Source organism: Salvelinus namaycush, chromosome 39 (assembly GCF_016432855.1).
Source record: "Salvelinus namaycush isolate Seneca chromosome 39, SaNama_1.0, whole genome shotgun sequence".
Lineage (NCBI taxonomy): Eukaryota > Metazoa > Chordata > Actinopteri > Salmoniformes > Salmonidae > Salvelinus > Salvelinus namaycush.
In genome coordinates this window covers 19197579-19269667 of record NC_052345.1, presented here as the reverse complement: position 1 = coordinate 19269667, position 72089 = coordinate 19197579, and the positions used below count along the sequence as shown (strand labels likewise).

Sequence of the window (72089 nt, the reverse complement as noted above, 5' to 3'; positions counted from 1 at the left end):
TTTACGAAGAATGACATCACAGTTGGCTCCCCAGCCTCCAGCCTTTGGGGACAGTTGTGGTCTGAAAGCAGATCTTGTCATTAGGATCAAGTGAAAATGACCACAGGGAGATCAGTCAATACAGGCTCCAGGCAAGATGTTAAAAGAAGCAATTAAACCCAGGAGATATTGATGGTACAAATGCGGCGCCTTAAAAGCTACGGCATGTTTGTTTGTCTGAGAAGGTACAATCTGGCTTTTTAAATGGAGATAGTAGCGCCACTGAACGGGCATTTAACTTGTCTTTCAAGGAATGACGCTTCTGAAGCGGGACTAACCTCCATCATTAGGCAAACAGAACTGTCAATCAAATGATCTCGAGCTGCCTGCGCACAACCTGCCTGCCTGCTGCCTGAGCACAGACCACTCGCTCCTAAGAAAAGTACTTTTAAGTTTGTTAAATACAATGACTTAGCAATACACTTAGTCGAAAGAAAAAACACATCTATCTACCCTCCCATAAAAAAAATGCAGGAAAACAACACAACAGCACATCAATCAGCGACATTTATTGTTGTCAGGGTAACAATACTGAACATTCTATGCCGGAGCATAATTCTACTGTCTGAAAAGGTAGACGCTTCTGATGCGTAACTATAAAAAAAATTGTCTTAAAGGTTATTAACTGTTGATATCGACCCGTTACTGTAGCAGCATCCTATGTATGAAAAGGGTTAAACCTCCCTCTGTAGCAGTTGAGCGGTTTGCGCTACTTTGCGCTGGTGGGAATCGCCCCCTCCCATTCGCCAGACAACCATCTTAACCTAAAGAACAACAGCTCAGACAGGGTTATCTCATCACAAGAGCATGATTCTAAATCACCTCCGCTACACTAGTAGCTATCGTGAAGTCTCCCTATCCTGAGATCTGAAGCCAAACTTACCTCAGGTTAGCCTCTTGGTCTGTCAATTAGCACAAGTGATGATGTGTTGTTGTGTAAATCTTCCTGGGTTTGCGTCCCAGGTTCGGAAAGACAGATACAGAACTCGCTTTGTTACACCATCACCAAAGCGGCAATTAACAGTAACAAACACCAGAGTTTTCTGAAGACCGTCCCCTCTGGTTCATGTTCATAAAACAGTGACTAATCTTTGTACACCATTTGACTCAACTTTTACACACGTGAATTAAATGTTTGTATCATTTAATCCCATGTGTTGAGGAATTAGATTTTCATGTGAAAATAGAACTTGTTTTGCATTTGACATATGGTAACACATTACCAGTGTGGAGAGGACTGAGTGCTCTTTACGTGCCCCTTGGATGTTAAAAAAGAGGAGTTTTGAAATTCTCCCTGGTGACATCATTGTGTAGAGCTCAAGGGCTCGCGTTTCAGACTCAAACGCGCCCTTCAAGTCTGGAGCCGGGGTTCCCATAGCAACCCACATTGTATACCATCATCAGACAACTTCTCTGTCTCTTTTAATCTCCGCCTGGGACTGGGACTAACCAGAAACAATCGCCGTTAGTATTTTCTAATAATTTCTCTATGTTTTCCTTTTTTATTCTCCGTGGTTGAAAACATTTTCTTTGGATTGGAGACGCCAACTGGCTCATAAACACACTTGAGTTCAATTAGGGAGGTTTCCTTTTCTTTACTCTGGCAAACCTGAAGTCTCCTCTCTGAACCGTCTCGCTGTCTCTCTCCTTTCCGTTTACTGTGTGTGTGTGTAGGTTTGACTCTCCCCCCTCCTCTATCTTTCCCTCATGGTGCCTCCCACATTCGTTCCCCAAAGTGCTTTCTATGACTTTTAGATGAAGAACATATAAAGAAATGTATGCAGGCAAACATGCACGCACACACACATCAAGAACTGCAAAAATGTTGTGGTCGTTGGTCGCCACACAAACACACGCAAATAAACGCACGCACGCACACACACACATCACGACAGACAGAAGGTCAACAAAATATATCCAATGTCCAAGAAACTACAAAAACTACAAAAGAGCCAGGTCAGCAGGACGTTTTAAACACTGTCTCAACTCTTAACTCTCCCTTCTTTCGCCATAAGACATCAGTGGGTGATCAAGCGTCATTCCTTTAAGAGCAGTAGTGCTTTGTAATTACATAGTTAGTACTGCTGGCGGTCTTTGAAGTTGAGTGTACATTATGCCTCCCGATTGTTTCCTCAAGGCCATCATTTGAAGACTGTAAACTTCAGCTGCCTCGTTTTACGGGCTGTGCTCTAAAATGACACTGTCTTGGTGGAGGGAGGGAAAAGGGGAACGGGCAGCAGCAGAAGCTATGATAACATCTGTCTAGTGTCCTGAGAGAGAGGAGACAAAGAGGCTGACGTATGTGCACACACACACACACACAGGCATACAGGAAAACAAGCACACACACACTGAGACAAACAAACAACCATACACACACACACACACACACACACACACACACACACACACACACACACACACACACACACACACACACACACACACACAATGTACAGTTATCACTACTACAACTGCATAAATTCATTACTCAAATAATCTCGAGTGGGAAGTATCTGAGGTACAGCAAAGGGAAAATAAAAGGACAAACACTGATGTGTTTTTAGACAGTGGTCTCCAAAACATAGTCTTGGATCCCTCTGCTAACAAATCCCCTTCAGGCTATATACTATTCATGAAACGCAATCGATGCCACTAGGTACAGATCTAGGATCTCTAGCTTCCCCTACCACAATCATAACCTTACTAGTGGGTAAAATGAAAAACTGACCCAGGATCAGCGTCTAGGGGCAACATTACCCTACACCATCAATGCTCACTCCACCAGCAGCACCTCTGGTTCAAGGGAATAGCAGAGACAATAACTGCCGATGAATGAAATGGGGATTTTATTGACAGTCTAATGTGTTTTTCCCAGTGGCCGGCAGTTTCAGATTGGTTTGAAGGCTGGAGGGATAAAGTGAGGGAGGGATGGATGGAGGGAGGGAGGGAGGGAACACCATCCATGTTTGCATCCCAAATGGCACTATTTTCCCTATGTAGTGCACTACTTTTGACTAGAGCCCTATGGGGTCTTGTAAAAAGTAATGCACTATATGAGAAATTGGGTGTCATTTGGGACGTACCCATATTAAATCTGCCAGTCAGAACAGGCTCCCTCTCTGGGGTCCAGCTATACGAAGAGGGACAGGTGGATCTGGCGGTCTATCAATATGGATGACTTTTTTGTTGCCGAAGGTTAGTGTGCAGTGTGTGTGTGTGGGTCGGTGGGTCTGTGTGAGAGACAGTTTGTGTGCGAGTGTGTGTGTGTGTGTGTTTGTGTGAGAGAAGAAAGAGCTTGATGGCAGGTGGAGTAGGTCCTCTTTCTTCACCCTTGCACTGATGCCTTGTTTGAAAGCCACTCCTACCACAACCAGCTGTGCATTATCCTCCAGAATCCCAGAATTCCAAGGGTCACAGAGCGTTATGAGCGGGCCAGGACACGCTCCCATTATAAAGGGAACCTTAATGTTAAGCAAGACTAAATAAGGTCATGTACAAAAGGTATTGTAACACTGCTGCTGAGGGAGTTTCCTTGACACCAGGGGTATTCAACTAAGAGGTCCGAAGCCTGCTGGTTGTACCTGATAATTAATTGCACACACCTGGTGTCGAGGTCTAAATCAGTCCCTGATTACAGAGGAACAATGAACAAATGCAGGGGAACTGGCTTCGAGGTCCAGAGTTGAGTTTGAGGGCTTTGGACTATAATAATGAGACATTATGGATGATATTAGCAGTTATAAAACTGGTCACACCTTAGAAAATAATGATCTAAGACTTTTAGTCTTGGTCTATTATTATCCTATAGTGCATTATTCAAGTTGTGATACGCATTCTTAACAGCTCACGGATCATTTTCACAGCCTTTATAAATGCCTAAAGGCTACAGATGTAGTCCCTGTAGACATCCGGTTTGCCTCCCACAATTTTAAAATGCTCCAGCTTAACAGCACCTGTATGTAATAGGACGTCAGTTTGTCATAGACAAAGTACGTCACTGCTGACGTGACTAGCTTATCCGCTTGAATAAAACACAAACAAGTACCTAGCAAAATGGAGATCACGGAAGTCATTTTTAATGAGTGCATTTCGGAAGTGGCTAGTTTTCATCAACTACTTTTTCTAAAACCACTGCAAAGGTTTCTTTGGGAGTGGGGGGTTGGCTGTGTGTGTGTGCATGTGTGTCTGTGTGTGACTTTGTGTGTGCGAGTGTGTGCATACAGTATGTACTTGTGTAATCACCCATCCATCCTTATGCATCATTGATAGTCGGTCGGGATCCGAACAGACAATGCCTCTGTTCTCCTCTCTGGGGGAACCGCGTTCCAATATTATGATCCCGTTCCAACAGTATGATCCCGGGCTCTGTCCCAACACGCTGTCACCGCGGTTTGTTATTGTCCCTCTTAAGGGACTATATAAATTCAGAGCACAAGAGAGGGGGGGGGTTATTTTCGGTGCTGTCTGAGGGAGTCTTAGGGTGTCTGTGGGGGTTGAAGAATGGGAGAAAGACTGTATGGTTTTATCGGGCATCCCGCCAGACCCCCTTCTCCCTCCTGGCTACTCTCCCAGCCTCGTCTTTAACTTGTAATACGTTGTTTTTTTCCTGAGGGAGGAATGTTTGGTACAAAGCATCGAGCAATCTCCTTCGATTAGCGTTTGAAATAGGCTGGAAAAGGGGATGTCAGAGGATGTCCATCCCCTCTTGTCTTCTCTGCGGTGTCGCAAACAGCTAATTTAATCAAGATGTGGAGTTGTAAAATCACCTCTCAGCGAACTAATCAGTAAGCGGGCTAGGAAAAAAACGTGTCATGCCACACGAGGAGTTGGATGGTTGGATGAAGTATAACTAGGCGAAACCTTTAATCTATTGACCAAACGGTACGTAAAGACTTCATATACATGACATAATGCATAGATCATGCCGTTGTGTCCCATGCAGAATACTGTGCTGTGGATCATGTTTTGGGAGTTCTAATATGGCCAGGCTTTTTTTGTTGGAGGGTTTTCAGGGGTGTGGAACTCCCTTCAAAATGGACTAGCTTTCCAAGACCACGTCTATTGAGGGGGTTTTGGTTGAAGTTTTAAGACTGGGTGGTACAGTATGTCATTGAGCCACAGCTCAGTGTTCAAGCTCTGTCATTGTGTGACATTTTGTCATATGGTGTAACAACACTTTCCTACACAGCGTAAATGCATGGAGACTATCACCATTGTGATATACAGGTAAGTGCCAAAATAAAGGAAACACTTGAGTAAATGAGGGATACAAAGTTGAAAGCAGGTGATTCCACACAGGTGTAAGTCCCCGAGTTAATAAAGCAATTAAAATGTGGAAATAATGTCTACTTATCCATTATTTTGGCTACCATTGCAAGAAGAAGAGATTTCACTGACTTTGAAATATAGGTCTCAAACGAGCATAGGGTGTTTAAAGGGTGTGTGTGTGTGTTTTTTTGTTAAACTATCCTTGTGGGTACCAGAAGTCCTCACATTTTGCCAGTCCCCACGAGGACAAATGTTATTTTAGGCTTAGGGGTTAGGTTTAGGGTTAGAATTATGTTTAGAATTAATGGTTAGGGTTAGGGGTTACGGTTAGGTTTAGGAGTTAGGATTAGGTATAGTTTTAGGGTTAGGGGTTAAGGTTAGGCTTAGCGTTAAGGTTAGGGTTATGGTTAGGTTAGGGTTAGATTTAGGGTTTTGGGTTAGGGAAAATAGGATTTTGGATGGGAATCAATTATTTGGTCCCCACCAGGATAGCAATACAAAACATTGTGTGTGTGTGTGTGCGTAAGTGCGTGTGTCTGAGTCACCAGATCTCAAACCAATTGAACACTGATGGGAGATTCTGGAGCGACGCCTGAGACAATGTTTTCCATCACCATCAACAAAACTCCAATGGTGGAAGTTCTGGTGGAAGAATCACTCCAATAGAGTTCCAGACACATGTAGAATCCATGCCAAGGTTCATTGAAGCTGTTCTGGCTGCTCGAGGTGGCCCAACGCACTATTAATGAGACACTTTATGTTGGTGTTTCCTTTATTTTGGCATTTAACTATAGATTCTATAGATAGATACCAATATCAATGGTATATTATAGAACATCACAATTAGCCAAAACATAATGAAACTCCATCATAACTTACACGCCTCACTCAGTCTATTTGAATTCCATCGTTTCTGGGTTAAAACAAAACAGGAAATATGACACCCACTAAAACTGTGTTCTTTGAAATGTTTTGGATGTTGGATGTGGCTTCAGCCTTGAAAAGAGACAACGACAGAAAGGAAAAACAGAGCTTTTATTAGTCCCTGTTCTATCCCAGCCTATGACATCAGTACTTAGACTCACACACACACACACACACACACACACACACACACACACACACACACACACACACACGCGGCTTCGATGGGGAGCCACACACACTGCCACACACATAAACTGCCGCGCATGCACACACTCTACCACACACAGGGCTTGGATGTTGGATGGAGAGCCATGTTACGCACGCACGCACGCACGCACGCACGCACGCACGCACGCACGCACGCACGCACGCACGCACGCACACACACACACACACACACACACACACACACACACACACACACACACACAGGGCTTGGATGTTGGACAGGGAGCCATGTTGCATACCGTTGAGATAGAAGGGCTCAGAGCATCCACCAAGAAAAAGACAAAAGGCGCAGAGGGCCCTTTGATAGTTAATGAAAGCAAATGCTCCATACTGGCCTGTTTCAAAAACAATGGAAATGTCTCTGCCTCGGGTCCCTGCCAGTGTATACAGAACACACACACATACCGTACATGCACACAAGCACCGACACACGCACACAGACATGCATGTGCACACAGACACAGACACACACACAAACATAAAGAACAAACACACTTCCTGGGTGGATTACAAAAGATGGGAGTTTTAGCACAGGGCGACGAGAATTGATGATGTCAATGAAAAGCAGTTGTGACTGCTGCTGTCTCAAAAGGGGGGAAGAGAGAAACAGAGAGAGAAAGAGCATACAGGAGCCAAGAAAAAGTTATGTCCTTTTTTTTCAACTTTTACTTTCAGTAGGCTACACAGAATGCTGCTGCACTTCTAGAAAATAGAGATGAGGCATGACACAAACTAAAGGGTAAAAGTACTGACATCGAACCAGCCACTATGTTTGTACAGTATGTACTGTGACAGCAAAAATTACTGTTGTTGGGGTGTTGGGGGGTAAAATAAACATTGCTTTTAGAGCTGAACTGATGATACAACACACTCCCATTAGCACAGTGTACTTTGTTTCATGTCTGTAGGACTTCCCATTGCTGAGATATTACAATTTGTGTGTCCGAATTCTGGGTCAAACGTTCACGGAGATACAGTAAAGCACAGATAAATGGCAAAGCCTTTTCCAAAAATGGCACCTAAAGGAAACAGGTCGAATCAGATTAACAAATATTTCAAGATAGAAATGTCTTATCAATATCAAATTTTCAGAGGTTATACAATAATATTAGCATGTTAAAATGAAATATAATTAAATACATACACAGTACCAGTCAAAAGTTTGGTCACAACTACTCATTCAAGGGTTTTTCTTAATTTTTTACTATTTTCTACATTGTAGAATAATAGTGAAGACATCACAACTATTAAATAACACATATGGAATCATGTAGTAACCAAAAAAAGTGTTAAACAAATCAAAATACATTTTATATTTTAGATTCTTCAAAGTAGCCAACCTTTGCCTTGATGACAGCTTTGCACACACTTGGCACTCTCTCCAGCTTCACCTGGAATGCTTTTCCAACAGTCTTGAAGGAATTCCCACATATGCTAAGCACTTGTTGGCTGCTTTTCCTTCACTCTGCGGTCCAACTCATCCCAAACCATCTCACATGGGTTGAGGTCGAGTGATTGTGGAGGCCAGGTCAACTAGCCCTTACACAGCCTGGAGGTGTGGTGGGTCATTGTCCTGTTGAAAAACAAATTATAGTCCCACTAAGCACAAACCAGATGGGATGGCGTATCGCTGCAGAATGCTGTGGTAGCCATGCTGCTTAAGTGTGCCTAGAATTCTAAATAAATCACAGATAGTGTAACCAGCAAAGCACCCCCCACACCAACACACCTCCTCCATGCTTCACGGTGGAGATCATACGTTCATCCGGTCTAATGTTCATTGCTCATGTTTCTTGGTCCAAGCAAGTCCTTCTTCTTCTTATTGGTGTCCTTTACTAGTGGTTTCTTTGCAGCAATTGACCATGAAGGCCTGATTCACGCAGTCTCCTCTGAACAGTTGATGGTGAGATGTGTTTGTTACTTGAACTCTGTGAAGCATTTATTTGGACTGCAATCTGAGGTGCAGTTAACACTAATGAACCTATCCTCTGCAACAGAGGTAACTCTGGGTCTTTCCTGTGGCAGTCATCATGAGAGCCAGTTTCATCATAGTGCTTTGTGGTTTTTGCGACTGCACTTGAAGAAACGTTCAAAGTTATAGAAATGCTCCGCATTGACTGACATCATGTCTTAAAGTAATGATAGACTGTCGTTTCTCTTTGCTTATTTGAGCTGTTCTTGCCAAAATATGGACTTGGTCTTTTACCAAATAGGGCAACCTTCTGTATACCACCCCTACCTTGTCACAACACAGCTGATTGGCTCAAACACAATAAGAAGGAAGGAATTCCACAAATTAACTTTTAGCAAGGCACACCTGTTAATTGAAATGCATTCCAGGTGACTACCTCATGAAGCTGGTTGATGAAGGTGTGCAAAGCTGTCAAGGCAATGGGTGGCTACTTTGAAGAATCTCAAATATAAAATATATTTTGATTATTTAAAAAAAAATGTAACGGTTACTATATGATTCCATATGTGTTATTTCATAGTTTTGATGTCTTCACTATTTTACTACAATGTAGTAAATAGTAAAAATGAAGAAAAACCCTTGAATGAGTAGGTGTGTCCAAATTTCTGACTGGTATATTGCATATGCAAATTAGCCGTACATTTATGCACAACTTTCATGTTGTATGCAATAAATCATTGACAAATTCGTTTTCCCCCCCCATCTTGTAACGTGTGCTGAGAGTCGGGAAGCAAGTTCAGGTAGTGCATAATTTAATAAACAGAGCAAGAAACATGACCAACGCACAGACAGGAAACTGAAACAGAAACAATGACACCTGGGGAAGGAACCAAAGGGAGTGACATATATAGGGCAGGTAATCAAGGAGGTGATGGAGTCCAGGTGAGTCTGATGACGCGCAGGTTCGTGTAACGATGGTGACAGGTGTGACCTAGAAGCCGGAGAGGGAGCACAGGTGACACATCTAAGTATAAAAAAAAAAAAAGAGAGACACCAAATTAACATTACAGACTGCTTCAGACTACGTAAATATTTGTTCTGCTATTTCTACATTTTAGCGTACAATTCAATGCATTCCAATGGCCATAGACTTTCAATGGGGACAAATCCATTCACACCTACCAGACCTCTACCAGACCTTTTCCGCCTACACTCACCAAACCTTTACCCCTCCCACAGTGTTTGTGTGTGTGTGTGTGTGTGTGTGTGTGTGTGTGTGTGGGATTGATTGGGTCTTATTGACATTTATTAGCAGCAAATATTAAACATTCAATACAGGCTGATGTCATTAAAACTCGTTTTTCAACCACTCCACAAATTTCTTGTGAACAAATTATAGTTTTGGCAAGTCGGTTAGGACATCTACTTTGTGCATGACACAAGCAATTTTTCCAACAATTGTTTACAGACAGATTATTTCACTTATAATTCACTGTATCACAATTCCAGTGGGTCAGAAGTTTACATACACTAAGTTGACTGTGCCTTTAAACAGCTTGGAAAATTCCAGAAAATGATGTCATGGCTTTAGAAGCTTCTGATAGGCTAATTGACATAATTTGAGTCAATTGGAGGTGTACTTGTGGATATATTTCAAGGCCTAGTTTCAAACTTAATGCATCTTTGCTTGACATCATGGGAAAATCAAAAGAAATCAGGCAAGACCTCAGAAAAAAACTGTAGACCTCAACAAGCCTGGTTCATCCTTGGGAGCAATTTACAAATGCCTGAAGGTACCACGTTCATCTGTACAAACAATAGTACGCAAGTATAAACACCATGGGACCACACAGCCACAATACTGCTCAGGAAGGAGACGCATTCTGTCTCCTAGAGATGAACGTACTTTGGTGCGAAAAATGCAAATCAATCCCAGAACAACAGCAAAGGACCTTGTGAAGATGCTGGAGGAAACAGGTACAAAACTATCTATATCCATAGTAAAACGAGTCCTATATCAACATAACCTGAAAGGCCGCTCAGCAAGGAGGAAGCCACTGCTCCAAAACCGCCATAAAAAAGCCAGACTACGGTTTGCAACTGCACATGGGGAGAAAGATGGTACTTTTTGGAGAAATGTCCTCTGGTCTGATGAAACAAAAATAGAACTGTTTGGCCATAATGACCATCATTATGTTTGGAGGAAAAAGGGGGATGCTTGCAAGACGAAGAACACCATCCCAACCGGGAAACACGGGGGTGGCAGCATCATGTTGTGGGGGTGCTTTGCTGCAGGAGGGCCTGGTGCACTTCACAAAATAGATGGCATCATGAGGGAGGAAAATGATGTGCATATATTGAAGCAACATCTCAACACATCAGTCAGAAAGTTAAAGCTTGGTTGCAAACGGGTCTTCCAAATGGACAATGACCCCAAGCATACTTCCAAAGTTGTGGAAAAATGGCTTAAGGTCAACAAAGTCAAGGTATTGGAGTGGCCATCACAAAGCCCTGACCTCAATCCTATAGCAATGTGTGGGCTGAACTGAAAAAGCTTGTGCGACCAAGGAGGCCTACAAACCTGACTCAGTTACACCAGCTCTGTCAGGAGGAATGGGCCAAGATTCACCCAACTTATTGTGTGAAGCTTGTGGAAGGCTACCCGAAACGTTTCACCAAAGTTAAACAATTTAAAGGCAATGCTACCAAATACTAATTGAGTGTATGTAAACTTCTGACCCACTGGGAATGTGATGAAAGAAATACAAGCTGAAATAAATCATTCTCTCTACTATTATTCTGACATTTCACATTCTTCAAATAAAGTGGTGATCCTAACTGACCTAAGACAGGGTATTTTTACTAGGATTAAATGTCAGGAATTGTGAAAAACTGAGTTTAAATGTATTTGGCTAAGGTGTATGTAAACCTCCGACTTCAACTGTATCTGTTAAACATTGGGAGAATATAACAAAACATGAGCATCTGTAATGTCACACAACAACCAATAAAGTGTGTGTGAGAGGGAGAGATGACTTTTGATGGTTCAAATGTAGACTGTGTTGAGAGTTTATGCTCTGAGCATAATGATCATGGGCTAACACATTATTAACTGGACATCTGTCCCACCTTTTACACCTCCCCACATAGACTACTGTCAAGGTGCGTACGTGCGTGCGTGCGTGCGTGCGTGCGTGCGTGCGTGCGTGCGTGCGTGCGTGCGTGCGTGCGTGCGTGCGTGCGTACTAACATTATGCAGACTAATTGGTCAGAGGGGTAGAAGAGGCCATTCAGACGAGCAAGATATTTGTTAAAGATGGTAAGAAGATTGCCAGTGCTTGCTGCGGGCATTTGTCAGCCAGTGGTCCTCTCCTTCCCTCTCATCTTTTCTCCCCATCTTTCTATCTCTCCTCATCCCTCCCTGTCTACTACTCTCTCTTCCTCACCCTACTCTCCCCCTTTCCTTCCTCTCTCTCTCTCCTGTGTGTGTGAGCAAGAGAGACAGGCTCCAAGCAATGTTTCTCTCTCCCCTCAGCTACCTACCTAGCTAGCTAGCAAACAGCTTGTCACCTCCATGGTTAATCTCTGGTCGCATCAGCAATTCTAAATGCAGTCTCAATGGCTGCATATCAAATTATTCCTAAGATCCTGAGGTTTAAATGCATTAAAGTTTATTTTAGTTTCACCAAATCGAGAGAGCGAGAGAGAGAACATCTCCTCTGTAGCCAAGCAGAACGGCCCACTCTCTCCCGTTAGCGAACGGTGGCTAGCTAGCTAAACAGCTTGTTAGCCACCTACTCTGGTAAATGTAGGATTGCTTCAACAATTCAGCCTGAAATGTTGACAGCAGCCTCTCTAAATGTTCACGAAGAATCTGATCTGTGTAGTTACATACGATTTTTAGAGTTTCTTAATGTATATGGTCAAACAGTGTAGATGAAAGCTTGCTGACCTTCTCCCTCCGGCAAGTTTTTAGCTTTCTCCACAAAACCCCTTCCAGGCATCAGTCAACTTGTACACTTTGAGTCGGTACTCAACTTGTTTATGATTGGACGAAATCAAATCTGCCGAAATGGATGAATGTGAAAAGTAGTATTTTCAGGAGAAGCATCAAACCGCTCTGGCCATACTGATTGAGGGAGCTCCCCTTTTTCACAGACATGCTCACGAACGGTTTAACATTGACATTTACACACATTATTCACAACATATTGAGGAAGATATTTGTGCAAAGATTATTTAAATTTCGTTCACAGTTGATCAAAATATCATCATTTATAAAGTGAGCACCAGTCAAACGGTAGAATTCTAACTCAGCTTTCAGACATTGTCACCTGACCTTACACCCGACTGTTGTCTCTGTTTAATGGATCAATAAAGATAATAATTTATTGTTTGTGTACTCAGTGACTTCATTTACAAACTGTTGCCCATGCCCACATGTCCTATTATGATAACTAGAAGCATGTACCTGTGTGGGAAGGTCCTTCTATTACCATTTCACAGTACCCACAATCACTCTGCGATTTTATTCCACCATGGAAAAATAGTTATTGCCCAAATGCGGCAATACAGATTCGATTCGATTGAGTCCGTCACAAACATGGCAACAAAACCCTGTCGAGAGGGTAATAGACTCATAACAATCACAGGGTTGCCAGATTTGCGGCTAGAAACCACACTGCTGATTCAATACAGGACCACAGCTCCCACTCCAGGCACGCAACAGGCAACCCTTCAGATTCCATTAGCAGGGAGGGGTCGAGGGAGGGCTTTCTTCTCACTCAACCTGAAATCTAAATGGGAACCAGTTCTACCAGAGCATTGGATGCATGTCAACCCCAGAGTGGTGACTACAGTGGTGCGGTGTGGTCTGTGGGCGAGGGGGGGGGGGGGGGGGGGGGGGGTAAAAAACCTCTCTGCACCCTGCGGTCTCCTGAGGTTTCCTATATGTCTGGACTGAGCTGGGTGAGGTGTTGTAGGGTGGGTGCGTTGGGGAGGGTGTGGAATGGGGGATGGCTAGCCTTGCAAGCATGAATGGGTGGAGATAGAGCATAGCATGTGTCTAGTAACTCCAACTGCTTTCGAGAAACGCACAAACAACATTGTATTAGGGCGCATACTGGGAAAACAGAGGACCATCGTCCATTTTGTGGCATCTCGGAGTAACTAGCTTTATTACTGCAACCGATGCTAATAGGTTTCTAAACACCACCTCAACAAAGTAAATAACGCTAAATAGATATTGAACACTTTTTTTAACATAGTGTCCAATCCTATGTGAACTAGCTCCAACTCAACAATACCAATACAATTACAATCTTGGGGCTCTTTCCCCCTTTGGCCTCAGATCACATAGAATAGGCCAAAAATAACATCTTTCCCATAAAGCATGTCACACCCTTGATTGGTTTTCAAGCCCTGGCAGCGCCCACTCAAAAGGAAACACAATCTTTGCCATTTTGCAGTAAAAGGTATTTGATCATCAGATGCCTACTACAGATGCATATCTGTAGGCATCAACATTGAACATTTCTCAGTCTCAGAGAATAGAAGTTAATGGACGTCTTTATTAGAAGTCCATGTTCATGACATGGACTTGCTGTGCAGTGCCCACAGAGAACCTCTGTGATTTTATAAGCCAGAAGCATATGTTGTGTAGATGCCTATCTATACAGTCTACATCTACGTTTTTTACTGTACTTTCGTAAACGTGTACAAAGTCTCTGAGAATAGAAGTGAATGTCCATGCCATACTGTAGATTTGCTGTGGACTCTACAGTTTAGAGTGCACATCTAAAGTGAGTCTTATGATTTTATAATCCGAGCATCTGTTGCTCATTTGGAGATTACACCGAGAGGGCACACAATTTGTTCCTTCAGTCCAGAGACTGTGTGAAGTCTGAACAGATAGAAAGGGGGAGAAATGTTCTCAGAAGAAGGCTGTTATGTAATTAAGGACATGACGATCCAAGTGGTGTTGTCCTGTTCTGTGGGGTGATAATGATGAAACACGCTGGCTGACTTCATTGTTTATACAGGCATGTTAGGCAATGTCCTCTCCACTGTATTTTACCTCTCTGTCTGTTTTAGTCTATGTACATCTCACACACACACACACACACACACACACACACACACACACACACACACACACACACACACACACACACACACACACACACACACACACACACACACACACACACACACACACACACACACACACACACACACACACTCTAGCCCATTCACCAACTCACTCACTCTTTTTCTCAGACACACTTACTTTCTCCTCTCTTTTTCTCACACACATTCCTTCGTCCGTGCCAGTGCGCAGGAGAGAAAGAGAGAGCGGTGGAGAAAGAGAAAGAGAGGGAGCTCAGTTTTCAGGGGCGGGATACTTTGAGTTCCAGAGGGGTGCACATGAAAGGAGCCTCCATCCCTCTGAGAGTCCCAAGGATCCACAGGACTGCACAATGTGAGGACAATTTGGGACTGATGGAAAAACCTGGATCAAAGCATTTTGTTGCGTAATTACACATTCCCAGCAAAGCACCGTGCCATTTGAACAGAGAGCCAGACCTCAGGCCACACACACACACACACACACACACACACACACACACACACACACACACACACACACACACACACACACACACACACACACACACACACACACACACACACACACACACACACACACACTAAACTGGGCCCAAACATACTGTAGGATGTCTCCTCCGTTGGAAAAGTCCATATTCCACTGGGTGTGTGTGAATTACAATGTTGAAAACATTTTCTTTGCTTGCAGTTTCCTTGGTAAACTTCCATCCATGCCATTGTATCATCATTTGTTCTGAAAGTTGCAACATTATAATCTTTAGGCTTATGAATTCAATACCTTATCATTTTTTTGTTGCAACATACAGTGGTTTCCAAAACTAACTACAATAAAATGAAAACCATCACGAATTATGTTAAGTTTTTGTTATTTACTTTTTTACTTTTGGGGAGTTTTCATGCTACTGAATCTGTTCAAATCAAACCAAAGTTTATTTGTCACGTGCGCCGAACACAACAGACAATAGACCTTACAGTGAAATGCTTACTTACAGGCTCTAACCTACAGTGCAAAAAAAGGTATTAGGTGAACAATAGGTAAGAAAAGAAATAAAAACCACAGTAAAAAGACAGTGAAAAATAACAGCAGCCAGGCTATATACAGTAGCGAAGCTATAACAATAGACAGGCTATATACAGTAGCGAAGCTATAACAATAGACAGGCTATATACAGTAGCGAAGCTATAACAATAGACAGGCTATATACAGTAGCGAAGCTATAACAATAGACAGGCTATATACAGTAGCGACGCTATAACAATAGACAGGCTATATACAGTAGCGAAGCTATAACAATAGACAGGCTATATACAGTAGTGAAGCTATAACAATAGACAGGCTATATACAGTAGCGACGCTATAACAATAGACAGGCTATATACAGTAGCGAAGCTATAACAAGACAGGCTATATACAGTAGCGACGCTATAACAATAGACAGGCTATATACAGTAGCGAAGCTATAACAATAGACAGGCTATATACAGTAGCGAAGCTATAACAATAGACAGGCTATATACAGTAGCGACGCTATAACAATAGACAGGCTATATACAGTAGCGACGCTATAACAATAGACAGGCTATATACAGTAGCGAGGCTATAACAATAGACAGGCTATATACAGTAGCGAGGCTATAACAATAGCGAGGCTACATACAGACACCGGTTAGTCAGGCTGATTGAGGTAGTATGTACATGTAGATATGGTTAAAGTGACTATGCATACATGATAAACAGAGAGTAGCAGTAGCGTAAAAGAGGGGTTGGCAGGTGGTGGGTGGCGGGACACAATGCAGATAGCCCGGTTAGCCAATGTGCGGGGGCACTGGTTGGTCGGACCAATTGAGGTAGTATTAACATGAATGTATAGTTAAAGTGACTATGCATACAGAGAGTAGCACAGGGTAAAAGAGGGGTTGGGGGGGGCACACAATGCAAAAAGTCTGTGTAGCCATTTGATTACCTGTTCAGGAATCTTATGGCTTGGGGGTAAAAACTGTTGAGAAGCCTTTTTGTCCTAGACTTGGCACTCCGGTACCGCTTGCCATGCGGTAGTAGAGAGAACAGTCTATGACTGGGGTGCCTGGGGTCTTTGACAATTTTAAAGGCCTTTCTCTGACACCGCCTGGTGTAGAGGTCCTGGATGGCAGGCAGATTAGCCCCAGTGATGTACTGGGCCGTACGCACTACCCTCTGTAGTGCCTTGCGGTCGGAGGCCGAGCAATTGCCGTACCAGGCAGTGATGCAACCCAGTCAGGATGCTCTCGATGTTGAAGCTGTAGAACCTTTTGAGGATCTGAGGACCCATGCCAAATCTTTTTCGTTTCCTGAGGGGGAATAGGCTCTGTCGTGCCCTCTTCACGACTGTCTTGGTGTGTTTGGACCATTCTAGTTTGTTGGTGATGTGGACACCAAGGAACTTGAAGCTCTCAACCTGCTCCACTGCAGCCCCGTCTGTTAAATGCGGCCAGGAGGTGGCGATGTTTAAAAAAGGCCTAGCTTGTGCATCACTATTACTAGCTATCACTAGCTAACAGAGAAAAAAACATCTAGGGAGCTGACTTGATTCTTCTTACATGTACTACTAAACTTAAAAAGCATTGGATTGGTGTAAACATGGTCAAGAGAGAGTTTCCTTCCACCATCTCTTTTGCACCCCGTCTCAATGCTATTCCTTTTAAATCCAAGTCACTGAGATTGGCTTTATAATTTAAATCTAACCTAACCATAGCTCTCGAGAACCCAAGGCCATTCAGCCATAGGGTTCTCATTTGAACAATTGACCACAGCGGGGCCAACGTGTAACTGTTCCGACTCTCTGTCTAATGTTTCCAAACCCGTATCGCAATCAAGGATCAATTGTTTCTATTGAGCGTTTCACACCTGACCAAATCACCTGAGCTAATCAAAAGGGATGTGGAATGACTCCAATGTAAAAAATTAAATAAAAAATCCCAGAAATGTGCAAGAGAGAGAGAGAGAGAGAGGGAGAGAGAGAGAGTCTGTGTGTCTGACCTCATGTGAAAGGCTCTGAGAGGTCAACCAAGCCAAGGGTCATTGGCTGGTAAAGTTGGACTCTCCCCATGAATCTGGTTCCTAAACGCCACTCAAAGTCAACATTTAGATAAGCTCCAACGATGCTCTTTCTCTATATCTCTCTCTCCCTCACTATCTCTCTCTCTCAATTCAATTAGCTTTACTGGCATGAAAGTACCTTATCTTACATTGCCAAAGCATAAATATAGGAACAGATTGTCATATCAAACATCTTTGTCTTTTTCTCTCGCTTTCAACCTTGTCCTCTCTCTGAAGTTGGGCGTGCGTGTGGGATGCCATGTTTCCTTTCTCTGCTCCAAGTGCAACATAATTCAAGCCTGTCTGTCTGTCTGCCTCTGTGTCTGGCTGGGTGGTGTGAATAGGTGAACCTATCAAGCAAAGGAATGGCAGCCTTTCAAGTGCAAATGGATTAGTCTTCATTACGACGGCATGTCGTGTATCTCTGAGAAGCAGAGTGCTGCCATGCTGCCATGCCGCTCGAAATTCACTTACTCTTTCTTTGGGAATGTGCGAGTGGCGGGGAAATTTAAAGCCCCACTGTTGTCACTTAGCATGTCTGAAATGTCACCAGAGGCCAGCTTTTGCCTGTGTGTGCGTATGTACACATGTGGACTTGTATGTGCACAAAGAACACATGAGAGCGAATATGTGTACCTTCTGAGGTGAGCTCCTCAACTCAGCCCTCCATTTGCCGACAGGAAAGCGGACAGGGAAGGCAGCTGTTGGGGGTTAGCGGGCATTAGCTGCTTTTCTTCTCATCCTCTCTCTCTTTGTCAGAAGTCTTGCATAAATCAGATGGCTGCTGCATGGCCACAACAGGCTGCTTTTGTGGAGCTGAACTGTGACAAAATGTGCTAAACCGGGCAAAGCTGAACTGTGCTGGGTTGAACAAGTGTTGGGTTGAGCCGAACTGTGTTAATCCGAGCTAACCTGTGCTGAGCCGAGCTGTGCCGAGCCAAACTATGCTGTGCTTAGTCAAGCTGAACTGTGCTGAGCTAAGCTGTACTAAACCTGCGCACAGTGTGGCCCCCCCAGGACAGGAGTTACCCACACCCCACCCTGGAATAGGGACAAGTCCTTGTTTAAGATACATGTGAGGGTCACTCAAACTTTACCATGAATTTCTCATTGACATCAATGAATTGTCTCTGTGGAAGTTTAAATTACACGTCTATGACTCCACCCTTGGACAAAACAAATGGAAAGTGGTGTTTCTTACTACTTACAGGGTTGAGCGATTAAGGAGAACAGGCCAGTTTGTTGAGTTTGCCCCGTTGGCAAAAAAGTTGAATCATACCTACTGTGCATGATCATACATAAGCACGTACAGTTAAAGTATTTGTAATAACATACAAACACATTAATGAATACATCACATCCGGCCATGATTGGGAGTCCCATAGGGCGGTGCACAATTGGCCCAGCGTCATCCGGATTTGGCCGGGTAGGCCGTCATTGTAAATAAGAATTTGTTCTTAACTGACTTGCCTGGTTAAATAAAGGTTAAATACATAATACAAATATGTGTGTCGTCAGGTTGCATTTCGGGTGTGTCCTCCTCTCATTAATGTAGGCCACCTGCACAGACACAGAGGGTATGTCTCAAATGGCACCATATTCCCTATATAGTGCACTTTCACCAGAGGCCTATGGGCCCTTGTCAAAAGTCATGCACTAAATACGGAATAGAGTGCCATTTGGGACTCGGACTATAGACATACACATTCATCTCTTAGAGTTGACATGCTTGGTGTGACATGGATTTATAGCAGTCAGCAGGTTCTGATGAAACACGCATTACAAGATGAAACATTCATTTTCCTCCTTCTTGTGTTTCAAAGGTATAACTTACTATTTTGTTTTCTTACACATTCCCCTCCCCCTTCTTTCCCACAGCCGTCTGGACTGGAGTGATCTGGTGTGAGGTGGGTCTGGGCCTGTAGAACTAGTTCTAATGAGGGTTAGCCCACCCCCAAATGTGGTTCTGTGTGTGTGTGTGTGTGTGTGTGTGTGTGTGTGTGTGTGTGTGTGTGTGTGTGTGTGTCCAGTCCAGATGGCCCGACATGAATGCACATGGATTACTCCACTGCTCCACCCACTCCCCAGTTGCATTACTTAATTCTGTACCAAAAATATACAGAGAATTACATTTCGTCCTTCGAATATTATCGATGGACTGGAGGGTGGACTTAAGGACCAGACAAAAATTTTCCAGCAGACACAACAAACAACGACGTTGCAAAAAGGCTTTGTTTACTTCTTGGAGGGTGAATAATGAAGGGGGGGCGATGTGTTCGCAAAGAGTTGTTTTCCACTTTGACCCCTGAGGAACTTTTGTTTCGGGAAAACTCACATACGCCAATCCCACGAGAAAAGTACAATTGTTCTAATTTTGCACCCAGATCTAACTTTTTGCCACACCAGGCTTTTCCCTTAGACCAACACCAAATGGATGTATGATTTGTGAGTCTTTAATTATAGAAGTCGTACAAAAGCGTTTGTGTGTGTGTGTGTTTGTGTGTGTCGGTGTATGTTTTTTGTGTAATTTTTTACAACTGAAAAAAAGCCAGCTCTGAATTAAACAGTCTCTAACTTCTCTGTGGAATGTATTTCTTTATAGAGAAGTTAAGTTTAATAACTGGCAGACTCTGTGTCTAACAAGGTTGGCTTATATGCAATATCTCCAACAACCAGAAGCACACTTTATAGACACGGTGCTTCACATGTGAGAATATTTAGCAAAAGTTATGGGAAAATCAACCTCAAAACACCTCAAAACACCTGGTGATAGCAAAACCCAAGATGATGATGATCACCTCAAGATGATTGAAACATGACTTTTTCACATGTCAAATCATTCTGACGGACGTTTACTTGAGGACCCAGATGTTTCTCAACTATACACACATCCCTGCCTCTTAGCTTTGTCATATGCAATCAAACGGTCTAGGTGGTTTTCAGAGATGTAGTGCCGCCATAGCGTGGGGGAGCAGCGCTCCCCTCGCCTTTTTCAATTTGAGAATACACAGAGCTGGTAAAAATATTTCTGGGAAATTAATTCAGATAAATTATAAATAAATGATATTTAATTACCACAAAAATTCCATGAAAACGATAGAATTACAAACAAGTGAAATATGTAGGCTATAGCAACCTATAGGTAGGTAAATGGTGGTTTCTTCCTTGTTTTCGCTCTCTCTGGCGGTGGCGCAAATGATAAATAGCTGTAGGCATGTATGCAGACTGCAGAGGCCCATCGGTTGGAGTCTTGACCACTTTGAGCAGGCCAAATCTGATGCAACAAGAACAGCCACAGACAGAAAACAAGAATTGCAAAAGTGGCTGTCCTCAAAACAGTTTGTTATGAACTTAGGGATCACATACGACGCACTTGAACTCGCCCTACTGTCTGAGTGCTTAGCTTACAGAAATGCACCACCTCTATCGCGTATGCAGACAAACTGATCCGCCGCGTGAACCTTATCATCCCACCAACGAGATCTAGGATCCAAATTCACTGCGTGTCTGCCTTGAAGTTCATAAAACTCCACGGGCCCCCTCTTGCGCAGTGGAACCCAGAACAATAATGTGACCACGTGGTTACGGTGCTGTCCATTCAGCACCACTATGCGAAGGGCGCTCAATTTGCTTAAAATAACCTCAATTTGCTTAAAATTGCCTACGCCTAAGTCATATTCACCACTTATTATGATTATATTACAAATAGAATATTATCATTTCTCACAATGGTGCTCATTTAGTAGGCCTAATGTTAGATCAAAACTGAATCAATATCTCGCAAGATCACATAATGATTCAGTAGTATTTTACATAGCCTAACAGAACCGAATATAACAGCATATACGGTAGCATAGTAGGCCTATAATATGTTACACCAAAAACACCTCCTCAGTCATTTCTTATCTGAAGCTTAATCGTCAACAACAGCAAAAATCCTGCGCCAAAACTCAACACCGCATGCCAATAGGCAGGATATATGCTTCGAATGAAACAAAAGAGGCCTATAAGAAAGGCCATCTGCTCACCAAACAGTAATTCAAGAAGATCTAAAGGCATATTCCCATAAAACTGATTGAGAACAATTGATTGGCAGGCAGATGCAGTTTGGACATTTCACCGGTAAAACATGAAGAATTATCATTCCCGATTTACAGTGAAGATGGCCTATTTAGAAATTAGGTATGCCTAATTTGTTGTTTAAGGGTATTAAAAATATAACATTTTCTTGGAATTTTATACATGGGCCTATCCTACAATGATATTCAATAGGCTACATCCATAAGTACAAACGTTGATTGAGAAATTATAACATAAACATTTTTTTTTTAAATGCGCTCCTTCACCTAAAAACATAGCACGACACCGCTGGTGGTTTTCCCTCTATCCATGCAGCTCTCCAGTTTGTACGAATGGAACAAGGTCGACCATCCCTATTCAAGTCTGAACTAGTAATGCTCCACCACTCATATGGGAATTTGATCAAGTATTTCCGGGGAGTCAAACTCAAGAGATTCCCTAATCTTGTTATTTTATTGGCTCAAGACAATGAACAACTCCTGCACTTTGAATCGGTTCCAATAATACGACGTCACATTAAAACCCTGCAATTTTTTTCATCGACTCTCCACTCAACTCTCTTCCTTTCCCCACCTTCGCTGGAATGACCACGCCGCGGTAATGTGTAGCCGTACCAGGTTCCTACACAAGTGGATGGTTGATCATGTGATTCTTCACGGTGCAGCGCAGGGAAGCAGAGAAGGGGCATGTTGTTTCATGATCCCCCCCCGTTCCCCCGCCGACTGCCTCTCCATATCGACCATGGAGTAGGAAAACCCGTAATGGTGGCATTAGGCGAGGAGAGAGGTTGGTAAGGGGAAAGAGACACATTTCCAAATATCAGAGAACGACACTCCTTGATTGCCTCCTTATCTCTTGAAATGAGAAGACACATGTTGGCTAAGGATATTGCTCTCTACCTTTATCTCTCTATCTCACATTGGCACACCTTAAAGACCCTTAGGACATTTACGGTTGATTGCAACTCTATTAGGTAATGCCACCACATCCAGGGCGTATATTATGGGAAGACTCAGTCATCCACATGAGATTGTTGATTGAAATACATTGACAAGGCCGATTTAAGAGAGACCGCCACGAGAGAAGACAACCTCAACAAACTGGATTAAGCTCCATTTCATTCAAGTACTACAGATGTTGGATCTTTTTTATTTTTTTTATTTCACATGTATTTAACCAGGTAGGCCAGTTGAGAACAAGTACTCATTTACAACTGTGAACTGGCCAAGATAAAGCAAAGCAGTGCGACACAAACAACACAGAGTTACACATGGGATAAACAAACATACAGTCAATTACACAATAGAAAAGTCTATATACAGTGTGTGCAAATGTAATAAGATTAGAGAGGTGAGGCAATAAATAGCCATAGTGGTGAAATAATTACAATTTAGCAATTAAACACTGGAGTGATAGATGTGCAGAAGATGAATGTGCAAGTAGAAATACTCGGGGTGCAAAGGAGCAAAAAATAAATATGGGGATGAGGAAGTTGGGAGGGCTATTTACAGATGGGCTAGGTACAGGTGCAATGATCGGTAAGCTGCTCTGCCAGCTGATGCTTAAAGTTAGTGAGGGACAAATAAGACTCCAGCTTCAGTGATTTTTGCAATTCATTCCAGTCATTGGAGGCAGAGAACTGGAAGGAAAGGCGGCCAAAGGATGAGTTGGCTTTGGGGATGACCAGTGAAATATACCTGCTGGAGCGCGTGCAACGGGTGGGTGCTGCTATGGTGACCAGTGAGCTGAGATAAGGCGGGGCTTTACCTAGCAAAGACATAGATGACCTGTAGCCAGTGGGTTTGGCAATGAATATGAAGCGAGGGCCAGCCAACGAGAGCATACAGGTTGCAGTGGTGGGTAGTATATGGGGCTTTGGTGACAAAACGGATGGCACTGTGATAGACTACATCCAATTTGCTAAGTAGAGTGTTGGAGGCTATTTTGTAAATGACATCGCCAAAGTCAAGGATCGCTAGGATAGTCAGTTTAACGAGGGTATGTTTTGGCAGCATGAGTGAAGGATGCTTTGTTGCGAAATAGGACGCTGATTCTAGATTTAATTTTGGATTGGAGATGCTTAATGTGAATCTGGTAGGAGAGTTTACAGTCTAACCAGACACCTAGGTATTTGTAGTTGTCCACATATTCTAAGTCAGAACCGTCCAGAGTAGTGATGTTAGACGGGCGGGCGGGTGCGGGCAGCGATCGGTTGAAGAGCATACATTTAGTTTTACTTGCATTTAAGAGCAGTTGGAGGCCACGGAAGGAGTGTTGTATGGCATTAAAGCTCGTTTGGAGGTTTGTTAACACAGTGTCCAAATAAGATCCTATAGAGACTGCCAGAGGTCCAGACAACAGGCCGTACAATTTGACACACTGAACTCTATCTGAGAAGTAGTTGGTGAACCAGGCGAGGCAGTCATTTGAGAAACCAAGGCTGTTGAGTCTGCCGATAAGAATGCGGTGATTGCCAGAGTCGAAAGCCTTGGCCAGGTCGATGAAGACGGCTCCACAGTGCTGTCTTTTATCGATTGCGGTTATGATATCGTTTAGCGTGGCTGAGGTGCACCCATGACCAGCTCGGGAACCAGATTGCATAGCGGAGAAGGTACGGTGGGATTCGAAATGGCCGGTGATCTGTTTGTTAACTTGGCATTCGAACATTTTAGAAAGGCAGAGTAGGATAGATATAAACTCAGAAAAAAAAAAGTCCTCTCACTGTCAACTGCGTTTGTTTTCAGCAAACTTAACATGTGTAAATATTTGTATGAATATTACAAGATTCAACAACAAGTTCCACAAACTTGTGACTAACAGAAATGGAATAACGTGTCCCTGAACAAAGGGGGGGGTAGCAGTCAGTATCGGGTGTGGCAACCAGCTGCATTAAGGACTGCAGTGCATCTCCTACTCATGGACTGCACCAGATTTGAGAGATATAACCCCATTCTTCCACCAAGGCACCTGCAAGTTCCCGGACATTTCTGGGGGAATGGCCCATGCCCTCACCTTCCGATCCAACAGGTCCCAGACGTGCTCAATGGGATTGAGATCCGGGCTCTTCACTGGCCATGGCAGAACACTGACATTCCTGTCTTGCAGGAAATCATGCACAGAATGAGCAGTATGGCTGGTGGCATTGTCATGCTGGAGGGTCATGTCAGGATGAGCCTGCAGGAAGGGTACTACATGAGGGAGGAGAATGTCTTCCCTGTAACGCACAGCGTTGAGATTGCCTGCAATGACAACAAGCTCAGTCCGATGATGCTGTGACACACTGCCCCAGACCATGACGGACCCTCCACCTCCAAATCGATCCCGCTCCAGAGTACAGGCCTCGGTGTAACGCTCATTCCTTTGACGATAAACGCGAATCCGACCATCACCCCTGGAGAGACAAAACCGCGACTCGTCAGTGAAGAGCACTTTTTGGCAGTCCTGTCTGGTCCTACGACGGTGGTTTTGTGCCCCTATGCGACGTAGTTGCCGGTGATGTCTGGTGAGGACCTGCCTTACAACAGGCCTACAAGCCCTCAGTCCAGCCTCTCTCAGCCTATTGCGGACAGTCTGAGCACTGATGGAGGGATTGTGCGTTCCTGGTGTAACTCGGGCGGTAGTTTTTGCCATCCTGTATCTGTCCCGCAGGTGTGATGTTCAGATGTACTGATCCTGTGCAGGTGTTGTTACACGTGGTCTGCCACTGTGAGGGAGATCAGCTGTCCGCCCTGTCTCCCTGTTGCGCTGTCTTAGGCGTCTCACAGTACAGACATTGCAATTTATTGCCTTGGCCACATCTGCAGTCCTCATGCCTCCTTGCAGCATGCCTGCAGCATGCCACGTTCACGCAGATGAGCAGGGACCCTGGGCATCTTTCTTTTGGTGTTTTTCAGAGTCAGTAGAAAGGCCTCTTTAGTGTCTTAAGTTTTCATAACTGTGAACTTAATTGCCTACCGTCTGTAAGCTGTTAGTGTCTTAATGACCGTTCCACAGGTGCATGTTCATTAATAGTTTATGGTTCATTGAACAAGCATGGGAAACCGTGTTTAAACCCTTTACAATGAAGATCTGTGAAGTTATTTGGATTTTTACGAAAAGAAGAAACCCTACAAAGAATACAAATATTCCAAAACATGCATCCTGTTTGCAGCAAGGCACTCAAGAAATACTGTAAAACAATTGGCAAAGCAATAAAAAAAAATTGTCCTGAATGCAAAGTTTTATGCTTGGGGCAAATCCAATACAACAGATTACTGAGTACCACTCTACATATTTTCAAGCATAGTGGTGGTTGCACAATGTTATGGGTATGCTTGTAATCATTAAGGCCTGGGGAGTTTTTCAGGATAAAAAATCAACAGAATGGAGCTAAGCACAGGCAAAATCCTAGAGGAAAATCTAGTTCAGTCTGCTTTCCACCAGACAATGGGAGATTAATTCACATTTCAGCAGGATAATAATCTAAAACACAAAGACAAATCTAAACGTGAGTTTCTTACCAAGAAGACAGTGAATGTTTCTGAGTGGCCGAGTTACAGTTTTGTCTTAAATCTACTTGAAAATCTATGGCAAGACCTGAAAATGGTTGTCTAGCAATGATCAACAACCGATTTGACAGAGCTTGAAGAATTTTTTTAAGAACAGTGGTCAAATGTTGAACAATCCAGGTGTGGAAAGCTCTTAGTGACTTACCCAGAAAGACACAGCTGTAATCACTGCCATTGGTGCTTCTACAAAGAATTGACTCAGGGGAGTGAATACTTATGTAAAATAGATATTTCTGTATTTCATTTTCAATAAATGTGCAAACATTTCTAAAAACATGTTTTCATTTTTTTTATTATGTGGTATTGTGTGTAGATGGGTGAGAAAAATAATCAACTTAATCTATTTTGAATTCAGGCTGTAACAAAACAAAATGTGGAATAAGTTAAGGGGTATGAATACTTTCTGAAGACATTTTAGCTAATTCAAGTGGCCCCAGGCACATTTGTCACCAGACATTCAAACAATCTCCCTCTGTTAACTTCTCTCAGCTACGGATCCCTTTTACGGGATCACTTTCCTAAACAACCGCTAGAATTGCAGGGCGCCAAATGCAAAAATATTACTACAAATATTTATAATCATGCAATCACAAGTGAAATATACCAAAACACAGCTTAGCTTGTTGTTAATCCACCTATCGTGTCAGATTTTGAAAATATACTTTACAGCGAAAGAAATCCAAGCTTTTGTGAGTGTAGCTTTCAATGCTACAACAAGCTAGCCTTATATTAGCTTGGCCACGAAAGTCAGAAAAGCAATGAAATTAATCGCTTACCTTTGATAATCTTCGGATGTTTCCACTCACGAGACTCCCAGTTACACAACAAATGTTCTTTTTGTTCGATAAATATTACTTTTATCACAAAAAAACGCCATTTGGGTTGCGCATTATGCTCAGAAAATCAAAGCCGTGTTCAGTTCGACAAATTCCAAAAAGTATCCGTAATCGTCGTAGAAACATGTCAAATGTTTTTTATAATCAATCCTCAGGTTGTTTTTAACAAACATAATCGATAATATTTCAACCGGACCATTACCTATTCAATAAGAGACAAACGGAAAATGGGGAGCTCCTCTCGCACGTGCAGGAACTATTCGGGGGACACTTGACTAGTTTTGAAAAAAAAAAAAGCCTGAAACTATGTCTATAGCCTGGTCACAGCCTGAGGAAGCCATTGGAAAAGGAATCTGGTTGATACCCCTTTAAATGGAGGTTAGACAGGCCAGGAAACACAGTTAAAAAATATATATATGTCACTTCCGGGTTACATTTTCTCAGGTTTTCGCTTGCAGAATAAGTATTGTTATACTCACAGACAATATTTTGACAGTTTTGGAAACTTTGGAGTGTTTTCTATCCTAATCTGTAAATTATATGCATATTCTACGTTCTGGGCCAGAGAAAATGTCCGTTTACGTTGGGCACGTTATTTAAAAAATAACCCCTAGCGCTAAGAAGTTAATGAGCAAGTTAATCCAAGAGGGACTGATGTCACACACTAAGAAACACACATGCTTGACAGAATAACTTCCAGCGAATAAACCCTTTTGACAGCATAAACATTCACATAATTACTCCTCAATATTCGGAGATGTATTACTCGGTGTGTCATGAATTATGCTCCATGCACAAATAAGGCTAACGTATGTGGCAAACAGTCATACAGCAGCTTAGCAGCGATTTCGGTGTTGTGAAATTTGCATATGACTAATTAATATTCATCATCTCATTTGGATCTCCTTTTGTCAGATGAGAGAAAATATCACAATGTAAAGTAAACTTCTTTGCACAATGAGTGTAACGTCTGCTTCCAACACACCCTCAAACACGTAGATCCCCTGAACGCAGCTCACTTTCCAGCCCACTTTCCAGCTCACACTCTCAAACCCCTAGATCCCAGTCACCTGAATTCTAATCACCTGTTCACACACCTGTATGTCATTATCACACACTATTTAGTTCAGTTCTTTGCACCCCGTCACTGTGAGGTATTGTTTGTTTTGTGACACACGTCTTTCAGGGCGCTGGGTTTCCTGTGATTTACTCCTCCCGTGTATGATAGTGTTTGCCTGCCTCACCAATGACGCCTATTCCCTGCCTGTACTTTAGCCTATCGGTTTTCCTGTTATCTACCTATTGTCTGATCTCCCGGACTACGTTACTAGCCTTTTCCCTGCATGTACTGTTGCCCTTTTTGGACCCCCTGTGTATGACCTTTCTGCCTGCCCCTGGACCCAGCCGCCTGCCTCCTCCTGTGGTCCTTTGCAATAAACACCTGCTGCGCCCCCACGCTTGAAATCAGCTCTCTGTCTCCCTTCATGTTCATTACAATGAGAACAGAAAAGCTAAAGAATACCTTCAATAAACTACTCTTCAAACCAACCGATTGAATCACCTGATCACTTTGCCACAATGCAAAATGGTTGATGCTTAGCTCAACATTATGCAATGGCAGGTTTGTCAAAAATGTATGGAATTATAAACTGAGTTGAGCAGGGCAGTGGGAGATTGGACTCCACTGCCTAATACCTGAGATTTGACGTATCTGGTTATATGCAAATCTAGATTGGGGGTGGGGTGGGTCCCCACCAAATGTCCTTTGGGGTGGATTCGGTTTTATCTTACATTTTTGGGGGATGGATAGAGCAACTAACACTGGATTTCAATTCAAAAGATGTTCTGATTCCCCTTGCTTGTTGGTAAATGGTCTATCTGGACCAAAGCAGAGTAAGACAACAGTGCTCGGAATGCCAGATGGGGCCTCCCCCCCATACACACCCTCATTAGTTACATATTGGAGCCTATTGAGGTAGAGATCCAAACAAGGAGCTCCTTCATGTTTATAATTCATTTGTTTAAATAATTAGTGAATTCATAAGAATGCATACCAAGAAACCCCCTCCCTTGCCTCTTTATACTGTACCAATACAACCAGAAAAGGAGAGACTACGTCCCAAATGGCACCCTATTCCCTATATAGTGCACTACTTTCGACTAAAGCCCTTTGGGCCCTGGTCAAAAGTAGTGCACTATATATGGAATAGAGTGCCATTTGAGACGCATAGTGTTCTTTTACATGGAGTGTTGTCATTAAACATACTTGCCTCTATTTATACTGCACCAATACAACTGCGAAACCAGAGTACTATGTTATACAAAGTTTTGTCATTAAACAGACAATTGTATATAAATTCTCTGTGTTACATTGAGCCAGGTAGTTGACACCTCATTATTATTGAAGTCCTGGGATGCCCTGGCACCATTCTTTAGCTACACACTATGATTCCTCAAATGAATACGATAAATCTAGAGTGAACAAAAAAGGGAAACCCTTTGTCATAAGAATGCTATTTACCGATGGGTGCTCCTGCCAAGCAATTTAATTTGACAAAACAAAGAAGGAGCTTAGTTTAATTGCATTCCTTTCAAACAGACTCGAGGGCTCTCTCTGCATTTGTCAGTAAACACTGGCATATTGGTTAACCCTGCCAAAAAAGACAGAGCTTGAAGTTTTTTTCTAAAGGAGGGCTGGCTAGATTAACTTAGTGAACACACTATCTGAACTGAAACATTTTGGGGTCTCATTTTAGCATTGCAAATACACAGTATACTGTTTTTATACGGGAAAGTAAGCCTGGGTTGCCTAAATTCCTGTTAGATTGATAGTAGGCCTATCTGAGAAACGGCAGAATTGTGACTATTATCAACACATTGAGAGTGGACTGATGTTCAGGGAACATCTGAAAAAGCCAATGACCCAAAGTCCCGTGCACAAACAGACACCTTTCATCCCGCAACAGGCAGAGGTTAACCTGTGCAGTTCCAACAAAGCACCTACTGGTCAATCCAGATGAGCAGCCAGTGTCCCTGTCAGTAAACACACGACTCACAACATGTAATTGAAAGCAGATGGGGGATACTCTGAAAGCCAATGCTAGCTAAACTAACATAACCCTCTGCGAGCATTGATAACATTTCAATCATCTAAAGATACGCTACTATGGTCAGTAAAGTGTATCAAAAGTTGTTTGACTACTATACACCCTCTGGTCAATACATGACTACTTGAATGACTACTTGAGGAATGCACTTGTTTGACTTGCATGTGATGCATAACCTACATACTACAGTACCGACGACAGACCACATTAAGACTACACAATGATTTCCCAATGAAGTCAGCCATTCAGCCATCACCCTTGGCTTTCTATTGGACAATCTGTCTGGCTATCCTGAGAAAGTGTGTTGGCTTTGTGAACCAGTAACCGAATGAATCATTGATGCGGTGCAGGCTGGAACATTACATTGGTAGCTGATTAACCCACCTGTAGAGCCGCCGTTTCGCAACCGACAGCCACCTCCCTACGGGAGGGAACGACACTGAGGTTGTAAGCAGAGCAGTGAGGTGGGAAAGCGTGGGAACTTTTCACACAGCCAAAGTGTTTGACCTTAGTGTAGAGAGAATCAGTCATTTATCTATGGACAGAGCCGGCCGCGCTGCTCAGTTCTTAGAACGTAGCGCTGTCTCATCTGGGGGTGGGGACGGAGGGAGGAGATAGAGATAGAGACAGAGAGAGGGAGAAAAAAGACAGAGTGTGAAAAACTGGGCCAAAATACAGAAAGCACTGGGCAGCAGAGAATTAGAAAGTAATAGACCTGATGTCCAAACTTCAAAGATTTGTGGCGGCCCACCTCACTGCAGATTTACAGAAAATGTCCACTCTGTTGCTACAGGGGCAACTGCAATGAAAACAAACTAAATCATGAAATTGGCAGGCCTAATGCCTAGTGGAAGAGACAAAAAGGACAGCATTCTTATTGACTGTTCATAAAAACGAGACCAGACACACACGGACATATTAAGAGTCAACAATGGCGAATTCGTGACCTTTCAAATACTGTAAAACAGCACTTGTTAATCCACCCTAAAGTTTGTAAGGAAGGGTGGGAGAGAGGGATGACTAAACAAAGAGGAAGGTGATCAAAAGGACAGACAGTGGCTGCAAAGAGAGTGAGTCATCAGTAGGAGACTTGAGTTATGGGAGTGAGACTCTTAAACCGTGTTCACATTAGGCAGTTTGAAGTGACTCAAATCCTATTTGTATATCTGATTCAAATCTGTTATTTTTCCTGCAGTCTGAGCAGCCAAAAAGCACATGGAATCTGATATTTCAAGCCACATATGAAGGTGGTTTGAAGTCAGATAGAAATCTGATTCCTGGCCATGTGACGGTCAAATCGGATTTATTTACCCTCAAGAGTTTTTTATGCTGTTATTCGGCATATCTTGTTGCTTGCTAGCTCCTCTGTTGACAGTTTGACAAGAACATGACATTGTAGCTAACGAGCTTGTTAATTGCTTACAAACAAATTAGTGAATATACTGGAAAGCCAAACAGCTACCTAGCTAGCCAGTTGACTGCTGTGGCTAGCTGAAAAGGACTAGCTTTGAAAGTTGGATCATCTTATCCTTTAAGGCTTTCAAAGTGTTCTTACCCTATGACTTTGAACAATCAAAGCAACTAGGAAACGTCCATGGCAGGCATTTTTGGCACCTTAGCTTGCCGCATAACTTCTGAGTGATAGGAAGCACCACCACCAATCAGCCTACACCACTGCACACACACCTGTCATTACTATGACAACTAGCGTATCCGTGTCAGCGAATGACTGCTGTCTGAACACACACAAATTCGATTTAGCCACTTGTAACTTGCTGTTTGGACAGTCAGTAGTCCCAAACAGATTTGAAGACAAAACTGATTTGAGCATTAAAGCCAGCAGTGTGAACAAGGCTTTAGTCGTTTGCAAAAGAAGAAAGCCCATCAATGATATTGTCCATCTAGCAATGTATGACAATAAGGTATCTTTACACACCACCACCAGGGGGTGGCGTAAGTAAGGAGAATAGTTAAAAATAGACTTGAGGGTGTGCTCCCTCTCTTGAGAGTACTTCTCTTGGGGGATGTAGATATCTTTGACAATTTGGGAGGTGGCCAACAATGATATTTCAATTGTTAAGGGGGGGCTGATTTGCTATGGGGGTGCCTAGCCCCCTTGTTATTTGAACCGTGGGGTAAGGAAGGTGAACAGAGAGCAATAGTAATGGCAAATTGTTGTATGCACTAACTCCACCATGGTTAGTTGGACAAAACCTATGTGGAAATGAATAGAGTTTTTGGAGGGGTTTTGAATAAACGCCGAAAATAAGGTCAATGGTAAACACAGTCTTAAGAGATCCTATACATGTTGTCCTATGAGATCATCTGAATCAGCTAACTTCACTTTTTTTGTGAATTTTGATGCATTTATGTCATCAAAAAAAGGACATAAAGCACATAAAGGCTTCATAATTCATAAAGGTCATGTTAACTGACTGATATTATCTCATAGAACCAAACTTCTAAGATCTCCTAAGCCTGTGTTCACCTCAGCCCTTATTTTTGGCATTTATACCAACCCCTATTCTTTCCCCATTCATTTTCCCCATAGAAATGGCTGAACAAACCAGAGGTAACTAATTTCCGTTTTTTTACAACTGCAAACTGGTGAGCTCTATACTGGACAGACAGCACATGAAATTAGAATAGTGATACCCAAACGTTTCCTAGGTCTGGGATTATCAGTGTGCTGTGGGTGGCAGGTAGCCTAGCAGTTAAGAGTGTTGGGCCAGAGAATCTCTGAGCCGACTAGGTGAAAAATCTGTCTATGTGCCCTTGAGCAAGTCACTTAACCCTAATTGCTCCTGTAAGTCGCTCTGGATAAGAGTGTCAGCTAAATTACATAAATGTCATGTGGGAAGTAGCCCAAACCATTTCTGAAGCTTATTGGTTGATATACTTGGAATTGGCAAACCTTTTTGCACAATCCTGTACAATGTTATGATGAGAAACCCTTGACCTGGGAAGCATAAGTACGGTAACAAAGGGTTACACAACTTGTTTAACAACTGCTCAGAAGACAATCTCTCCTACACCACCCTGCCTCAGTCTCTCTCTCAGCTCGTAAAGCCACACACACGTGATGGAGCCATCTAAAAGCAACCACAACTACCTTCCGCTCCCCCCTGTGCTACACACTGGCTGCATGCATCTCAATAGTCTGAAGTGGCATCCTCTCCTCGTCTCCTTTCTTTCATCATCACCAAGAGGAAATGACTGGAGGGTGAATGAAAGGAACTACGTGAGAGTCACCCTGCGTATTGTGGATGAAGTGCAGATTAAGGAGAAGAGATGAGGAGAGCAAGAAACTTTACACTATTGAGATGCATCCATTGTTTTATATATAGCGACACAAGCTCAGAGAACGGGACCTATGAGTGCTGAAGTGCGAAGCACGTAAAAAATTGTCTGTCCTCGGATGCAACACTCACTACCGAGTTCCAAACTGTCTCTGGAAGCAACGTCAGCACAGAAACTGTTAGTTGTGAGCTTCATGAAATGTGTTTCCATGGCCGGGCAGCCGCACACAAGCCTAAGATCACCATGCGCAATGCCAAGCGTCGGCTGGAGTGGTGTAAAGCTCGCCGCCATTGGACTCTGGAGCAGTTGAAACGATGAATCACGATTCACCATCTGGCAGTCTGACGGACGTATCTGTGTTTGACAGATGCCAGGAGAATGCTACCTGCCCAAATGCATAGTGCCAATTGTAAAGTTTGGTGGAGGAGAAATAATGGTCTGGGGCTGTTTTTCATGGTTCAGGCTAGGCTCCTTAGTTCCAGTGAAGGGAAATCTTAATTCTACAGCATACAATGGCATTCTAGACGAGACAGGTCTAATCACCCACATCAGTGCCCGACCTCACTAATGCTCTTGTGGCTGATTGGAAGCAAGTCCCTGCAGCAATGTTCCAACATCTAGTGGAAAGCCTTCCCAGAAGAGTGGAGGGAGGGTGTTATAGTAGCAAAAGGGGGACCAACTCTATATTAATGCCCATGATTTTGGAATGAGATGTTTAACGAGCAGGTGTCCACATACTTTTGGTCATGTAGTGTATATACACATATATATATATGTGTGTATATATATATATATATATACATATATATATATATATATATATATATATATATATATATATACACACACATATATATATATACACACATATATATATATATATATACATATATATATATATATATATATATATATATATATATATATACACACACACACACACACATATATATATATATATATATATATATATATATATATATCAGTCAGCGTTCCAATTCATCCCAAAGGTGTTCGATGGAGTTAAGGTCAGGGCACTGTGCAGGCCAGTCAAGTTCTTCCACATCATTTCTGTATGGACCTCACTTTGTGCACTGGGACATTGTCATGCTGAAACAGGAAAGGGCTTTCCCCAAACTGTTGCCACAAAGTTGGAAGCACAGAATCGTCTAAAATGTAATTGTATGTTGCAGCGTTAAGATTTCCCTTCACTGGAACTAAGGGGCCTATCCTGAACCATGAAAAACAGCCGCAGACCATTACTCTTTCTCCACCAAACTTTACAGTTCGTACTAAGCATTGGAGCAGGTAGCGTTCTCCTGGTATCCGCCAAACCAAGATTTGTCCGTTGGACTGCCAGAAAGATGGTGAAGCGTGATTAATCACTCCAGAAAATGCATTTCCACTGCTCCAGAGTCCAATGGCGGCGAGCATTACACCACTCCAGCCGACACTTGGCATTGCGCATGGTGATTTTAGGCTTGTGTGCGGCTGCACGGCCATGGAAACCCATTTCATGAAGCAGCCGACGGAACAGTTCTTGTGCTGACGTTGCTTCCAGAGGTAGTTTGGAACTCGGTAATGAGTGTTGCATCCTAGGACAGACGATTTTTACGCGCTACGCGCTTCAGCACTCATAGGTCCCGTTCTCTGGGCTTGTGTGGCCTACCACTTCATGGCTGAGCCGTTGTTGCTCCTAGATGATTCCACTTCACAATAACAGCACTTACAGTTGACCGGGGCAGCTCTAGCAGGGCAGAAAATTTAATAACGAACTTGTTGGAAATGTGGCATCTTATGATGGTGCCATGTTGAAAGTCACTGAGCTCTTCAGTACGGGCCATTCTACTGCCAATGTCTATGGAGAGTGCATGGCTGTGTGCTTGATTTTATACACCTGTCAGCAATGGGTGTGACTGAAATAGCCGAATCTACTAATTTGAAGGGGTGTCCACATACTTCTGTATACATATACAGTACCAGTCAAAAGTTTGGAAACACCTACTCATTCAAGGGTTTTTCTTTATTTTTACTATGTTTTACATTGTAGAATAATAGTGAAGACATCACAACTATGAAATAACACATATGGAATCATGTAGTTACCAAAAAATTGTTAAACAAATCAAAATATATGAGATTCTTCAAAGTAGCCACCATTTGCCTTGATGGTTGGGATGAGTTGGACTGCAGAGTGAAGGAAAAGCAGCCAACAAGTGCTCAGCACATGTATTTTTTCTCTGTAATACTACTAGCCACCTGGCAATATTATGAAGTTGGCTTTAGATAGCCCAGATAGGTTCCCAATCTCCCAACCTCATAACTAGCTACCAATGAAGTTAGAGTAGCTAGCTTGTCAAACAATCTTAGCTGGCATGCCTGCTGTCAATGTTGGTAGACTTTAGAAAAGCAAGCAATTACTAAATGTATAAGACTCACATTCCTTCAATCTTTTACCTAGATTTTAGCAGAGATGCAGAGAAGCATATTTAGGTTCCAGTCAGGAGGATACAGACATCTCAAAAGGTATGTTGAGATATTCAGAAAATTAAACATATTTTTTACATAGAATTAAGCATAATGACTATGGCTCTAGATTGCAGGAAAAAATGTGTTTCAGGTGTTTAAAAAATGCTAAATTCTCAAACCTCCGTACCACCCCACAACCATCCATACTTTGTGGCCTCTCAGATTTTTGGGATGTATGGCGCCCGGGGACCTCAAATCCTCAACCTTACAGCACATCAGGTTGAGGATTTGAGGTCCCCAGGCGTCATGCACCCCAAAATGCTGAGGGACTCTATCTACATCAATGAGTCAAAATGATCTGGTTTGTAAAAGAATCCTGGAGACAAAATAATCAATGGACATGTCATACAGTATATTCAGACTTCTGGTTGTAGCACGTGCTTGCGTTGGATACAATTTTCTCATCATGCTTTTGTTCGCACATTGACTAGACCGAAGGGGCACTGCAAGGCCCAAAACACCAGATGCAAGTGGGCGCCATATCAGCTTAACCCCTAACCACTGGCTTTTGCTCCAATGGCTTCTCTTTCTTCTTTGCCAGGAGCGAAGCAAAGCTTTCATCAGGATCATAGAGCGCATGCTGTCTCCTTTCCCTAAGTAGATTGAGAACAGAGTGAATGGACGAAACGACAACCGTCGCAGAGATTTGATTCCTGCGGGCAGCAGGCAGGCAGTAGCAGCCCACTTGCCTTTTCAGATTTAGCCGAATCACCGAGGCACGAGCAGAGAGGTTTGTCGTTCGACCACAACCGTCGACTTAATCCATTGAAAACCTTTGGGGGCCTATCTTTGCCTCATTAAACCCTCCTTCTCTGTTGTTGTCGTCGGGTAAATGTCACGCAGTTATCCAGGCGACACTTTCCCCAATGCAAAGCGGGGGGTTGTCTCTATTGAGTTAAGGGGCCATAATCTATTCATGGGGGCTCTTTAAGGGGGAAGAACCCAGCTGCTCTAATTTGAGAATAAAGACTGTCCCACCTTTGTCTCTATTTCATACAGGAATCAATGACCCCCTTACTACACCCCTTCACCCTCCCATCGCTCTCCAGTGCACTCCCCATTATGGGATTATTCTCATGCTGTAATTTTGAATAGGGAGCGACTTCGTTTGGAAAAAGGGCTCTCACAGTCACCGCAATAGGTGGACCCGGCGGTAAGTCTCCCCTTACCCTCACGGGTGTCCTCCTGGTTTGTCAATCATAATTTGTGGGACAACCACAGAAAAACAGCAAATCTCCTTATACCACACAGCTGTCCGTTTGGGATTTGGAGACATAGCTCGGCTTTCTTTGTCACTGGGCTCCACAATGGCCGTGTCAGTGGGGTCAACTATAGGGGTATCCGCAACATAATACGATATTAATGTGGATCATACGGATCTCAGCTCACTGAAAATAGGCAGTAGATGTATGAGGATGCAGGCATGTTCCTTGTCAAACAAGACAATAAGACACATGATGATGATGGCTACATCATCAAATGGCTTTCCTGCGAATATGCATGAATTTTGTTGGACATATCCTATGTACTTGTCAGAGATATCAAGGGGTTTTCACATCATTGTGTCATCTTGGTCAGGTTTAGTAGCCCCGTTAGAATATGTAAATGTTGACCAATAAAAGCAGAATAATTAACTATCTTGCTCATTACCACCAGATTGGTTTACACAACACAAGATCAATACGCCCACTGCACAAGGCTTAATCTCAATGTATAATTATGAACCAAATACTAAGTACTTTTCTGTGTGCTCTATGGACTTATTTGAAAGTATGATGGCACTTGCCCAGTTGATTGTGGAGTAAACACACGATGCAGGACAGACATGCATATTCAACATTGGGTGTGGCTTCGATCTCAGGGCCTCTCCTACTTATGAATATTAAACAGCAACTTGGTTTGCCCCCGCCCCCTCTTCCCCTGAACTTGCTGTAAAGTCTGGGACAGTCATTCGGACACAGACGGCGCTTTCTTAGCTCGTGGGTATTGTTGTATCAGAGGCGATCAGAAATATATGAAGAAAAAGAACAATAGTTGGAAGGACAAAAGAGTGAGACAAGGGGGCAGGTCATTTTGCATTGGAAACCTATGCTCTTTTCAAAAGGTGTTGTTCTCCACTCGTGCATGTTCAAATCGGAGGAGTATATAGAGCCGTAGGTCGGCCGGACTTTTAGTTTCGCAGCAAACGGCACTATCAAACAGAAGGCATGATTTTGAGACCGAGTTCAAGCTGTGCTGCTTTTTCTATTCATGTCTTCTTGCAATGCATGTGGATGAAGGTACGTGAATATTCAAGCCTATTTCTAACCTTTTGTCCATAGAATATTGCTCTAATTTGACAGTTTTCAACATGCACATTTTCAAAAACTGGTTGTGGGTTTAGGAGGATGCGCTACAGAACTTGAGCATGTTTTCATGTCACCATCAATTTGATTTTCCAAAGTTCCAAAATAACAGCAGTAACGCGTTCCTCTGTAAAATAACAGTGAGGGTTTCTTTGCAATAGTTTGTTGCAAGTTAGTAACTACAAATCACACACTTAGCTAATGTCGATATTAGCTTGCTAACAAACATTTTATCTACCTACTTTAGCTTGGGTAAGATTTGTTGCAGCTATCTACGTCCTATTTAGCTGTTAGCTAACGTTACTTCTACAGTTGGAAATATTCAAGCTTGCATGCATGTTGATTGACATTTTGAAATGAAGGTATCAAAAGGCAAGACGCATTCAAATCAAGTAATGTTGCACATTTTTTCCCCCAAAACAGGTGGCTGTGGCATCAGGACACTTCGAATTGCAAATTGTGTCGATGCAGAACGTGAATGGCGAACTGCAGACTGGCGTGTGCTGCGATGGATCTCGGAATGCCGCAGATCGCAAATGCACGAGGGACGAGTGTGATACCTATTTTAAAGTGTGTCTAAAGGAGTACCAGTTGAAGGTCTCTTCGGCGGGCCCATGCAGTTTCGGGACGGCTTCAACACCCGTGGTCGGAGGGAATACTTTTTCTTTGCGGAACGTGAGGAGTGAGAAGTCGAGGAATGACAAGTCGAGGATTGTGTTACCTTTCAGCTTCGCTTGGCCGGTGAGTTGATTGTGTCGTTATGTTTATGTAACACGTTCTCCCTCTCGGGCGCGCGAGTTTGCTGAGAACTTGAACCCTCAAATATTTTGTCTCAGCAAAGTGCAATTTAGATTAATAGACATGAATAGACTACAAAAACGATGGGCAAATTAAGTAACTTTTGGATATGTCAACATGGCATGTGAGGCAGGCGAGTTCATGGGCCACAAGACACGGTAACGTTTTTTTAGGGGGTAACCTTATTCTTACAAAAACAGTATATTATTGTTCAGTCAGATTGGCAGAGAATAAAGTGAGTTCATCCATAAGCGTTGCGCTGTCTGAATACTCACCACTAGTGTTCATGCGATAGTTATTGGGAATAGGCTGAAATGTTAAACCAAAATGGGCAATTCCAAAGAGGTTTAATCGTTTACGAAGAGCTGTAGCGTCGCATCATTCTACCAGTGACGCGCTGCCTAAACGGGATTCATTCCCCACTGTCTCTTCCTAAAGAGCGCGACCATTAGCCGAGCCTCAAACAATGGCTTGTGCAAGAATAGCCAATAAAACAGCTAGGTTATCTAGCCACGGCATTTACACACAGTGCGCTCCCAGGAAGCAGAGACTTCACTCACTTAACTATACACATTCCTCAGATTGACTGTTCACTTTTTTACCATGCCATAATTGACATGACGCCATCCATGTTTTGAGCTCATTTTCTTCCTGTGGCTCTGTGAGGTTATACTGTAGTCTTTGAGAATTGAGAGGAAAACTCTTGAATGAGGTAGGCTAGTTGTACACAGCAATTATTTTCAAGGATTAGGCTATAGTTGACCTAAGAACATGACAACCAAAGTGGAGGGATGATATTTCAATGCAGATAAGTTGCCCTGGCAGCATCAAAATATGTTTTGGACACACAATGATGTGGCCCCCAAATGGTTTTCTAGACATGCTCCAATATCACTATGAAAAGACCTAGCTAAAAAGCCATTGTCCTATTGCATATTTTCTTTTCCATCCAATTTCTACCTAGCAATTTGGAAACGTGGTTAATTGCTCAAGATTGTTCGCCCAGAAATACAACAAAGACAAGCTCAGGGGAAAACTTAATGAAATATTGAATGGGGGGGATTGGCTCTTTTTTTTTTTTCACACTTAAATTTGTGGTCATACAATAACCCCTGTTTTGTATGAATTGTAAATTTGTGCCTCATCAGCATTCAATGAAGAGGTGCCAGGTCATCAATGGGATGAAGTGATTGGATGTTTGAGGGAGTTGCTAGGTAACGAGGCCTCCCACTGGGAGAAATGGAACTGGGAGCAAGAGAGGGAGGAGAGCATCTGCAAGGGGGGCATGGTTGATGGAGACAGCTTTTTTTCCCCCCTCCAAACCCTTTACTTAGCCCTTCCACAATGGAGAACACTATGTTGGATTTATATTGATATTCATATAGAATCATGATCTGGATAAAAACATGTTTTAACTCTAGGTCGATTGTCAAGAGGATATTCCTAGAAATAGGGGGCTTTTGGAACTATGCCAAAATTTTGTTCTGTTTAGCACAGGTGTGGACACTTGAGATTCCTGAGTATGGAATATTCCCAAATATTTCATAAACTGAACCGTCAGCCAGCGTTTAGGACACGATGCCACTACTGTATAGGGGCAGTCGACATTGCCTAAGTCACAAAGGTCTGGGCGTGTACCCTCGCCCCTGACCTTAACACAGGCAGTATAAAGGCCTCTTGTTCCCCCACCGCCCTTTGTCAACCTGGGCGGTTGCGCTTGACTGGTCCCAAGACATTCCATCTTTTTAACCCCGCCACCCTATAGTAACTGGTGTGTTAAATTAAGCAGTCACCGTCCCCTTACTTCGAAGAAGCAGGGGCGTATTCATTAGTGCACACCATAGAAAAACATTTAACTACGGAAAACATTTTGCAACAAAAATTAGTTTCTAATTGAATGACTTTAGGTACGTCCCTCCCCACTTTGGTCCGTTTGCTTCTGTTAGTTCCTAGTGAAAAATACACCCCAGGCTTGGCTAGACGTTTTGGGCTAGGCTAGAGTGGCCCTGGGTCTGTTTTATACGTCCACAACCCCGACCCCAAATTGGCACGGGCGAACCAAGACAACCTCACTCTGTGCGTCAGTCTGTTTATTGGGCCCTCAAATGGCAGCCTCTTGCCATGGCCAAAAGTATCGCCAACAACATCTTACTTGCGGTTGTTGAACTTTCATTCCCCCTATTTTCCCCCTCTCCTTTTTGAACTCTCACATGTGACACAGGCCACTGTTCTCCTCTCATTCTTTTTAGAGCTTGGAGAGAGGAGCTCTCTACTCTCCTCTCTCTCCTCTACTCTCCTCTCTCTCGGCCCCTGGCTTGACGGCCCTAGCCAGACAGAAGCAGTGACAGCTTATATTAACAGGAGGGGGGGCTGAACAATAGCCTCGGGCTGGCAGCGAGGATTATGGGAGATAATGGGAGGCCAGGATGGGAATAATGTGGCTGGGGGGAAGCAACAGGACGCAGCAGTAGACTCAGCAGTGCCGCGGTTCGTTCGGCGGCTCCCTGACTAAACCGTTGTGCTGAAGTTGCCATTATTTTGAAGTTCGGCCCCTATGGCCCATCGGTTGCCTTACTCGCGTAATGCCGGTAGGCCTATTATTCCACCAGCCAGCAGCCCCCAGAGCCAAAGCCTAGAGAAGGATAGAGGCCAGTGGGGATAGACCCCCCCCCACCACCCACGGTCAAACAGCGGGCTGGAGTTCAGCCAGAGTGACAACATTGATGCTAGGATTTTTTTTTCTCTGTTCATTTGTTGTTGTTTTTCACTCTCACTTCTCAGCAAGGATTATTCTATTAGTCTCGCTCATCTCTCGTTCTATTTTCTCTCTCCAATCCATCTGTCTGCCTCTGTTTCCCCATGTCTCTTTCTGTTTCTCTCCATCCCTCTCTCCGTCTCCCTTACTGTCGTAAAAGCCTCATCTACCTTGCATCTGGCCTAGTGTGTGTGTGTGTTCAGGAGAGGCAGGGGGAATGCCTAATAAAGAGAGAGAGGTCCGACAGTACAAAGCTGAAAAGCACACAGTGACTTATGAGGTGAGGGTAATCCGAACAGCCTGCTTGTATCTTCAGCACAACACTTCCAGGTAGACGTTTCATTTGAGTGTTTATGTCAAACTGGACATTTTGACCCGACACACATACTGGACATTTTATGTTCGAGAAGCATTGAAAGCTTGTAAATGTCAAAACACTATTGGCTGGTTTCCTAGACATCGACTTAAGACTAGTCCTGGACCAACAAAAAGATTGCACTGCAGGATTTCCATTAAATGTGTTTATAGTCCAGGACTAGGCTTAATCTGTGTCTGTGAAACTGGCCCCATATCAGTTGACCTTTGATAAAGGGCTTCCGGTGGTGAAAAAAGCATGATTTAAAAAAATCCACAATTGTGGTTTCGTTCAATGTGGGCAACGATGATTTTATCCTTTCTTCCCCCCCAAAATAATAGCCTTATCAGTTTCCCTGTATAGGTAGAGGCCAATCAGGCCACCATAGCGTGAGCCTTGCTCCTACTGCTCTGCACAACACAGGCACTTACTCACCCTGCCTACTCCCTTCCTGGACGTGCCCAGGCTTGTCTGCTCATTTCACTTGCTTTTTCCCACACTTATCTCAGCCTAATGAAAGCGCCCGGCCGTGCCTCTGTCCTCAACCAAAACTGGGTACGAAACATGTAGTTGGGCACCGATCCAAAAATACTCAATCGTATTGCAGGAAGGAGGGCGTGACGTAGGGGAGAAAGTGGGCGAGGCACCACTAGTCTGGGGGAAAGAAGGGATGGTGTGCTTTGCTTTCTTACCTGGCTGCTATTTACCGTTTTGGTAAACATTACTTTGGCACAGTCGCACGGTGGCATGTACTAACCGAATGGGTTTGGGAGGGGGAAATGTTTTGAAATGATTTTTCTTTGATATTTGTGAGGAAAGAACCGTTTTGACTGGAGTTTATTTAAGGACAGTGATTTTTAAATTGTGAAGCTAGCCAAGTGAAATTCCCAAGCTTTGGGTAGTACAAGAAAGTTGAGTTGGCTCCCACTGTTTAGCTTGTCTCTACATTTTCAATGGTTATCATCACGAATCGGGATATGCAAAATGGCTGCGCACACAGCTGGAGCTGCCGTGTGGTTTCCCCCAAATCTGGACATCATCTGGATTCCCTGGGAGTAATAACCAGTAATTAGACTGACATCCATATAAGATAACGATCGGTGATTCAATGGAACAATGTAGCTAGCTGCTAGGCTGTGCAGGGCTATGTGTGCCAGCGAACCAGCGTCGTGTTTGTTTAAATGGGACAAAGTGGCAAGGCCGTAAGCCCCACACAAGAGGCCGGGCATGCCTCCAAGGGAAAGAACGAGCGAGTGCTGTCTGCCCCGACCACCCCAACCCCCTCATCACCCCCCGTTTCCACCACCACACACTCTTTGCCTCCCCTCTCATATTTTTGGAGCTTCATTGACAAGTGCTACAAGGAGTGCTCATGTGAATGTTGGCAAGTGAGTGTCGCGAGTGGAGAGAGGCCCTCTGACTGGAGCCAAGTATGGACCCACACACACTTGCATTCAGGCACGCACGTACACTTATTAGCGTGCACACAAACCGATATATGATGCACCCAGATGGGAACTCATGATCCTGTACACAACAGTCTCAAATGAATGAAGGCCCGCATACACACACTCTTGGCACACACACTCCCCCCCCCCCCCCCCCCCTCAGCCCAGCCCTCCACGGCTCTCCGCTGTCTGTTATCCGATACCGGTGAGAGCGATGGGGGCCTTAAGAGAGACAGAGTTTCAAAGAGGTGCCGAAATAATGGACCCCCGTCCCCATGACGCACACACAAGTATACACACACTGAAATGGCCTTTTACACACACACACACACACACACACACACCAGAGATGCAAACCCACTACCTCAAAACCATTCTATTCTACCTATTACAGCGCCCTCAAGTCGCTCCACACACAACTACTCACAGTGCACTGGAAGGGGAAAATATAGCAAAGGAACCCAGGATGGTTTTTAAACAATGCCAGCGGTTTGCTCTATCGCCACCCTTGATCTCTCTCTATCCGGGGAGGAGAAAGCAGTGGGTTAGTTTTGGGGTGGGTTGCTGGAAGGGAGAGTGGCTTAGCCCGCCCAGATCAGAGGGCTGCTGGCGCCTCGGGGGGGGGGGGGGGGGGGGGGGGATAGCCGAACTCTCTCTAATCTGCAACATATGGAGAACGGCCAATGGACAGACACGGCGTTAAACGCCACCATACCCACTCGCTTGCGGCTCTCTGGTGTGTGTGTGTGCGCTCACGAATGGGAAGGAGTTTGGCTGTATTTACGCTATTCCCTGTGAATGTGTGCCTATAAATAAATGTTTTGTTTTATTGATCAAGGTACACGCTGCATTAATGTTATACCAGATCTAAGAACTGTTATTTCCTCAGATGGGACTTTCTCTTCCCCAATTCTTTAGATTTCTGCCAATATGTTATGTCCAGTCAAACAGTAGGCTAAATAAGAAGTAGCCTCTAGACAAGTCTGTTAGCAGGAACTATGCAGAAAGGAATCTGAAAGTAAACCTGTATCAGCCAGGGGTGAAAGGACTAACGCAGCTGTGACTTATTTTACCTGGCACCTCTCTCTGTCTTATCAATGTTCTCTCTCTCCAGAGGTCCTATACGTTGATCGTGGAGGCCTTGGACTTCAACAACGACTCTTCTACGGGCAGTGAGTATTATCCCCCACCATTATGTTACTACTACTATATATATATATATATATATTAATTCCATTCGGTTTCACATTACAAAAGCAACATGAACCCGTGACCTGGAAGTGGTGATCCCAGGACAAAAATAAGGAACCTGTAAAGGGGCAGAGGTGTGTGTGTGTTGGGTGGGGGGCTTAATTTCTTGGTAAGGGACATTTGGGGGGTGGGGGGCAGGGGAATTTTACTTGTGCTTATAAAAATGTATTTAAAGGCTGATGGCAGGTGCAGGCCATGGTCATGCCACCATTCTGTGTGTGTGGGGTACACACTCACACACTGGCCTTTATGATACTCACATTCACCCCCCCTCCCCCATTTGAAAAGCCATTGGTTGGCATTACTGACCAACATTGGGCAGAAAACTATCAAGCATAAAGAACCTTGAGTCGTTCCTTCTGGCTCTCGTACTCCCCTACCATCGATATAGCGCTCAACTGTCATTTTACACACTACTCTCATTCAGAAAACAGTGACGGTAGTATAGACTAGTGAGGAGGAGATGGAGAGAGATCACACTACAGATTTGAGCGTTGTTTGTTTTCAGCCCGACCGTTAGGCAGTCAGTGGGAGTTAAGGCTGTGTGTTGCATTTGGCAATCCTCAGGGAACCATTATAGTTCCCGTGTTAAATCGGCCCCAGGGTACGCTGACCCCTGTCCAGGTGTGCTTTGGCCCAGGAGGAGGGCAGGGCAGTAGTTCCACCACAGCCAAGTCTACACCGAGCATGAAACTAAGCATCGCATTCGGGCCAATAAAGCCCAAATGCAAAAAGGTTAGTGTGAGGTTGAAGACTTTATTTTTTCGATTGCCCTCCCGCCAACAAGCACACACAACAAGCCAGCTAGATCAATGAAAACGTCTGCCAAGGAAGAGGGCCAAACGAGGACAGGCCAAATATTGACCGTCTCACTTAGCGTCAACATGCTAAGTGCTCTGGGCACGTGGCCAGTTAGCCTCCAATAAGCAGACTCATTTAAAGCCTATCACAGTTGTGCTGCTAATGCTATCCAGATACACTGCTACGGCTAACCTTAGTCTAGAGTTAGCGTCTCTAAATTGTGCTTACATAAGCTTAAATTACAAGTTACCGAGGTAACTATCATGTCGGTGCCGACTCGTAGCCCCGAGCGGTATTCACCACAGAACTGAGAGGTTTAAATGTTTGGTCAAATCACCAGGACAGTACAATTTCTTGAGGTTGGCTATTTCTCCCACCGTCAACCGTCCCAGGGCTTTCCTGTTTGATATGGTGGGTCACAGTTTGCTTCCAGGTCTTTAAAAAAAAAAAAAAATGGTTAGAGGACCCTGGGTTAATTTTGTTCATTTTGCCAAATGACAACCCCCTCGCCGTCAAACTATTCCGGGCCTCAGGTAGTGAGAGGGCGTCACCTCACCCCGACCACACTTTGCACTCCACTGGCGAAATACCACATTGGCGCTCAGGGTTCTAGAACGGCATGGAATATTACTACTACGGCCCACCACTACAACTAGCACTGCCGTAACAAAGCAGCTTTCCCTCCAAGAAAAGAGTAAACAAACTCGACGCTTAAGTTTTTGTTCATTTTCGCGCCCCCTTGTCAAAGCTCGCAGAGGCTGAACAGAATTTACGTGGGCAGACTGTTTTCAACAGTAAAAAAATATAATAATGTGTCGTTTGCATTACTGCCTTCCTGTATTTCTTGACTACCAGAGGACTTCTTCATGGAAAATGGGATTAGGAGGCCGTGACTGCCCTAACATAGTGACATGGCAGCGCTGGCATGGTAGGGATGCCGTCCCCTTTCCCTCGAGGGCTGACCCCTGCGAAGTAGAGTTTGTTTGGGTGCAAGGGTGGCAAGGTGGGCAGGGACAGAAGGGGGCATCACCTCTTATGTCTGTTGGCAGCCGTAGACTTGGATGGCAATTCATATTTGGGCATTTACCCACTGATATTTGGAGACCCTGTACTAGTAAAGACCGAGAAGTGGCATTAAAATGACCCAAAGCAAGACGCTTGGTCTCGCTGAATGGGCATTCACATCATGTGTTGACTTCTGTGTATGTATTGTATGACTGCATTTGCCTTTGCCTCCACCTTATGCCCATGTGTTTCCTACCAGTCCCTCTGACTCCTCTCTCTCGGCAATCCATTTCCCTCCATCAGGCGTGGGAGGCGAGAGGATCGAGAAGGCTGTTCAGTCGGGCATGATCAACCCCAGCCGCCAGTGGCAGAGCCTGAAGCACAACGGGCCGGTGGGCCAGTTCGAGTACCAGATCCGGGTCAGCTGCGACGAGCACTACTATGGTTTCGGCTGCAACAAGTTCTGCCGTCCGCGCAACGACTTTTTTGGCCACTACAACTGCGACCACAATGGCAACAAGACCTGCCTCGAAGGGTGGTCTGGACCAGAATGCAGCACTGGTAAGAGGGAGGGATTCAACCAAAGTAGTTGTCTGTAATTTTACAGCAACGTGAAGTCAAGCTAAAGAAGTTTATTTTTTTCCATGAGGCTAGACATTTGAACAAAGCTCAAAAGGCATTCATCAAGTGACATTCATCAACAATCAATTGGAATATATAATTCAAATGATATAAATAACAGTGGGCCTTTTTAAGGGCAACTTGTGCTTTAGCGACTTTTGTTAGCAAGCTGTCATTATGGCAAGTCCAAAACTATTGAAAGTAACAATGGCCCACAATTGACAGCAATTGTGTTGAGGTGAAACCGACCAGAGAGAGCAAATGAAAACTAGGCTAAATTCTATAATTTAGGGGTGGGGTCAAGCTGGCTTCTTCACCCATTGACACGGGGGCATATTGTCTTAACGCAGCAGATTTTGGCCACGGCTGGCCCGGCAGGCTTTTACAAATAGTTAGCGTTGCCGTTTGGAATTTGGGCTGTTTGCTACACACCAGCGCACCCCTTAGGCCTTAGTATCCTAGCGGGGAGCGATGGCAGGATAAGTCTTGGATTTTGTAGGATTACTGCCCCGGTTGGAGCTTAGGACATTCCCACGAGTTTGGAGATGAGATGGGGGAGGGGGAGCTGTCTGACATCATCATGCTGACTCTTCCTGTTTTTTCTCTCTCTTGTCACTCTTACTTTTTTTTCCCCCCTGTGAATTTCTTGCTGACTCTCACCATCACAACACTTGACTTTCTTTCTCTCCCTCTCTCGCTTTCTCCTTTTACTTCCTCCCTCGTTCTCTTTCTATCTCTCTCAGCTATTTGCAGGCAAGGCTGCAGCACTGAACATGGTTCCTGTAAATTGCCCGGCGATTGCAAGTAAGCACACCTTTTCCCAACGCAACCATTTTCAGCTGACCTAAGTTAGTAAAAAAAAGCTCCCTGAAAAGAGCCAGACTCAAAATCTCACTGCGGCTTGTCACTCGGCAACACCCTTGTTCCACATGGAAATAACACCGTTGGCAGGGGGAATTCCCAATACCATGCGTTCTGCCCACTTTGGATTGGCATCAGACTCGATGGAGACCTAGTCATTTTTGGCAGTGTCTTAGATAACACTGTATACGTTATATACGTGGCAATCAAACTCGCAACCCTTGATCGTGATGTGTTCGTTAGGCACCAAACAGAAGGAAACAGACTGAAGCAGGAAGTGACTGTTTTAAAGTTTTACATTGCGTGCCCTACTAAGCACAACCCAATGAATCCCCCTCCCGTCATCCAGAGCTGTGAAGGGCCTGAACCTTTGCATGTTTTGGGAAGGGAGTTTGTGGGGTGGTTGGAGATTATCGCGACCCCCCTTTGCACACGTTTGCCAGGGGCCCCCAGAGTGGTGAGAGCTTAATGGCGGCGGTGGTGGAATCTGGTCTCGAAGACCGCTGTCAAATTCAAAGGATTTTTTTTCTTTCTTTCACCTGTCTGTTTCCCCGCCCTCTTTCACCTCCCTTCAGCGCAATGCTTTGATTTAGCCCTTTTAGTCTCGCAGCCAAGAAACAATCGGAGGTGGCGGTAGGAGAAGTTAGCATGTTGTGGCGATTCTGGAGACGCTTCTATGGCTTCTTCTGAACTCAAACACACATCTGATTCTTACGAGAGGCTGCAGTGAAACGGGCACTTTTTGATGGTTTCATATTTCCTCCATTTTGATAGATTTTGCAGCTCTCATTCAAGCCTTTCAGTAGCAAATTATGTATTCGGTAGGAGGTGTATGTATAGCGTATCTGGGATAGTTATCCATTGCATGAAGCAAAGGTGGGCTGGGCATGGATACCAGGAATTAATGATAAGTGGTGTGTGTGGGGTGGGGGGGGGTGTATACGATTCGCTCTTATCCTAATGACTCAGTGAAAAGTTTACCTCTGCTAGTGCCCTGTCCAGACAAGCACTTTTACTTACTCAAGGAGCAGCCTTGGCCCGGCCCAACCCATTCGCGTGTGTGTTACATTGTGTGTGTGTTTAAGCGGGATAGTGTCGAGCACCGAATGTGTATTTTTGTTAAGATCGGTTGTCCCGTGCATTGAATACTTATGGAGTGCAGATCGGTTGTCCCGTGCATTGAATGCTTATCGAGTGCGTGTGTGCCCTGCAGGTGTCTGTACGGCTGGCAGGGCGAGTACTGTGATAAGTGCATCCCTCACCCGGGCTGTGTGCACGGAAGCTGCGTGGAACCGTGGCAGTGCCTCTGTGACACAAACTTTGGCGGCCAGCTCTGCGACAAAGGTAAGCATACACATGCACGCATGCAAATACACACCAGAGAGGTATACTACAAAGCATGGTCATTGAGTTGGCCAGCTAACTTTGATAACAACCATAAATAGGCCTACTGATTTTCTGGTTCAAGCTAAGCTTAGATGTTTTTGGTTGTTGAGTCAATGACAGTGTGTGTGTGTGTGAGAGATGCCTAAATATATATATATATATATATATATATATATATTTAAGTTAGCTGGCTAACTCATTGATCCTGCTTTGTGGTATACCCCTCTGCTCTGTAGATATACAGCTGATAACTGGTGCCCTCATAAACACACTCGTACTTTCCCTCCCTGTCTTCCAGACCTGAACACATGTGGTACGTTCCAGCCCTGTCTGAACATGGGGACCTGCAGCAACACTGGACCTGACAAGTACCACTGTGCCTGTCCTGACGGCTACTCTGGTGTCAACTGCGAGAAAGGTGAGTCACCTGACAGACACATACGTGTGTGTGTCAATATGTAAGTCGCTTGTAGTGTCTAGGGTCTGGTTACACTCGATGTTTATTCCTTATGAGAGTGAAATTGGAGTAGAAAACAAGATAGGATAAGATTAGCTTTATTGTCCCAGAGGGAAATTAGTCTTGGACACTCAAGCGCAGCTAATCTACTACGTTGGAGAATCTCTCTCCTGTCTCCCACTCAACTTTTTTCATTTTCTGGTGACGATTGAGAGAGAAAAAGGTATTTGTTTTCTCAAGACTGGTCGGTGAGATCTGAGTCATGTGGTGCGACGGGGTGGGAAGTCGAGGGGTCATGGTTCAGGGGTTAGGGGGGGTCAGCCCCGTGCTTAACCCCATCCAGGGAGGTTCCGTTCGTGGGGCGGTCTCCCGCGTCACTCCGGCCAGGAGGTGACGACCTCATTAAGGTATCGTCAAGGGAAACGGGAACGGAAGGAGACGCAGTAACGGAGCTAACCTTTCTGTGAGGGTGGATTGTAATTCCAGCTTCATCAACAAATCTAACAGTTACCTCACATCTTCAAGTTGTTGAAATGTGTCAATTGTTTAAGTTAGAGTTTTGATCATAGGGATGTCATAGAGTTTTACATGTCGTCTTTTCTTTGTTTTTTTGAGTTGACGTTTCAATGAATTTGGGTCGAATTTGATCATTAGGATAAGTAGATGGCCCTTGTTTTGTATGGGGGTCAATGGAGGCATGACTCAGCTAATTGAGGGGAAAGCTCCCTGTAGGCGTTGGCAGTCAAACACGCCCGCTCTGTGTTTGTCTGGGACAGTTGCCACTCTGTTTGTAGCGAGGGTTTGAAAACTATCACCGGTCATCTTGAGAGCGAGGGAGGGAGGGAGGGAGAGAGAGGAGGAAGGAGGGAGAGAACGAGGGAAAGAAGAGGGGGATTCCAGCTTCCAGCCAAGCCTGAATTCTCCTTTTCTTTTTCTCTCCCAGCCAGACCCAACAACATTAAACCCCCCTCCTGTGCTCCTTCTCTCCCTCCCTATATCCCCCTCTCTTCCTCCCCTGCCCCTAGCCCGCTGACACCAATCAACAGTCATCTCCCTCTCGCCTCCCCCCTCGGTTCGAGTCCCAAATGGCACCCTATTCAGTGCACTACTTTTGACCAGGGACATAGTGCATTATATAGAGAATAGGGTGCCATTTGGGATGCTACCCTCGATCTGCCAGCCAAAGAATGCAGAGCATTAATTGATTTGAGCGGAGGAATCCGTCGTGACTTGAGTTTGCTATTCTCTTCCCTCCTGTCTTCTCTCGTCCTCCCGCGAAGGGATGGACAATGATTTACGCTTGGGTGGAAGTCACGGCACGTCGCTCGGCGGGTCAGCATGCCGTGACAGACGATTTCCTGCTAGCTGGCTAGAGTAAACGCTAAGGCTATAGGGCTAGGGCCCTGGGGGGGCTAGTGAGAGTGAGATGGGATGTTTTTTTCTAACTACGTCGGCCTAGTGGGGGAACGGACCCTCTGTCTTTCTCTCCCTCTTTCTGTCTCTCGCTTTCTTTCTGGTGTCTTTTTCTCAGTGAGAAATGTTGTTCTTTCTCTTGTTCTGTTTATTTCCCTTGCACTCAGCACTCCTCTTTATCTTTTCCTATCTCTCTTCTTCCCCCTCTCGCTCCTCGTCTTGCGGTCTGGTCCAGAGCTGGTTAGTGAGAGGTCAAAGGGGCTTTCCACTCCACTGGTTGTAGCCTAGCTGGGCCAGAGAAAGCCGCTGGGAACGAGGGGAAAACCCACCCCACCCTCCTGCAGTGTGAGAACTAACCCGAGTTTAGGAGTTTAACTCTCTATCTGTTCTCCACCTCTCTCCCCTTTCTTTCTCTCCCTTCTCACTCCCATCCCTCTCCCTTTTACCCACTCGATCTACCTCTTGCTCTGTCTCTCGGTCCATAGCGGAGCATGCCTGTCTTTCAGAGCCCTGTTTTAACAGAGGGAGCTGTGTGGAGACCAGTCAGGGCTTCGAGTGCCAGTGTGCCCCTGGCTGGAGTGGCCCCTACTGCAGCATCAGTAAGTAATACGTTATAGTATGTAATACTTGAGGTTTAGTACTTTTAAATTCAATATTATACTGGCCTTGTTCGTGCCAATGTCGACCCATTCTAACAGTCAAATATATTTCATATATGCGATCGTAAAAATAATTATCTGGTTGTGTTTATGAAGGTCTTAGGCAACATTAAAATAACGTATTTTGAGGGGGGTGAAAGAACAATATTTTCATTAGTGTATGGTACTGTATAGAAAAATCACTAAACATAGAATTTCAAGTGTAAAATCTATTTTATTTGTGGAGTGCCTTTGTTAAAACTATGAAAAGCATGTGCGTTGGAACACGGTAACCGCTTCTTTTTATAACGACAAAACAATTTACAAGTACCCAAACCAACGAGACACATTATCTCTCAGCAAGACGCGCGGTCAATTGAAGAAAATCTCAGTTGCATAAACATCAGTTGGATCTTTATTTAGGTGTTCACATCCCTTGTTCTTACAGTCATCACACATTTTGGGAGCTTGCAACACTTCGCACAAACAAGTCGCTTACAGCTGAAACAGGTTTTGTGTGTTTTGTTGCGAGTGCATCTGCCCACCTGGCAGTTTCTACTCGGCTTGCGCAATTGCTTGTGTGGAATCTTTGCTGCTGCCTTGGTCCTCGTATGTCTCTCATTTAGCCCGTGTGCTAGACTCATGATGAAGTCTCTCCTGCTCATGGGGTTCATGCACTGCTTAAACAACATGTGCGTGTTGATGGCAGCCAAGTCAAGCATGTTGTAGAACACAGTGACAGGCCAGCGGCGAGTTCCTCCTTTCACTTTACAGCTGTGCCATCTGATCCCAAAAAATCCACAACCTATAGAATAAAGTAGAAAACATTAGGGTTATTTTCTCATAAGGAAAAACCCATTGTATAAGTTGATCTATATATGACGACATGTACAGTGGTGGAAAAAATACCACTTGTCATACTTGAATAATTTTCTATTAAGGTTTCAAAGTATATTTAATATACTTAAGTATCAAAAGTAAATGCTATAAATCCTTTCAAATTCCTTATTAAGCAAACGAGACGGCATGATATTCTTTTTTGGGGAGGAAGCCCGGGGAACAATCCAACACTGACATCATTCACAAACTAAGCATTTGTGTTTAGTGAAACCGCCAGATCCGAGGAAGTAGGGAAGACCACATGTTCTCTTGATAAATGTGTGAATTAGACAATGTTGCTGTCCCGCTAAGCATTCAAAATGTATGGGAGTAAAAAGTACATATTTTCTTTAGGAATGTAGTGGTAACCCCAAAATATTCAAGTAGTACTTCAAAGTAGTTTTACTTACTTATTGTACACCACTGGGTGCGTATTATGTTGAAATAGCTTTGTTCGCTATTAGTTCATAATAGTTTTCTCGTTGTGTCCCTGTCGACGGTGCTCATGACACAAACGTTATTTCTTGCCTTGGTAAAGTGTGACAACACTCACTCTTCAGCACCATTGTAGAGTACTGCTGATGTGCAGGTGCCTTATTTTGCACAGAGGGAGGGGAGCTCCATTCTCGCTTTGTTCGTGGTGCCAACCAGGCTTGTTTTCTTTGCAAGCAACTTGTTCGCCAATGACTGACGGGAAGAAATTGTCCGTGTTGACACTTCTCCGTTACCGTTTTTGAGATTATAAATTGAATAGGTGAATGACATGCCCTCCTAAAACTGGTTCTAACTCCAGTTATGTTTGTGATATTGATAGGGGTTAAGATTTGAACAACCGCAGTGTGTTTAAATAGACTTATTTAGGAATAGGCGAGGACGGCAGGGACATGACTTTAAAAACGTAAATGTGTTTTGTGTCATTATGACGCCATCAGCCTTTCAAGCGCTAGAGACCTAGCCATAGTCATGGACTTTTGATTTGACGTTCCACATGTAGTCGTAACACACTTGTCGTCCCCCCCCAGATGTGGACGAGTGTCTCCCCAACCCCTGTGGCCACGGGGGCACCTGCCAGGACCAGGTCAACGGCTTCAAGTGCACCTGTCCCTTCCAGTGGAGCGGCAAGACCTGCCTCATCGGTCAGTCAGTCCTCTATCCCATAACACCCTGCACCTCCTCTTATCATACGGTCGTCACTATTTGGCCAAGTTGCAAAGTCTGACTTGACTAAATGACTTAAATGTAAATGTAAACAACCTAGTCCTTCTCTATCCCACTACCACCTATATATCCTACAACCATAGAGAGAGTATTGATCTCTATGCCCACTACGGAGTTGGTAGATTATATACTTTATTTGGCCCACTGATACAGGATCAAATATCTCTTCTCTCACTAATGGTTGAAGTTAGTTTCTTAGATCTGGTTGAGGGCGACTTCTAACCACCTTGCTACAATTAGAGGATTTCCTTAGGACACAGACCTAGGACCAGTTTACACTCTCCAAATCTGAACCTTAACCATTAGGGGGGGAAATCTCCAAACTGACATTAGGTAAGCTTCTAAGTGCAAATGCATCATACCACCCTTGTCTTTTGGTGGCGCTCTAGTGTGAAGATTTGAAAACGGGCATGCCAGGATGGGGCAAAGTTCCTTCGGCATTCCATTCCATGGCTGCTTTTGGGAATCCTCTGGGGGCAGGGATAATGTGGGGTTTCCTAAGCCGGGGGATCATCCCTTGAGGAATGGCAGTGTGTTTTAAAGTGCTTAGAATGAGGAGTGAGAGGATGGGTGCCACTAACTCTTCACTTCTGTCTTAATCCACTAACAACTACCCCCCCACCCCACTCCTTCTCACCCTCCACTAACTATCCCCCCACCCCCCACTCCTTCTCACCCTCCACTAACTATCCCCCCACCCCCCACTCCTTCTCACCCTCCAATAACTATCCCCCCACTCCTTCTCACCCTCCACTAACTATCCCCCCACCCCCCACTCCTTCTCACCCTCCACTAACTATCCCCCCACCCCCCACTCCTTCTCACCCTCCACTAACTATCCCCCCACCCCCCACTCCTTCTCACCCTCCACTAACTACCCCCCCACCCCCCACTCTCCACTAACAACTACCCCCCACTCCTTCTCACCCTCCACTAACAACTACCCCCCACTCCTTCTCACCCTCCACAAACAACTACCCCCCCCCCACTCTTTCTCACTCTCCACTAACAACTACCCCCCCACTCCTTCTCACTCTCCACTAACAACTACCCCCCACTCCTTCTCACCCTCCACTAGCAACTACCCCCCCACTCCTTCTCACCCTCCACTAGCAACTACCCCCCCACTCCTTCTCACCCTCCACTAGCAACTACCCCCCCACTCCTTCTCACCCTCCACTAGCAACTACCCCCCCCACTCCTTCTCACCCTCCACTAGCAACTACCCCCCCCCCACTCCTTCTCACCCTCCACTAGCAACTACCCCCCCACTCCTTCTCACCCTCCACTAACAACTACCCCCCCCACTCCTTTTCACCCTCCACTAGCAACTACCCCCCCACTCCTTTTCACCCTCCACTAGCAACTACCCCCCCACTCCTTTTCACCCTCCACTAACAACTACCCCCCCCACTCCTTTTCACCCTCCACTAACAACTACCCCCCCCACTCCTTTTCACCCTCCACTAACAACTACCCCCCCCACTCCTTTTCACCCTCCACTAACAACTACCCCCCCCACTCCTTTTCACCCTCCACTAACAACTACCCCCCCCACTCCTTTTCACCCTCCACTAACAACTACCCCCCCCCCACTCCTTTTCACCCTCCACTAACAACTACCCCCCCCCACTCCTTTTCACCCTCCACTAACAACTACCCCCCCCCACTCCTTTTCACCCTCCACTAACAACTACCCCCCCCCCCACTCCTTTTCACCCTCCACTAACAACTACCCCCCCCCCACTCCTTTTCACCCTCCACTAACAACTACCCCCCCCCACTCCTTTTCACCCTCCACTAACAACTACCCCCCCCCCCACTCCTTTTCACCCTCCACTAACAACTACCCCCCCCCCCACTCCTTCTCACCCTCCACTAACAACTACCCCCCCACTCCTTCTCACTCCTTAGTGTGAGGAGCAAGAGGATGGGTGCCACTAACTCTTCACTGCTGCCTTGAACCACTACCCTTCACCCCGCCTGGCACATCTTGTGTTTGTCCCCAATTGCCTTTTGCCATGGGGACCGGCTCTGATGCGGTTTGAATGCAGACCACCAGGAAAGACCATAGAAATAGAATTCCTAGAATAGGCATCCCCAAGTCAATGGGTGGGTGACGGGGGAAACGATTCTAAATTCTATTCCTATGGCTTCCGACACCTCGCAGTTGCATGCCCAATGCCCTGTAAGAGGAATGAAGGAATTAAATGTTTTGTGGGTTTCAGACGCCAATGAGTGCGAAGGCGACCCCTGTCTGAATGCCAACTCCTGCCGCAACCTGATTGGAGGGTACTTCTGCGAGTGCCTCCCTGGTTGGATGGGCCAGAACTGCGACACAAGTGAGTACATTTGTTTTTGTAGTTATTTTTTTCTCAATGAAAAGGCCTGTCGCTTGTTCTAATGCAGAGGTGGGCAAGTCTGGTTCCAGGGAGCAGCAGGGGAAACAGGATTTTGTTCCAGCCCTGCACTAACATGGGTAATTCAACTAATCATGGTTGGCAATTGAAAGCATGACTAGTTGAAAGTGTGTTCGTGCCTGTGGTAGAACAAAAGCCTGCTCACCCTGCCATTCAATCTCCAGAGTCAAAAGTTGCACACCCCTGTTCTAAAATGAAGCAATGGCACGTCAAGTGCCAGTAGCAACTTTAAACGACTGTTCTAGGGCCAGTTTTGGAAGTGAGTTTATGACAATGACGGCTAGGACTGAGGCTGGCTCAGTGTTTATTTATTTTTTAAATGGTCCTGGACTAATAGTTCTGGAGTGGTCTATCTGAAATTGGACGACAGAAAAAACAAATACAAAAAAAAATACAAAATAATAATGCACGTTTTTATCTCGAGTCAGTGTCTGCTTGCTCAGCCGGGCAGACGATAACTTCCAAATAACATGGGCGCTCAAACAATCGCGTGAATCCCTAGCGCACCGAGGCCGCGCATGAATCGCACCCCCCCCACCCATTCTCGAACAAGGCTTATCTTGAGGAAAGCTTGTGGGAAATCTTGACAATTGTATACGTTTGTTTATTTTTATTTGATTGTTACAAATTGTTTCCACAGATATTAATGACTGCCAGGACCAGTGTCAAAATGGGGGAACCTGCAAGGTAGGTTGATTGGGTTTCTCCCAAATGGCATCCTATTCCCTATATAGTGCACTACTTTTGACCAGAAGCCTATCATGGGGAATAGGGTGCCATTTGGGACACATCTGTTCTTATTTTTCTGGAATGTACCGGTCCTGGTCGATTGACATATTTCGGATACTTCCTGGCATATTGGAGTTGTTTTTGGCTGCTTTCTCTCCCCCCCTTCCCCTCTTTCTCCCCCTTTTTCCCTTTATGGAAGGTTTAAAAATGGCAAACTGCTGAGACATGCTTTCAGAACACAGACATGACAGAGTTGCTCGGGCAATGCTAACAAAGAGCGGGGCAGAAGACATGAATGCTTGTGGAGAATGGGAGGGAGGGAATAGCCGGAAGGTCTTCATGACTACAATAGATCAGATTACCATAAACATTCTCGTCCCCTGCCAGGAAAAAGAAATGTCTTCATTATTTTCCAACCCTTTCACAATGGCTTATTTTCCTTACCGCCCCGTTCCGTACCTCACACACTCACCCACAACACCCTGTTTTCTCTTTTTTTAATTTTTTTTCTTTTCGTTTTCCTCCCCTCCCTAGGACATGGTGAACGGGTACCGCTGCGTTTGTCCGTCGGGCTTCAGCGGCGAGCACTGCGAGAAGGACGTAGATGAGTGTGCCAGTGGCCCATGCCTGAACGGCGGCCGTTGCAAGGACGACGTCAACGGCTTCCAGTGCCTGTGCCTGCCCGGTTTCTCTGGCAACTTCTGTCAGGTGAGCAGAGATTGGCACCACACCCCCTCACTGTGCCCAGAGCCTACCCAGAGTTGGTTCAAGTCACCTCAAACCATAACACTGATCCAGGAGCAGATATTGCTGCATCCTTCTAATGGTTTATGGTTAGGATTGGAGGTAGCATAAGCTGATCATAGATCTGTGGTTAGGGCCAACTTTCCTTGACTACCTCCCTCTCTCCTGCGTGAATCTTCTCACCATGATCTGTTTTCATTGATATCCTCTTCAATAGTTTTTTTTGTGCCACCCTTCCATCCACCCCACTGTAGTCGCACCTGCGTTTCTCTCTGCAATCGTTTCTCTTTGTAACTCAAAACCGAAGCTTTGTCGCGCTTGTTAACACTTGTGAACCTTCCGTCTGGGCTAAGTCTGTCTTCTCTTTTCCCGCCTCCTCCAACTCCCCACCGCTAAGCGTTTGTTTATGGGTCTTTAGCAGGTTTCCGTGGTGAAGTCGACAATGGGTTATTATGGAAAAGGTAAAATGGCAGGTATTATTTTACATGGCTTATGTCTAAACCGTTCTCTGTTTTTGTTCTTGCCTTCTCAGCTGGATATCGACTACTGCATGCCGAACCCATGTCAAAACGGGGCCCAGTGTTTCAACCTGGCTACCGACTACTTCTGCAAATGTCCCGAAGACTACGAGGGCAAGAACTGTTCCCATTTGAAGGACCACTGTCGTACCACACCCTGCAAAGGTTCATATTTGCTTTTTGGTTCAGCCTTGTGCAGTCTTTACCATGCTGTAAAAGTCTGTTGGTTTTCAGTGTTAGCCTAGCCAGTTTCGGCTAGCTTGGCTAATGCTAATGAAGGCTAACCCAAACAAATTTAGGTCACTCATCTCCCTTTGCTTTTTTTTTTTTTACTGTAAATCTGAGTGTGGGGGCTTTTTAACCTGCAGAGCCTGTAATCTAATCCGCTAACTTGAGGCCATTGTGCTGGGTGTGTGTCACACCAGTGTGTGAAGACCTAAGGTTAGCAAGCTCGCGCGGCACAAACCCGTTCTCCGCCAGTCCCCCAGGGCCTCGTTACCATGGGAAGAGTTGAGATTTGGTTTCATGTTTTCGAGCCGCTACTGCTGCCAGACTACTTTTTTTTGACAAGACACTCCCTTTAAGAACCACCCACGCCCACTCCTCCTTCTGACAAATGGCCTCTGCTTCTTACATTATTCCTCCTAGACTGTGTTTGTCTCTCCAGAACGCCCCAGAAAAATCTGGCAAACGGAAGTGCTCTGTGTGTTCCTCCTGCTAAAAACACGATAGACCCCCTTCATTTTCTCTCTCTGTGTGTGTGTGTGTGTGTGCTCGCGCGCATTTTTGAGAGTAAATACGACAGTCCGATAAGGGTTTATACGCTTGTATTTAGTTGGGCTGCTTTTATCTAAACACACACCACAGATTGAAGAAATTAGGAGGACTTTGGCATGTGTTGAATATTTATTTATGAGAAGCTTTAGCACCCAACGCGCTTGTGAAGATTTATACGATGTGTGGTAATGTCACTTCTGTGCAATACATATCAACATTTGTGATGGCCATATATGCACACTGTCCTGACCTCGCCCTCTCTCCCTCAGTGATTGACAGCTGCACGGTTTCCGTGGCATCCAACAGCACCCCTGGGGGCACGCGTCTGATTTCGTCCAATGTGTGCGGGCCCCACGGGCGCTGCCGGAGCCAGGCTGGGGGCCAGTTCAGCTGCGAGTGCCAGGAGGGCTTCACTGGGACATACTGCCATGAGAGTAAGTGACTCCCCCAGTTCCAAGGGGTGAAGAATGGTGGATGAATGGCTGACTGGAGGATGGCTAGGGAGGTGGATGGCTAATGTGTGAATTAAGGGATCAAGTGGGGGTGTGGTGGAGGCATGGATAGAAGAGAGAATGTGGCAGAATTATGAGGAGGATAGGGCAGAGCATGGAGTGAGAATGGTATTGCAGGGGTGGTAGAGGACAGGATGGGCCCTTCTTGAGAAGCGGATCTTCTTTAAAAACCCTGCTTCGTTCCGACCACAAGTACACCACAAGAATCTCCCTCCCCGTTATAACGATTGTTCCTGGCGCTTGACAAGATCTCTCTCTGTCACTACACACGCATCCTTGGGTTCAAAGCGTGCTCTCGCTCCCTCCAAACCTGGCGACTTTGTTCTCACCAACACTTCTTTCAGGGGAGTGTTGACCCCCCCCTTGACAATTAATTATTAGCTCCCTGTTTGATGGATGGCCGTTTTAGCTGCCAGCTCCCTAGCCCAGAGAGGTCAGGCGGGCTAGACCTGGCCCTGCCAGTCACTGGGTTATCAGCTCTAATGGAGGACTGGAGGCCCCAGGCGAGGCCTATGCTGTCTCTCAGACACAGGCCTTGATTAATGACCCTGTCCAGCCTTCGCTAGCCTGTCAGGGGGTGGGGAAGTTGTTAAATGAGGGGGGTTCCATGCCTCCCCACCCCTAACTCTCATTTTCTTAAGCCAGGAAGTCTGCCTGTTCTTGCCTGGCCTTGTCTCTCCCACGCACTCACACACCCAACACCAAGCTCTCTGTTGTGGTTTTGGGTGACAGAAGAGGGAGTTTTGGGAAGGGCTTTTGGTGGGAGGTTACTTGACCGGAGACGACAGTCAAAGTAAATGGGGCACTAGGGAAACCGCAAGGCCTCCGTTGGATGTGTAATGTGGAAACAATGTGAGTTGTTCACTTGTTCTAAGAAACTCTAGAGAAATGGTAAATAAGTCCTTGAAGGGATTTCATGGTGCACGCCTTGATTGCATGGCTTGATATTGTGCATATTCCTCAGTCTTTTGCTTATTTATCCTCTTTCTTTCACACACTCTCAGATATAAATGACTGTGAAAGCGGCCCGTGTCAGAACGGGGGAACGTGTATTGACAAAGTCAGCCTGTACCAGTGCATCTGTGCCGAGGGTTGGGAGGGACCCAACTGCGACAACAGTAAGTTTAATTTTCTTCTCACCACACAATACTGTTATGTAGTCATATTTGTTTATATGAATAATGGATTTCACTTTCTTTGACCCACCGGTGGATAATACATTGTTATTGAAGTTATATACAAGTTGCCTACAATCACCCCACAACGTAGTACAGGTGTTCATAAAAGCTCATGGTTCTTTGGTTTGTATTATTACCAAAGTATTCATACAGTGGTACACAAGTATACTAGACGTGTGCTTATGCATTACATGCAGGTGGAACAGTGCATTGACTTCTTTATCTGTCTGGCTTTTTAATATTGAAGACTTGTTATCAACATTATAACGTCTGGTAGGCTATACATAACACTTCTATATTGCATTCCTAATGCATAGGCAACACACAAAGTGCTACCAAATAATCCCGCTTGTTTCAAGCCTTCAAGTGACAGGGGATATGGATGATCATTAGGCCCATATTGAAACTTTTCTGGTTCTAAAAAAAGGCTTAGGTGTTCGGGGGTGGCAATGAGCGGCTACATTTTAGAGAAAATTGTAGAGGCATTTTAGAATTTTAAGCTAATTTGCTGCAATTCTACACATTTCTCCATGGAGCTGAGATTCTTTTTTTTGTAGTTTTAAAGCTAATTTCTTGAAATTATAACATTTTTGCCATACAGTTGAGAGAATGTTTTAAAGCTAGTTTCTGGCAATTCTATGCATTTTGCCATGGATAATACGGTGTTCTTTTGCTCAAACATAATAAGAAAATGAATACCGCTAAGTTAATTCCCCAAATAATGTTCTATTCTCCCTGACTGTCTAGCTTTTATTTTGGTGATTTGAGAACTAACAAAGATCACGTTATGAAAAAAAATATATAGGTCCATTATCTTTTATACATACTTTAAAACCAGATGTAGTCATTGAATTTTACACTTAGTGTTTTTCCATTCTGAAAATTTGACTTTTGCGACCTGAAAAACAAAACAAAAAACAGCGTTTAGGCAGCCCGACAAGGATTAAAATGGCAGAAAAATCTCTGCGTGTTTTTCTTTCTCCGTGAAGATGCCAAACAGGCAGTTTTTAGTTTTGTCATTTCATGTTTGTCTCTGTCTTGTCTCCTCAGACATTGACGACTGCAACACCAACCCCTGTCGCAACCGCGGCACGTGCCGGGACCTGGTGAACGACTTCTTCTGTGAGTGTAAGAACGGATGGAAGGGCAAGACATGTCACTCAAGTAAGCCCCCCTTACTACAGTATCTCTTTTTTTTTTTTTTCGCCCTGGGGCGGCCATGTGAAGTGTGACGTAAGCATGTGTGCATGCTTGTACGTGTTCGAAAGGGTGTGTTTATGTGCATAAATTAAACCTATATATGCAGGTATGTGTTAGGGCCTAATGGTTTCCTGACATTGACTATGAACAGTTGCTAACATGTAGTCTTTTTTTGCTTCCAGGGGAGAGCCAGTGTGACGAGGCTACATGCAACAATGGCGGGACGTGCTACGATGAAGGGGACACCTTCAAATGCATGTGTGCCGCCGGATGGGAGGGTGCCACCTGTAATATAGGTATGTCGCATAGCCAGCCGTGCTAAATTATTGCAGCTAGCTCTGTAGCATTTTCCAGCTAGCTAGCATGTTGGCTAAAGGTTGTGTTTGCTTCTCCAGCTAAGAACAGCAGCTGTCTGCCTAGCCCTTGTGAGAACGGAGGCACCTGTGTGGTCAGTGGAGACTCTTTCACCTGTGTCTGCAAAGATGGCTGGGAGGGCCTGACCTGCAACCAAAGTGAGTGATCCCAGAGTGTGGCCTCCCTTGTCCCAGTGACTGGGGTAGGTAATACATCTTTCGTAGAGAATTGTAGTTTTTTTGCACCTATTAGTTGTTCATAACAACTTGATAGTGTAATATTCAGTTGCACTACATTTTAATCTGCCATAGTAGATGAGTGCAGTTTGGCCTTCGTCCATTATGTAAAGAATGTATCTAGCTAAATCTTAACAATAGGAAACTTTTTATATACTTTATTTCTTAGATGAATGGTATATGTGGCCTCTCAGCTAGCCACACGCTCATCATGAGTTAGTATTCAAACATTCACTGTGTTAGAGGTCGAGCGATTATCATTTTTCGATACCGATTATTGGAGGACCAAAAAAAGACGATATCGATTAATCGGCCGACTTATATATATTTTTTAAATAATATATATTTGTAATAATGACAATTACAACTGCAACAATACTGAATGAACAATGAACACTTAATATAATGCATAAATAAAATCAATTTAGCCTCAAGTAAATAATGAAACATGTTCAATTTGGTTTAAATAATGCAAAAACAGTGTTGGAGAAGAAAGTAAAAGTGCAATATGTGCCATGTAAAAAAGCTAACGTTTAAGTTCCTTGCTCAGAACATGAGAACACATGAAAGCTGGTGGTTCCTTTTAACATGAATCTTCAATATGCCCAGTTAAGAAGTTTTAGGTTGTAGTTATTACAGGCATTATAGGACTATTTCTCTCTCTACCATTTATATGTCATACACCTTTGACTATTGGATGTTCTTATAGGCACTTTGGTATTGCCAGCCTAATCTCGGGAGTTGTTGATAGGCTTGAAGTCATAAACAGCTCTGTGCCGCAAGCATTGCTAAGAGCTGCTGGCAAACGCAGTAAAGTGCTGTTTGAATGAATGCTTACGAGCCTGCTGCTGCCTACCACCGCTCAGACTGCTCTATTAAATCATAGACTTAATTATAATATAATAAACACACAGAAATACGAGCCTTTGGTCATTAATATGGTCAAAGCTGGAAACTATCATTTCGAAAATCAAATGTTTATTCTTTCAGTGAAATACGGAATTGTTCCATATTTTATCAAACGCGTGGCAACCCTAAGTCTAAATATTGCTGTTACATTGCACAACCTTCAATGTTATGTCATAATTATATAAAATTCTGGCAAATTAATTACGGTCGTTACACAGTTCGCATTGAGCCAGCAAGCCCAAACTGCTGCATATACCCTGACTCTGCTTGCGCTGAACGCAAGAGAAGTGACACAATTTCCCTAGTTAATATTGCCTGCTAACACAAATTTCTTTTAACTACATATACAGGTAAAAACAATATATACTTGTGTATTGATTTTAAGAAAGGCATTGATGGTTAGGTACATTAGTGCAACGTTTGTGCTTTTTCCGCGACTTCCCTTTTGTTACATCATCACCCGTTTGGTGAAGTTGAAGTAGGCTGTGATTCGATGATTTAACAGGCACCGCAAAACAAGTTAACCTCGTAATATCGTCAACCGTGTGTAGTTAACTGGTGATTGATTGATTTGTTTTTTCTAAGATAAGTTTAAAGCTAGCGAGCAACTTACCTTGGCTCCTTGCAGCCACAAGGTCCTTCTGATGCTGCACTCGCGTAACAGGTGGTCAGCCTGCCACGCAGTCTCCTCGTGGATTGCAATGTAATCGTCCAAAAAGGCCGATTTACAGATATTTGTTATATGAACTTGAAATCGTCCCTAATTAATTGCCCCAATTTTTTTTTTTTTTTTTTTTAATATATATATATAAATCAGTCAACCTCTACTGTGTCTAACCCAACTTTCTTATAATTCTCATTTTACAGATTCCAACGACTGCAATCCCCACCCTTGGTAAGTCAATCCCAAGCCAAGTTAGACCCAGTAAACATATCTGCCCTCAGGAATGTCCTGTTGCTGATAACACACACACACACACTCTCGTATACACTCAGCGTCAACAAAAGAGCCACAAACAACTCACGTAACCCTGTTTGCTCAAGTCTTCACAATCAGACCTTGTTCCACTTCCTCTTCTACCCAACGCCATTTTTAAGAATAATATAAATGTATCTGTTAAACTATTTTTGTGGTGAAATCATTTAATGCAGAGGGAATTCTGAGTGATGCTTATTTAGATATTTTCTAAGACATGGAATTATATTTCCTACCCATTTAGTCAATTCTTATTGGTTAAGAGCTATGACCCCTGACCTCTGTCTCTATCCTTATCTCTGCAGCTATAACAGTGGAACCTGTGTGGACGGCGATAACTGGTACCGGTGTGAGTGTGCCGCAGGATTCGCAGGACCAGACTGCAGGATTAGTGAGTGTTAACCCTTTGCGTTCCTCTCCCCCCCCCACCCCCCCTTACTATTCTTAAGCTGTGACAAAAGTCAGTTAAGTCGGGGCTAAATCAGGTTTGTCTTTTGGATTTGGTGGTGCTTGTAGGACAACACAATGGAGGGTGAGGCAGTTCACGCTGCGGTTAGCCCTTTGATCCAGTTAAAGAGAGCTCAGATGGAGAAGTTGATCACCTGCACTCATTCCCAATGATAACTTGACCACCCAGAGTTAGTCCAACTGTTAACTAGGAATGAAACTAGGGTAGAGTTTGAAGGTATTTGATCTTCAAATGTTTGTTTTTTTTGGTTATGAAGTTATACTACTTTGTAATTGGCACAGTTTGGTCTGTGGCTCTGGGGGAAAATACCAGTCTAAGGAAAATGGTTCCCAAGACGTATGGTGTTTCATTTGGAAGTCTGACTTGTAATCACTGTCTGTTAGTCAGTAGGCTAGATGGACTGATGCATATAGATTGAAGTGACAGAAATAGAGTAGTACCCTAACAGTTGCCAATCTGGTCCCCTCAGACATCAACGAGTGCCAGTCGTCGCCTTGCGCATTCGGCTCTACCTGCGTAGACGAGATCAACGGCTACCGCTGCCTGTGTCCGCCAGGGAGGGCCGGCCCCAGATGCCAAGAAGGTAAGACCTATACCCTCCATGTGTTCCTTTGGCGGCTCATACTGGCTTCAATAAATACATTTCCCATCATGATCAGCAGTGTAATTATCCCTGTTGGATTTTGCCATGACAATGGACTGTATTTTAGTTGGAAACGTAGGTGGAATTTTTGTTCCGTGTGCTATAGCTCTTTAGGTGGTGTTTACCTAACTATAAACGGGACATCAGATCAACGATGTATAAGTGCACGGTACAATAGCTTTATTGACATCACAATAACCTAAGTCTTAACAAGAGTCAATGTAGGTGTAAACAGTCAACCGGAATAAAATACAGTACATCTAGGATTTTGGGCATCTATAGCAAATGTTAAGGTTCAATCTTGATGAGACTAAACTCGCCCCCTCCTGCGTTGCAGTTACTGGGAGACCCTGTGTTGTCAACGGTCTGGTGGCCGTGGACGGGGCCAAATGGGACGACGATTGCAACACCTGCCAGTGCCACAATGGGAAGGTCACCTGTACAATGGTACGAAACCACAGGTTTTACGACAAGCTGGCTTTTTTTGTTTTGTTTGTACCACATTCAATCCCCATAGTGATGTGAGCCAGCTATGCATTGAATGACCACAAATGATCACCGCCACTGACCACAGTTGACCACATTCCTGTCCCCCTCCAGATCTGGTGCGGTCCCAAATCCTGCCGGGTCCACAGTAAAAGCCCCAGCGGTGGCGAGTGCCCGGTCGGTCAGATGTGTGTGCCCGTCCGGGACGAGTTCTGTTTTGTCAAGCCATGCCCCAGCCAGGGCGAGTGCTGGTCGGCCTCCCACAGTCCCAAGCCCCACGCAAAGTGCCACCCCGAGAGCAACTGTGCCAACGTCACTTTCACCTTCAACAAGGACACCATGCCACAGGTGAGTTGGCACAAGCCACATCATAAAAACATTTATTCAAACTTAAACTAGGAAGTCAATTTAACCAATGGCAAAACCATTGTCACATCCAGTTTGGCAGCATTTCATATTCCTTTGTAAGACTAGGAGCAGTATGCAGATTAACTGTGATGCTGATACTTTAATACTTGTGAACTTATACATTGAACTTTTTGACCTCTGTGTGTGGCAGGGCTTGACTGTTGAGAACATCTGCAGCAAGCTGAGGAGTCTGTATGTGGTGAGGAACCTCTCGTCGGAGTACTCGGTGTCCATGACATGCGAGCCATCGGCCACAGCCAACAACGAGATCCATGTAGCCATTGTAAGTACCGCGTGGCAATTTTTTTTGCCCTCAATTCCATAATTGTCAAGAACAAGCAAATGAAACATTAGTCATTTAGCAGACAGTCTTACCCTAAGAATAACTACATTAGCATACGGATTAATTTGTCCTGTTTCTCACAATATACGCAATATTCTTTCAAATGCGATATATGGAAGTTACAAGTTTCTTGTACGAAGACTTAACTCAATTAGTTCTTATTTTTTTAGTCGACGGAGGACCCCAGAAGAGGCAAGGCCCCTATCAAGGAGATCACGGACAAGTTCATAGACCTGGTCAGCAAGCGAAACGGCAACGGCACCATCATCACAGCCATCATCGAGGTCCGCGTCCAGAGGAGGCAGAGCCACAACCCCAATGGTCAGGGCACAGGCAGCCATTTTTTGTTTCTGCAAGGACATTGACCTTCACTAGTAGTGGGATGGTTTTATGTACCTAGGTTTGAAAAATTCCTGAACATTTCCCATGTTTTCCAGAAACCCTGGTTGAAGTATTTTGCAGTTCAAAATTGTTAATTGGAAGAGGGAGAAGATCATATTTCTGCTGCTGTCAACTTCTGCTTAAACTATAGTTCTCGATATCTGTGTCTCCCTCCTTTGTTCTAGTCTTTTGATAACTAACACCTTCCCTCCCTTTCTCCTTCCAGCAGACTACCTGGTCCCCCTGCTGGTGTCTGTAGTCATCGTCATCTGGCTCCTGGCTGTGGCCTCTGCGTTTATCTGGTGCCTCAAGCGGCGAAAGCCCAGCACCCACACGGGTGTCAACACCCAGTTGTCGTCCCCGGCGACGACCGCCGAAGACACCAACAACGCAGTCAACAACGTGCGCGAGCAGCTCAACCAGATCAAGAACCCCATCGATAAACACGGTCTGACCAATGGCCTACCCCCAGTTAAAGAACACCCCAGCCACCACCACTATCACTACGAGGACAAGAACTCTCTTATCAACGGCAAAATTAGAACAAACAACTCCGACGTGGGTAGCCACCATTCGGATGACGAGGAGTCTGAGAAGAGGTTTCAGAAGGCTAGGTTCCCAAGGCAGACGCCATATACGCTAGTGGACCGGGAGGAGCGGAGCCCACAGCCGCTCAGCACGGCCGGCAAACACCCCAACTGGATTAACAAACAGGACAACAGAGACTTGGAGTCGGCACAGAGCTTAAACCGAATGGAATTCATTGTATAGCGCACAGCTTGGTGACCTTGGCCTGACCACTTCAACTGGTTTCTCATCGTTGGAAGGTCAACTGAGGGGCGCTCCACAAAGTTGTTGATACTGTTGTCATATTTTTGAATCAAAAAGTTGTGATTTACCCTTCACAAAGAAGACAAATTTCCATATGTTTAATTTATGTTTCGACAAGCTGGCTCACACTGGCAATAACGGTTGACTGTGGTTTGGCTGGATTTCCGGGTGCTTGCGTTTGCGTTTTTTTTATTTTTTAAACCAGTTAACTTCAAGGTGGCACTTCTGTAAATGTACGTGTAAGAACATCTCTATGTTGTTCGGTAAGCTGCTGTCGAAGGCTTTTTACAGGCTTTTACCCAGTAGTCATACGAAGTGTACAATTTAATATTAATGTGGGTTTAGCCTCGTAACGGGTTTTGTATTTGTACGCGCTTCCGCATCACCATACCACAGCAACTATCAAAACGTTATTTATTTTTGTTTCAAGCAGGTTGAGTCTGTCAGCAGTTGCTGCCGATATGAAGAATTTGTGTCAAATGTAGAATGATGTATAGGTCTGTAAATATTTTTTTTTTATTAATCATTGTGTATATTTGATTTATTAACTTAATAATCAAGAGCCTTAATATCATTCCTTTTATTTATATGCATTGTTTAGATTTGAAGTTTTGACAGCTTTGTAAGCTTACAACTTCCTTATTTTTGAAAATATTGTTTCAATATATACAGTCAGGTCCAATATATATACAGACATTGACCATTTTTGTTGTTGTTTTGGCTCTGTACTACAGTAATTTGGATTTGAAATTATACCATGACTGAGGTTAAAGTGCAGACGGTCAACTTTACTTTGAGGGTATTTTCGTACATATCGTATGAACTCTTTTTGTTTTTAAATGACCTTTTTTCTGCGTGATCTACCCATTTCAAGGAACCAAAAGCATTTGGACAAATTCACTGATGTGTGTTATTAAGTTGAGTATTTAGTCCCATATTCCTAGCACGCAATGACTACATCACGCTTGTGACTCTACGAACTTGTTGGATGCCGATTCTGTTTGTTGTTTCAGATGATTTGCTGCCCAATTGAATGGTAAATAATGTACCATGTGTATGACGCGTGCAATGCCAGGGTTGTGGTTTCGGTTAACTAAACGTCAATGTCATTTGAGTCACTTATTGTAAATATGGATAGGATGTTTCTGAACACTTATACATTCATGTGGACGCTACCATGATTACATACAAATCGTGAATAATGATGAGTGAGAAAGTTGGAGGCACAAAGATCATACCCCAAGACATGCTAACCTCTCACCATTCTCAATAACGTGAGAATAGCGTATTTTGTGGCGGGTGTGAGATGTGCCTCAACTTTCTCACTCATAATTTATCATTATTCATGATTTTCTGTTGTCATGGTAGCATCCACACGAATCAATGAAAAATAGCCTCAAATTAAAGCCGACTGTCAACAATTTAACTTCAGTCATTGTATCATTTCAAATCTAAAGTGCTAGAGTACAGAACCAAAACAACAAAATGTTTCACTGTCCAAATACTTTTGAACCTCACTTTGTTTCATAAATGCCAAAAGTGTTCTTGAAAGAATAGTTTATTTTTGAACAATTAGATGGGCATTTTTGTCCACACCAAAAAAACAAACAAACAAACAAAAAATGTACGATGTCTGTTTGAAACCATTTCTATGGTATATTTGCCAGGACTCTTTTGTAAGTACTTAAATGTAAATGGGATGGCAGGGGAAAGGACAAAATAACATGGAGGGTCATTTGAAACAACGCAATGTGGCAGACACATTGCTTGCCAATTAAATACTTTTAAGGGAACTTTTTTTTTTTTTGGTAGCCTGATGTTTGAATGTACAGCATAACAAGTGTCAAGAACAGGAAAAAATATCCTTGGATCCTTTGTAAAACAAAAAAAAACTTTCGATGTATGTGATTACTTTGCATATATGGTAATGAACTCTAATAAATGGTGGAATTCGTTTTGCGTGGCCCGGTGCCCCAGGTGGGTGGAGATTTCACTTAAGGACCAATGGAATGGTCTTCAATGAGTAAACTCGGGTCACCGGGCCATGCAAAACAAACTCGGCCATTGAGATACTTGAAGAGAGGAGATCCAATATGAACACTGTAGAACTGTCATGTGACACATAGCCTTTCTGGATTGGACGGAGACCACAAGGCTGTAAACATCTTTATTTATTTTTTTGTTTGCCCTGAAAATCATGATTTAAGAGAAAGTATGTGTACATTTCACTTTAGTGTGTAAAGAACTTGAGAATTAAAGTATTTTTTGGGGGAGGTTGTTCCTGGCAAGTCTTTGTTTTGTTTTGGAAAGTAATATTTATTAAAATATTTTGTACTAAAAGAGCTTAGTCTTTGCTTTCTATTGCTTTCTGGGGCAAATGGTCTGTCTGGTGGCATAAGTCGGCGGTTGTAGACTAGACGACATGGCGGATGAGCCGCATTTGCTGTTGAGTGTTGAACAATGACGAGCCTTTTGAGCCTCGACTATCCCTGTCCTCTCACACATGCACTAACAGTCTCAGCAGAAACGTGAGGGAGTTTAAAAGGCCTGTACACAGCCCTAACCTGCGTGGGAACAAGCCTGTCTTTCACCTAAATAAACAGGAGACACTTGCAAATGCATTTATAGAGAAATCACTCCAAATGGAAAAAACAAGCAAGTTTTTTTCCTCCTGTTTGACTTGACCCTGACTGAGATTTCATTTTTATTCAACTTGATTTGTCCCTACTTATTACGCTGCGGTTGAAAAATGGGAAAGTAGCATTTGTGTGTTTTATGCACGAGGGGGTGTGGTATATTGCCAATATGCCACGGCTGAGGGCTGTTATGAGCAACGCGGAGTGCCTGGATACAGCCATTGGCCATATACCAAAAACCCGAGGTGCCTTATTACTATTATAAAAATGTTTTGTCGTACCCGTGGTATACGGTCTGATATACCACGGCTGTCAGCCAATCGGCATTCAGGGCTCGAACCACCAAGTTTATTGCAATTATACAAATTACACAAACTTTGTCATTGGGAGGAGAGAGAGAGACTACTTCTCATGTAAAACGGAGTCTGAAAGTAGTGAAAGTCTTCAGGATCTAGTGATTATTGGGGTATAATCAGAGTGTTGGAGTTTAGTCGTCTTTTTGGGATGCAAAAATTCAGAGTTCATCGTTCCCAACTATCAAGCTATGTCCCAAATGGCACCCTAGTCCTTATATAGTGCACTAAAGTTTTTATTGCCTCGGTCTACTTAATAAGTAGTGCTCTTTATAGGGAACAGGGTACCGTTTTGGACACACTCTCCACCACTGTGGTCTCTCAGCTGACTCCTAGCCAACGAATGCCAATTCCTCTCTTCCTGGTTTCTCAGCAAAATATGCTTTTATTTCCCCAGTCTCACTTTAAGGGAGATGAGGTTTGTGTGTGGTTAGGTGTGTATGTGTGTCTTTGTTTATGCATATGCATGTTTGTGTGTCTTTATGCATGTATGAACATGAATCAAATTAACGTCATAGTTATGATCTGTAACATTGCACTCTGTGCACTTTCCGCGAGGTCGGAAGAAAGCGGATGTTTCCGGATTTCAAAGCTAGTATTTTCAATCTATGTGGGGACTCCGCTCAGGTGTCTTTTTATGCTTGCTACATTAGGTTACACCGGGGGGCGAACTCAATATACTTTTGAATGAACTCAAAAAATCTAATCGAAACTGTGTATAAATGATGGACCTATATTCATACAGTTTTTTTTGTCAATGTCCAGCTCGCTAAT

The 72089-nt window shown here is 44.1% G+C and overlaps 1 protein-coding gene across 1 annotated transcript; it reads left to right on the top strand.

Annotated features, from left to right (window-relative positions):
- The first annotated feature begins 37949 nt into the window (after window positions 1–37949).
- On the top strand, window positions 37950–70598 carry LOC120032844 (protein jagged-1b-like). The gene is made up of 26 exons (XM_038979055.1): window positions 37950–38260; window positions 38750–39067; window positions 44797–44854; window positions 47043–47300; window positions 48104–48164; window positions 49435–49565; window positions 49906–50025; window positions 51963–52076; window positions 54017–54130; window positions 56441–56554; window positions 57273–57319; window positions 57896–58069; window positions 58638–58788; window positions 59670–59834; window positions 60917–61030; window positions 62141–62254; window positions 62473–62586; window positions 62686–62802; window positions 64657–64684; window positions 65071–65156; window positions 65704–65817; window positions 66215–66324; window positions 66478–66711; window positions 66923–67054; window positions 67285–67435; window positions 67722–70598. Exons 1-26 carry the CDS (start codon window positions 38189–38191, stop codon window positions 68264–68266), a joined length of 3756 nt encoding a protein of 1251 aa, XP_038834983.1. The 5' UTR covers window positions 37950–38188; the 3' UTR covers window positions 68267–70598.
- The last annotated feature ends 1491 nt before the right edge of the window (window positions 70599–72089 follow it).

Bases quoted from the DNA above. Each gene is read 5' to 3' on its own strand.
- LOC120032844 (XM_038979055.1), top strand. From the start codon at position 38,189: ATGATTTTGAGACCGAGTTCAAGCTGTGCTGCTTTTTCTATTCATGTC. The intron at 38,261-38,749 runs GTACGTGAATAT...CCCCCAAAACAG, and splicing joins TGCAATGCATGTGGATGAAG to GTGGCTGTGGCATCAGGACA. The intron at 59,835-60,916 runs GTAAGTGACTCC...ACACACTCTCAG, and splicing joins TGGGACATACTGCCATGAGA to ATATAAATGACTGTGAAAGC.